This window comes from Cinclus cinclus, chromosome 5 (assembly GCF_963662255.1).
Source record: "Cinclus cinclus chromosome 5, bCinCin1.1, whole genome shotgun sequence".
Taxonomy (NCBI): domain Eukaryota; kingdom Metazoa; phylum Chordata; class Aves; order Passeriformes; family Cinclidae; genus Cinclus; species Cinclus cinclus.
The window spans coordinates 42,996,785-43,068,873 of record NC_085050.1 but is presented as its reverse complement, the minus strand read 5'-3'; positions in this window follow the sequence as shown (position 1 = coordinate 43,068,873).

Here is a 72,089-nt window from a genome sequence, read left to right as displayed (position 1 = left end):
AGCAAAAAAAATAGGAATAGAAAATGCTTTGACTTTGGTCATTATCAGTGTCATATAGCAATATTCACCTGTTTCAAGATTTTGCTGTACAGTGGAAATGAAGTCTCTGCTAAGTGGGCAAATGTTCCTGAGTAATGTAAGATCAAAACCTGTTAGAAAAATGAATGGCAGCAAGCAGCCTGACATTAAATTACATGGTTGATAGTGAGGAGGGTGCATCTAATTTTCCTTCTCTAAAAGCTAACTGCAAAGTGGTGTGCTATTTTAGCCACTAAAAGCTTCTCTGAGCATGGCTTGTCATACAATTATCTTCATTTTCATTTCAATCTGTATTTTCTTCTGAAACAGGCTTACATGTAGATGAACCTCTTTGGCTGGGGGTGCTTACACCCAGATCCATCAGTACTTCAGTGCTCAGTATCTCTACATCTGACTTGTAAACTCCTAGCACAGGAAACAGAATAAAGAAATCCAGCTTAGAGACTTAGGCTCCATATTCAGTGAATAAACAGAAATCAGCGTATGTATGGGAAAGGTTATTGTAAAATGTTGTCCATAGATGTCAGTAATGAGAATTGCTAAGAACTGCAAAGAAATTACATAAATACAAAGCATATAGTTGATGGAAAAACAGAGATACTCTATAGACATATCCAAAAGGCTTAGATTTTGGAACAAATTTTGTTGGGAAGTAGCCGAATTGCTGACACTGAGGTCTTTGAAGAAGAGATTAGGCAGAATTTAGGAGGGACAGTCTGGGCACATTGGAGCTTGATTCAAAAAAAAGGCATCACACATTTCATGGGATGAAATCACAGATTCATCTCTGATGAAATGATGAAATGATGAAATCACTCTGGAAAAGATTTCAAAATATTAACTTATATGATCCTTCTATGGACATACTGACACCATGGTTGCAGTAATGATTTGCGCTAGCTGTTCTGTGAACATGCTGATATTAGAAATCCATGAGCAACTCAAAATAATTGTGAGGTTTTTGAAACTAAATGTTGTTTTTTTTTTCTTCTGAGCTAAAAGACTAATAAATCATGAATTAGTGTTAAACCCCTTGCTGTACTGCACCTTGTGACTTTTGGTGTATCTAAGCTGGGGAGGAGAATGCTGTCTTAATGAACTATTATGTAAACAATAAATATTAATGTACATTAAAAATTTTACCAAAGTTATGTCTACAGAGGTATAATTGCAGGCTAGACTGCCCTCAGCTAATTGTTATGGATAGACTGTCCTGTTGCATCCATTTTAAAATTAGTGTATTTCACTTTCAGCTGTATGCTTCAGATGGGTTCCACGTGTACTGCAGATTTAACAGATTTATCACTGGTGTCTTATTATCACTCGAAACTGCTTCACAGTTAGGTCAGATCCAGAATTCTCATTTGTTTTTCACAGCATGGATCACATTTTAATACAGTGTTTTGTGTATCTCTCCTGTTCCTGTTCTGCATTTGTGAAACACCCTTGTGGTATGGATCGTTATTACACCCATGGAAATGTGAAGTTAGGAAAGTATTTAATGCAACTTTAACTTCATAACAGTTTAACAGCTGGGGCTGGGGATAGCCAGCAGTATGTGACTGGCCAGTTCTGTGGAGAGGCTTACAGCTGGTCTGTGAGGCAGAGAGGGTTAATGAATAAGGGTTATTTCTGAAAGGAATCCTATCAAGGGCATTGGCCTGGAGACCAAGAACAGAAGAAGGAGAAGGAGATAAGTGGAAAAGAAAACCTGCAGCCAGGAAAAGTATTTTTCAAAAAGTCTTTTTAAAAACAGAGGTGGAGATGTTTTTTTTACATCAATGAACTTTATATTGATTTACTGTAACCAATGAACAAAGTGTAAACTTTGTAGAGTGTATAAAAGACAGCTAGCTGTTGTAATAAACGGGATATTAGCCTTCTGAAATGTAGTGTCTATTTGTATGTTGTGCCTGCCCCACCAGTGACACAGTTCTCCACTGCAGGCCATTTCTGACAACATCTGACAATATTGTTTTATAGTACACTATAAACTTCTAACTTGTCTGAGTGCATTATTGGTTGTTTCTAAGGATTCTGCCTTCCTTGAGTGTTCTGTCCCTTTCCAGCTCTCTTGTCCCATCTGCTGACGAGACCAAAGCTAGAAAGCATTGTGAAAGGCACCACCCTCCAAATCACAGGTTGCTGATACTATGTGTCAGTTCAGGGGCAAGAGGAGAGATGCCACAGGCCAGTACAGTCTTTTCTCCTAGGGAATGGGAAGAAGGTCTGGTCAAGTATTCCTCACTATTCCTGCTTTTTGAAAAAGGATTTAATTTCCAGCCAAAGACCTACCTCTAAGGAAACATTGTTTTTTCTCAAAATTACCAGTACAGAGCTGGGGCTGTACCTCTGCCTGTACTGCAGTCCTGCCTGCACCCCAAGAGAGCCATTGGTGAGGGAAGGTGGGGTACACCACAGGAGGAGAAGTCTTCAGGGCTCCCTTCCTCTGAGAGACTTCAGGCTGGCTATAGCTGTGTTGTGCAGGGGATTTTCAGGGGTATGTGGGGACCTCCCTCTTCCTTTCCATACGGTTTATTCTCATGGGTTTTCACTCTTTTGAAGATGACTAATAACATGGGAGATTGCCTCTGTGCCCACTTGGAGACATTTTCTGACCCCATCTCAATAAATTATGCTAGCCAGGGTGAATACATTTTCATAAGCTAATTTAACTTGTGGGGTTTGTATATTCATTTAATATTTCTTTCCTTTTTTCCTCATTAAGAGGTGCTGCCAGCTCCTTGTTTGTAATTAGAAAGACTCTTTGAGGATAGCTTAAGGAATTAAACTGACCAAGTTTATTTTGTTTCGTAATTAGAATTATTCAGAACACAGTATAAATGTGTACATTACCAATCCAAAATGAGTGTTCTGCTGAAATGATTACAATATGAATTGAGTAATCTCTGCCAGATGTATTACTGCAGTTGTATTTGCACACACTTATTTACAGTATAGTCATTGTCACAGATAGATTACAGGGCTGGGTGGATGACTGGTCTGGCTCCAGAGGGCATTTCTCATGTGTCTGCCTTGTTAAAGCACTCAGAAACCCAGGAACATTCCTGCATGGCTTATACCAGGGCATCTCTAAGCAAAGATGTGCTGCCAGCTCTACTTCAGCGTGTAGCACCTGGGAGCACCACCATGCTGCTGTCAGGTGAAGAATCTCTCATGGGAATGTAGCTCACAAGCATGCAGTTTAATTGAAATATAAAACATTATGGACACTGGCTAAAAATACACCATTTTGACCAATATGATATGAGGTTGTATTGTGATGTCTTGCTCCCTCAGTGTTTTGTAAAGTCCCTATAGGAGCTAAAAGTAAAGGTTGCCTTAGAAGTGTGATGTGAGGGGGAAAAAGCATTCTGCATTTCACCTGTTCTTTAATGTGGATATTGGAAGAGGAGATGCCATTGTTGGGTAGAAGGTTCTTAGAAGGCCAAACCCACTGTGTGAAAATCTGTTTCAGAACTAACCTGGAAGCATGAATTTAGTTGCTCAGTGGTTACTCATTAGTTCTGAAAAAAACACAGAAATAATTTCCAGGTTCAAATTAGACAAAACAATGTGTGCTCTGTGACACACTGGATCTCAATTTTATGGCAAGAACCTCCAGTTTCTTTGGCAGTTCAAAGCAGAGCTCTACAGTGCACTGAAAGTTTTGTGGGAGCTTCATAAACATTCCCAAACTGCAATATATTGAGCAGTGAGCAGTTTGATTACATATATTAAGTGGATTGAAATTGCACCATATATATAACTTGACAGAGTCTTCATCTGGGGTTTTGGCATGGTGAAGATGGAAGGAGCTTGAGGCAGGGAATGGAATATCTTCTGTATACATTGAAGCCAGAGGACTTGGGTTTTGGGGATTTAATGAATACAAACTCCCCCTATTTTTTTCTATATTTGCTGTAAGCACTAGTTTTTTTTCTGCTGGATGATGGGTGGGCAGGAAGTGTAGGGTGTGTTCTGGGTGAGCTGGAAGAGGAGTGAATGCTCTGCAGAAATAAAGGGTTGGACCAAGGCATGTCAGATCCAGATGGGACTGTTCTACTTGGATGGATCTCTTCTGGGAAAATGCAGCACATAAGGTAAGGTAGTAATTGAAACAGTTTCTCAGAAGTGTTTGCTAATATAGATATTAAAAATGGCAAATATATTGAAAGCTGAAATCTGTGTTGAAATGGTTTTCTTCTCTCTTTTGAACCAAGTGGGTTTTTTAGATGATAACTGGCATATTAGCCAGTGCAATTCCAGGGCAACGAACTTTCAAGTTTGTTTATAAATATTGGGACTTTTCTGTCATGTAACTCAGTGCCATCAATGGCTTATCTGAAACTTTCGTTGAGGTCTGTAACTGGAGACAAGACCATTTTCAAACTTAATATATTTCACCTGATTAGAAGCAAGGTCCAAAAAACCCTCCTCCACAGTCATATAAGGAGGGGATGAAGATAAATCTAGTCCACATATTATTTCAAGCTAAAGAATACTTTGCTTTTGTTAGACTATATTTTGTAAGACAGACTATGGGAACAAAGGTAGGAGTTACTGTGGAAATGCAAATAAGTGGGTCTGCAACCGAAGAGTAGCTGAGTAATGTCCATCTCATAATAGTCCAAGATATGGCAGAGGAAATTGCAAGTCTGGTAGAAAGGAATTTTCCTTAACTATGAACTTCAGCACTTTATGGTTGGGAGATAATGCCTGTAGCACCTTCTGTTACAGAAACGGAAAAATTATCTGGGCAGCTCATTAGAGTCATCTCAGTTGTATGTAGAGAATTGAAACAACAGAGAACAAAGAAAGGCAAGTGGAGAATGTAAAAATTAAAAGCAACCCGAGTTTTTCAAAGGTGAATTGTACCAGGTTACAAGATATTTCTCTTTTACAAGGTAATTCGTCTTCAAAGGAAGTAAAGTGTAGAGATTCAGTATAGCAGGGTTTCAGTGCCACTGAGTGGTGCAGGAGTCTAAAAGAACCTTAGGGAGGAAGGAATTTGTAGGCAGACTCTCTAGTGGTAGGGAACAGTTTAAAGAAGAGGCCACAGAGCCACCAACTGAAATGGCAAGGGCTGAGCTAGAGGAGCTGTGGTGTTCCTCCTGTAGTATCGGGAGAGTGTTCCTGTTTAATTTTGCCATTGATAACTTTGTCACCAGAAGTCACAGCATGCTAAAACGCAGGCTGAGGATACCAGCTGGGCAGCATTGTTGCCTGCTGAAAAGAAGGTTTGAAATAATATCCTGGCAAAACCAGACAGACCTTCTGGGTGGTGTGTGAGCAGTTAGACAAAATACAGCAAGGCAAAGCGCAAAGTGAATAAAGTTAACACCTCAGAGCACATTCCTTTGATGAGACATCCTGATGTAACCTCCTATACTGAGTAACAGTTGCTTGCTTTATTAAACATCCTTTAATTAAGTGATCCCAAGATACTGTTTCTCATAACATATCAACCAAGTTTCATATAAAGTTGGCTGGAGTTACTCCAACAGTTAGAGGTGGATCAGGCAATTTCTTCTGGGGGACACTTGCTTTTTCTTCTGCAGAAAGAAGGTGTGGATTGTATGAAGGGCAATGCAGAAAGATAATGGTTAATGCATATAAACACTTCTGTATTCTACATCAAGAGCAGGATTTTCTGTTTCTGATGACAGCACTATTTAAGCCAAAATTTCCATTTTGGGAAAAAAATAACAAAGAATTAAAAAAAAAAGTATTTATGAAATTTTGGAAAAAGTGAAGTCTGTGTTTGGGAACATGTTGTTTGGCAGAAAGCTTTTGGTTGTTCTACTGCTTCCTAAAAAACATGATTTTTCAAAAACTAAATTTTCTTGATGTTTGCAGGGTAGCTTAATAAACACTGATAAAAAATTTCAGTATTAAAAAATACAATAATCTTATCTATATGCATGCATGCTGTATTTATATTGTCTAGTTAGTACTTTTTAAAGTTAAATAGAATTATGATAAAACATTTAATATTATCATTTCTCTATTCCCAACTCTAGCACAGGAGGTTTTTAGAGGTAGATTGTTGAGACCTACTTTGCATTGACTGTGACAAGTTAGTGCTGGGCTGAGGAATGTATTTCCAGAAGTGGTGTAGATTGCTGTTGGGAGAAGTACAGATTTGCATTCTCCTATGTAAAGACTTAGAAACAAGGAGAGAGGAGATGTAGGACTTGCTTTTTTCTGTAATCACTTGTGACTCACTTTGAGATGATTTTTGATCTTGGGTCACTCTAATTAACTTACAATTCCAAACGAATGTGTCAGCCTATGTAACATATGTTACAGAAAGCCCAATCACCCAGTTTATACTGTCTTTGGGAGTAGACATACAAATTAAAAAAAAAGCAAAAAAACAAAACAGATTGATGTGCTGAACACCAGGCATCTGATTTTGAGAAAAGATAATACTACTTTTAATCTGTCTTGCTTTAATTTCTTCTTTATGTGAGATCCCAAGTTGCAAACCAAGATTATCTTGACATTTCCTTTGCTTTTTTTAAAGAAAAATTCTTGCTGGCTTCCATTCAGCAGAGCTTTGGACAAAGCAAGGTCTGAGAATGGAATGATTCAGCCTTGGTCAGAACCTCTCTTGCTTCTTTGTGACTTCCAGAACTCCATTCTAAGTCACTCAGATACAGCACCAGGAATTAATCACCTTCTGACAGAGGGAGAGTGAAAGGCTGTTAGTTTTATAGGAGCTTTTCCCCCTTGAAATTCCATTGCTGCTTGATTCTTTCTGAGAGATGATGTTGAAACTGAGGATAAATTCAGTTTCAGCATTTTCATATTCTTTGCAGTCACTGCCAGGAAAGTGCTCAAGTCTTATGCAATAGTGGTCTGGACTCCTTTCAAGGTTTGCTATGGTTGTCACGACACTGTAATGATCTCAACCCCATACATCCCAAGTGCTGGATGCAATCTTCTCAGAGAGGCTTCTCTGTACACAGCTGAAACTTCAGGAGCACGCACAGAATCATAGAAACCCCTGAGCTGGCAGGCCCCCATAAGGATCATCAAGTCTTAGCTCCTGGCCCTGCACAGAACCATCCCCAAGAGTCACACCATGTGCCTGAGAGTGTTGTCCAAACACTTTGTGAGCTCTGTCAGGCTTGGAACTGTGGCCACTCCCCTGTGGGGCCTGTTCCAGTGCTGAAACGCACTTCGACTGTGAAAACTTTTCCTAATACTCAACCTCCCCTGACATAGCTTCATGCATGCCCTCAAGTCCAGTCTGTGAGTTGTATTTGCAGGAACCCTCGTGTGGCACTGGACTGGATGGATGGAGTGGCTCTAGGTACAGCGCAGGTACAGCTGTGTTCTCACCCCTGAGCTGCCCCACCTGGCACTGGTGGCAGCCTCACCCAGCAAACAAGCAAACAGTGCTGCAGGTTGTGGACCCCAGACACAGCAGCCCACAAAAGCTTGCTCACATGCCTTCACATAGTGGAGATTTCCTTCCCCCTCAGTGTCCTGGTGCTCCTGTTGATCTTGCTGCGCACATGGGCTTTTTGTACCCCCACAGCTCCTGGGAGATGCAGATGCCAAGAAGCAGGCTCTTCTTTCATGCATCCCCTCTATTGTTTAGAGCACCATCTAAGCACCTGACTGGTTTAATTTTAATGTAGAAAGATACACAATGTGATTCAGAATTCACCTTTGCCCCTCCAGTCTTTAGAAAAAGCTGCCTTGTCTAATAATTTTCAAGAAGTTGCAGTGATTTCCCCATTCCCCTCAGACAGCCATGTTACTGACTGCTCATTCCAGAAGGAGATGGTGTTGGCTAATGGCTGGAACACTATAGCCTTGTCACCTTTTTTATAGCACCTCTCTCTTACTATCCATATGACCTACAGCACAGGGGCTAAGCTATTTCTTTATCATTTTTACTGTCTGTGAAAGAAGATTAAAACCATCAACTTTGTGGGATGTTGTAAAGCTTTAATGGCTCAAAAGTATTTTGAAATTATCAGGTAAATGATGGCAAATAAATGCCCAGAGAGTATTATAATTCTTTAATTCTCCTCTGACACCTGATGTCTGGCTACTTTGTAGTGTCCCTTCTATGTTTGTTTGGGGTTTTTTAGTGGCTAAATTGCCTTAGCATGGAGAAACAGGAATAGTTCATGCAAACACAAAAAACTCTGAAAATGGAAAAAAACCCAGTATTTACATGAAACAGGAAAAGAATGACTCAGTAATTAATTTTTGGACGAAAACATTTGATAGGGAAAGTGGATAAATTTAAAGGTCAGTCCTGGTTACAAAATAATATTCAGATTACTTAATATAATACCAATTTTTCTTTTAGTTCATCCCTACGAGATAAAATACTTGCAGTTATTCAGTCAGCAGACTCTGCCCTTAAGAAATTCAAGCAATCCAAAGCATATTTGCCTCTCCCTCACTGAAGGCATATTTCCATAAACTCTCACCTCTCTCTCCAACTTCAGGGTTACTACATGGAGATTATAATGAGAAGGAAACTTGATATATTCTTTGTCTTCAAACTTGTAGAATTGTGATACCCAAAGGAATCAGTACTTTGTGACTACTCTATTTTGTTATGAAGAAATGTTAAACATCTTTAATACATTAAATATCATGTTATCCATGTTTGGCTGCTGATTGCAACATGCTCACCCTTTATTCCCTAGAATAATTTGCCGAATACCTTTCTGTAACTTTCCACATTGCTATCAGCTTTGCAGTGCTGTGCCTTATTTGTATAATTGGAAGCTTTTCCCCTTTTCTGGGTAATTGTACCATCTAAGGCATCTAAGGCCCCTGTTTTGTAGCATACAGATTCTTCTGAATAATTTCCTATGTTAATAAAGCCTTTTATTTTTGTATTAAAAACTCTCCAAACCTGTTTTAAACTAAATGCATGGTATGTTCTTTTCTCAGAGGGGTCCCACATAGCCCTTGACTGCATTTCCTTTAACACCAAGAAAAATTCCTTTTCTGCTTGAAAGGGAGTAAGTGATAAAGTGCTGTTGGGGTGTTGGTGATAATATCAAGCTGCACAGCATTTTTAACAGATTATACTGAAACATGAGGCAAACCTACAAAAAAAAAAAAAAGAGATTGAGAGAGAGAGAGGGAGAGTAAAGACCCAAAATAATTTAAACTGACATGTTCTGTATGCCCATGACAGGACACCAAACCAGGAATCAAGCAGGTCTGTGCTCTGTTTTGCTTTTTGCCTGAAAGTCATATTCTACCCCAAGTCAACAATTTAGCTATGACACAGAACAACTTTTTTTCTTAGGAGACAGTGAGTGAAGCTGTACGTACTGCAAGTGGTTGACTGCAGGAATGCTGCTTGATTGTCTCAAGGTGCAAAGTTTTTAAGCATTATGTTTACATTGCCTCTAATTTAAAATGCAAAGCTGACTGGTAAAAAGAACATTTGCTGCTCAATTATGTCACTTCCTTACCATTTCTTTTCAATTTGCATTTGGTTATTAGAGCAAAAATGAATATTTTTAGACGTTTGGGGTGAAAACAAACAAAATAATCACCAGAACAGTGCTATACTACTGAATCATCACTTTGCTCTTCCAGAAGAGTTTATGGCAAGTAACGGACATATTACCCCAGGGAGATGGCAGATCCCCTTTCCTTCATCTCATGAAAACACAGTTCTGTATGCATGGTAGATGCTACTTTCTGCAAGAAGGAAAGAAGTCACCTGAACAGAGAGCTGAGTTGAAGCCTGGCCTGAGAGCATATGGGCTTTGTGCAGTTTCTTAGCCAGAAGGAAGATGTGTAAGCCTGAGCCTTCATAGCTGATTTCTTCAGATTCTTCCAAAAATGTAAATTCTACTGGTCAGAAATTGGAGGTCTAAAATGTCTGCTTCATTTTGCTTAGACTGAATAAGTGATCTCTTGCTTTTCAAGAACATGGTGGCTTGTCATCCCAGTATGGTAAAACATGCTGTTGCTTTTCTCTAAAGGATGTAAAAAACTGTGGTGACCTAAAAGCCCAGAAGGTGACAAGTCCTATGAAAATGAAAAGATGAAAACAGCAGAGTATTGCAAATCTCCTTTTGTTTAGTTGATAAAAAGTGTTTAGGAGCCAGAAAGTGCTGCAGTTGTACTGAAAGGCTTAGATTTCAAGAACAGAAGTTTTACAAATTTACAGAAACTTTCAGCATGTGATTTTTGCCCCATTGGAACAGGCATTGGTATATGTGTTGAACGGGGATCAGATTATACATGTTCTTTAAATTAAGCACATGTTTAACTTCCTAGTTAGATCAGGGTATTACTAGCCTGGATAGAATGAGAAGTACCTCAGATCTAAAGATGTGCAAACAAGCTGGATAATTATATTGAGAAAACTGAATTTAGGATGCAACAGATTAAAATTCCTCTGAAAAAAGATATACAGAGAACAAGTAAAAAGCCAATGTGACTTCACAAGGAACTAAAAAAACCTGATGTTAACAAGTGAACTCTGGAAATGGAAAACAGAGGTGGCAGCTACACAAGAACATAATCTACATTACTGCTAGCAGGAAAAAATGAGAGTTAAAAGCCATGATGAGTTAAAACTGGGCAAGGCAAAGCAATTCAGGGATGAGGAGGGGCATTTATAAGCATTTTAATGGTACCATGAACAAATGTGAAATGGCCTGATAATCACTGAGAGGAGAGTAACCCAAAACCTTCCACACTGCAGATACTCAGTTTCCTTTTCAAGCTATGTTAGCAACCAGATAGGGATTTCAAGTAAAGTATCAACTGATCAAAACAGTTGAAAAGAGAAGAAAGATGTCTCAAAACTAAGAGTGCTTAAAAATCAGCAGGTAGAAGTGTGTGCTTCAGACAGTCTCCAGTGTAAAACGAAACAGGCAATAGGGAAAATCATGGCTAAAAAAAAGGAGAAGAATGCTTTTACCTTCTCAAAACTAGGGACCCCTGAAAATTTCATCCAAAAAATGTGACTCCTAACAAAGCTGATACAGTTTTCCAAGAGTACTTTTCTACCTAGAATTGCTATGGCTACAAAATGGGTCACAAGTCACTGTGGGGAAATTGTTTTTTGACCACTTGGAATATGTGTCAGTGAACTTGTGATAGCATTTATGGCATTCACAACTCTGAACTCACAAAGCCCTCTGTAGCATCCTTGGGCTCCCATACTTTCCATCCATTGGTCTTGTTTGCCATCTCTTATGTGGCCGTCAGCATTTTCCAGATGAATAAAAAAAATGGAGACCAGCTGGAAGAGCAAAACTTGGACTGTATAATCCTGTGGCCACCAATGTAACAGTGAAACATGGTCTCTGCATAGTTCATATGCTCATGGCTTCAATGGAAATGTGTGTCCTGGTGTTTCTTCTCCTTTCTCTGTTCTTCAAGAAGTCTTCAAACATGGCAACACACAGACAACCACACATCCACACACCACCAGTGAATGAGGGAACTGGTAAATCTGGGTCAAGGAGGTGACTCAGGTGAACAAAGACTACATAGAATGTGGATGAGGTTGGAAGTGCTGTGGCAGGGAGGACACAAGGAAGGGTAGACTGGGCAGGGAGTATTCGGTGAGTAGGGTTCAGTGGGTAGGGTTCGGTGTCCAGCTCAAGCTGGTTTGGGAGCTATGCCGATGTTCTTCAGTATTCTTAGATCTACACCCAGCACTGCTGGCTTGAGGAGGCCTGAGAGGTAAAGGAGTACAGTTCTCCCAGTTATGATTAAGGAAATTATATGCTTATGTAGAAATGGTATTCAGCTGTTAAATAGTTTCCAGAGTTGGCCTGAGAGGTTTTAGACTATTGGGACTGGCTGATATGCATGTTGAAAAGCATTGCAAGAAAGCTGTATGAGCCATGTTTTTCAAAATGTGATACTAAAAACTCACCCAAGGACCTACATTCAATACCGCAAACATTATCTCATTCTTATTTTAACATTTCAAAATATATTGTGGTTCTATTTGGAATTTTATATTTGGCTTTCTTTTTGGTTGGTTTTACCTTGTGTTGTCCTAAAAACTGCCAGCTTAGTGAGTAATTAATTCACTCAGCATGAGTGGATTTTATAGTGATAGAACTATCAACAAGGACTTTTCTGCCAAGACTGTGATGGTGTTAGAAGCTGTGTAGCTCTCAGGGTGAAAGTACATGTCACAGCAAACTGAAAAACTGGGATCTAAAGGTAAAATTTGAGTACATACGGAAGCATCTAGAAAGTAACTTTTTTCCAGACATTCTGGATATTTTTCAAGTATATGTCATACAGAGACACATACTTATCTCTTGAAAACCAAACTTACCTCTTGAAATGCACATATTACTGAGTTTACCAGTTGACTTGGTCATGTACTTGGGAGAAGAGATTGATCTACAAGTTGCTTATTTCATAGTTACTATATGTTCATTGATAATTGCTAAAAGACCAGGAAAGAGGTAAAGTTTTGTACCCTAGGGCAGGAGCACAGGACATGCCTAGAGTAAGGTGGAAAATACACCAGCTTAGAAATGAAAGCACCATTAATTTCAAGGTGCTAACATCTTCGGGCACTATTAAGAAAGAACTTAAATCAAGAGGTGAACCACCTAAAACTGGTGGTTTTTCATGTATAATAATGTATGTCATCAGCTTTTTTTCCTGTTGCTCATTTTTATTGAGCAGTTGAATTTCTCAGGAGAAAGAAGCACATAGGGATTTTGGCATTGGTGTGCCAATTTATTTTATTGATCCAGTTACAGGTGCAGTGCAAAACTGTGTTAAAAAGCTGTAGGGACCAGTTCATGGAAAGCGTGTAACTAGTTCCATGGGAAGGCTGGCTCTTCCAGGCAGGACCAACACAGCTCACAGGGATGTAAATGTGCAGCACTGAGCCATCAAAAAGTTAAGGGATTCCTGAGAGCGGCCCATCCTTCAGCAATCTGAATATTAAGTAATCAAAAACTCTTGGGCTTGCAAAAGCTACTTTTTAAAATTAGTCTCATTAACTCTCTTTATTTGCATGCCTCAAAAAATTACGTGTTTTACATGAAGAAGATGTTAACAGAGGGTTCTCTTCTTTGCTTTTATTACAGATTTATGATTTTAGATACATGTTAAAATATTTTGTGGTTTTCTATTTTTGGTTTTTTGGCTTAACCCAGGCCAATCAACTCAGTCTCTTGAGTTAACACAGGAACTACAAAATATCACTTATCAGCAAGTAAAATGAGTGCTACACAATACCATTGTGGATAATTTTAGTTAGTTCCCATCCATGAATTCATCGGACTTCTTGGAAGCAAAGCAACTTTGTCCCAGAAATAAAAGTGTCCACAAAGGGCATCAAATCTCCCTAATCTGACAATTTTAATTTCATTTTTATATTCTTAATAAATGTTCACAGAGTAATAATGATTGACTTCCTTTATACTTCAGGTTATAAATTTCTCAGAGAACCATTCTCTGGCAGTGTTACAGAATGGGTTTATTTTAATTGAAAATTCGGGAAATGCTGGGAAGCGTGGGATGTTCATAATCTCAATTCAGATTTTCTGCCTCCAAGGAGCCACCTTATCCTCAGGATAACCTTTGGTCTTTCTCCTTCTCCATCCCTGTGGTGGGCTGCCCTCCTGGACCTTCTTTCCCGGGCATGGGGAAGCATGGATGGCTGTCCATGCAGCCATGGTTGCATCTCCTCACCCCAGTATGGCTGCTCCCATTCGCTGGTGCACTCCAGACTCTCTCAGCCATCCCACTGTGCTCCTCAGGGCTATCTGCCTCGTTTGGGCTCCTGCAGCCCAGCTTTGTGCTACTGTTTAAATGTACAGAGGCAAGCCTGAGTGTCAAGGCCAAAAAGTGTCAGGAGCATAAAGAAAAAGTTAGAGGGATCTCTGTGCACAGCAACATACAGCCTGAAAAGGCATAGAGATATGTCAGAATGTTAGTTCCTAGGCTACAAACAACTAGCATATACAGAAAAAGGAAAAATTTCAATTTTAAAAGGAAAAAAAGTGTCTTGGGAGTAGGAATATTTTAGTCTGCCCATTGATTATTTTTACAAGCTGACATTTCTGTCAGATATACAAGCAGTATTTCTGTCAGATTATTGAAATCTCATCTCCCATTGCACATCCCAGCACTGCTCCTCAGCTCCTTTTCTGCCTGAAGTGCTTGTGGGTCTGCAATGCCAACCTGCTGGAGCTGCTCCTGCTGCACCTGGTTTTGTTTTGGTCTCAATGCCCTCCAATGCCATGAAGGAGAAGCCCACTCACCCCCTCTTCCTGGATGGTGTCCCTCGGTGTGCAGGCAGGCTCTGTGAGCAGGGTCCATCTTTCACTGCTGGCCATGTGCTCACTGGGGCCAGCAATGGGCAGCCCCGCTCCAATGCCAGCAGGATGGGGATTGTCACAGCCAAGTACCAGGAGTGGTGTGGAGACAGCTTGTCACACTGCTAGGAGGCTTGGTTTTGCTGTGATTTGATATGAAAATAAAACAAAACTGAACAGGTTATTTGCAGGAAGGAAAACAAGTCCATGTTGAGGGTGTCTAGGCCTAGAGTCCCAGTGGCTGAATTCCCAAGTGCTCCTGGCTCCACAGGCTGCTGGTGCCTGCATAGCTCAGGAGCTTATGGTACCACTAGCCAAGCACCAACACTTCCCTGGGATTTGAGAAAATGTCTGCTTCTTGCTGAGATGGAAAAAAACTGGGATGGCCGTCCAGTTGTGATCATCTGGACATTACATCATCCCTCTGGCAGGTGGAGCAGGGCCACAGTGTGCCCTATGGGGCACAGATGCTGGGAAAACAGCCCCCCTGGGCAGGGTGGCAAGTGCCCAGTCAAAATTAGATCATTTCATTGACTGACCAGAGTTCAGTGTGACCCCTGTTGGGTTTCCTTTACTTAGAAACGTCACAAATAAATCCAAGTGGAGGGAGGCAGATCACTGGGGAGTGATCCTAGGGGCTTCAGGAATGAGCAGGATGCTACTGAGCTCTGCTGCTGCTTGCTGGGGGCCAGGAGCAGCTAGGAAGGAAGGATCTGATCACTGAACTGACCCACTGTGGGACTACCACCATGATCCACCCTATGGCCAGGAGAAGGTAAGCACTGTGCAAAATTTTTTCTGACCTCTCCTTGTTGGTCCCAGGGTGCCAGCAGCCACCTCAAGGAGTAAGTAAGTGCCTTCTGCAAGTGCTTACTGAAAGGTACAAATGGAAAATTAGTGTGTGCAATCAGGAAACCAAATATATCAGCTGGAAACCACCAACCTCAGTTATAACCCAAGCTGGATTTCTGTTACACAAAGAGTTTTTAAATTATGGAGCAATTTCCAAAGTCAGCAATAAAAAGCACTGCATATCAGCTGAAGAGAAGATAGACAAATTTATGGAAAATGAGGAGACCTGAGGCACAGCCACCGGCTGGATTTATGTGGCTGGGAATAGATGGTGAGATATCAAGGTATTTTATGATGTCTGTATAACTTACTGTCACAAATGAAGGTTTAGATGGCCCATTGCTTTTGGCTCTGACATACCTATGCTTTAGTAAAAAAAACAATTGCTTCCATAATACAGGAAGAAACAATGGAACGATAAAATCTAAGTATATTGGAAACAAGCATTCTGTATGAAACTTGTGGTTTGCTGTCCATTTCATAAGATTTAATCTTCTCTCTAAGCAGAGATTTTTTTGGCAGCTCTGGTGATTCCACATTATGTTTTTGAATGTTTTGCTGTAGGGTATAACCTCATTTTGTTCCTAGTTTTGACACAAAGGACTGAATAAGTAAATATGAGTGCATGTACAGTATACACACAAAGATGCATTCGCATACACACATATATTTGTTTAGCAGTAGGTATTTGTGAAATCAGACAACAGATGGTTCTATGACACTGTGAACATCCTAAGACTACAAACAGCAATTTCCTAGTGTTCATAAGTTTAAAGGTTTTTGAAAAAATCTTTGGGGACCGTAACATACCATTTTCTGGTATATTGTATTATAGATTTCATTGTCTGTTATTTTTCAATGCAGCCTGTCTTATTCCTTTCCTTTCAGGCCTTCCTCTTGGGTGACAGTAAATGAAGCAGGAGCTTACTTGTTTTGTCTGTCTTTCTTAGGTAAATTAAAAGTACTGAGGTTTTTGGTGCTCTGATCCATTTTAAACCAGTCTTCCTGCTGCAAGGAAGATGTGTGGTGTGGCCCTGGACAGGCCAGGAACAGGAGGACTTGAGTTAACCAGTCTAAATTCAGATGAAGCTGTGTGCACATGGCATAGCTGGGAGGCCCACGTGTTGAACCAAAGGCATTGGCAGGCATTTAGAATTTTCACATAAAATGTCATGAAAACAAGAAGTCATTCTTGGGGTGAGTGTGGATATTAGAGTTGGGGAGATCCTCAGAGTTACTAAACCTTACCTTCCATAGCACCCTTTGGAGGATGCTTACAAATACTCTTCAGGGAGATGTAACATAGACCTTGGTTTTTATTATTTCTTTTAAGTAATTGTATTTTTTAAGATAGAGATCATGAAATCATATTGATTGATTCCTGAATATTGCAATACATACCATTTTCCATCCAAGACAATAAAATGTCTTACAAGTGCCTTTTTAATGAAAGAGAGAGCAAGACACTCATGTCCTGTAACATCTGCTGGGAACATAACCTAAATTGAAAATGTATGTTGTTCTTGTGGGGAGAGAAAGCGAGAAGTCTTCCAGTGACAGGAAGTATCAAAATAAGTTAATGCTGAAATCAGTAAAACAAACATGCATGACAGGAGGAAAATGAGCAAATGAGCACATAACTTTTTTCTTGTTTTGTTTTGTTTTGGTTTGGTTTTTTTTTTTAATATGAGGTGGACTAGAGATGGACAAAGACAAGATAGAGATGTGGAGGTAAATTATCTGATGGATGGGGAGGTGGGATTATCTGTATATTGACAGAACTGTTTATCTCTTCCTGGCAGAAATAAATCCCAGCATATATTCCCTCTAGTTTTTTCTTATTTACAGACATAGAAAGCCTAATCTGCTGCCAAGACCTATTATCCTTCGACTTGAGTCAAACAGTACATCTTGCTTATTGAATCAGGGAATAGTGTGTGTTTCATGAAGACAGAAAAGAAAGTATAATAGTATTTAAATTATATAATTAATAATATAATATAAATAATAAATATAATATAATATAATTAATATAATATAATATAATATATAATTTTTCTGTTTATTAGTGTTGGTAGTTACTACCACTACCATAATGAGAAGGCTGTATTTTAGACATAGCAAAACAATGCAAATAAATAAATAACATCTATTGAAAAATAACGAATTTCCTGTACTCCAGCATTGTGACTATGTGGGATGGCTCTGTGATGAGGAGCACAGCATTTCTCAAACACTTCTGGTTTTGATGTGTCATCTGGTTAGCTTGATTTTACCTGTGTTAAGTTTGAAAACATTTCTTATATGTGTTTTATGCTTTGCCTGAGCTCAAGCATCTCTAAGCACTTCCAGTCTTCTAATAAATACACTTTTGTATTCTGCTTAATATATAAACATCACAACCCATGTCTGAGAATGCTGGGAATTTTATTACGTTCATAAAGTTTTAGTTGCGGTCTAGTCCAGTGAGTCCAAAATAAATAAATGCGGAAAGCAAAAAGAGTAAAAATTTTGTACTTATTTTGTACTCCTCTTCCCTGAGAGTTTCCCCAGTACTGGTGAAATACTTGCTGCAATGGTTTCTGTGGCTTGCTATCAAAGTATCTGCAAGCCAGTAAGTGAGAGACAGATGCAGATTGTAAAAGTAACTGGTAAGTAAGTAGAGAAAAGTAACTGATATAGTCCTATTAATGAATTTCACTGATTTCCTTCGTCTCTTTCCATCTTAAGGATGGAAAGAAATTGTAGATAATTGTGAATGACTTCTGACAGTCATGCTCCCTCTGTTGCTGCTCTGAGTGAAGGTGCTTGGTCAGGACAGCTTCCTAAACCCTATGGAAGGAACATGTAAACAATCATCATGGAAGGATGGAAGCCTCTCTTTTAGCAAATAGGGAGACCTGATTCTTGGGCTGAGTTCTTTGGTCTTGGCTGGCCCTTTCTCTGGCTCTGGACAGAGAGTGTCATTGTTCCTCCCTTAGCACAGAGTTGGCTTTGTTTACAGCATCCACTGTTGACAACTAAGTTTGATGCAACAGTACAGAAAAAGAGCTATTAACAAAGCCAACATCTTCACCTGAGCTATGGTTGAGTGCAGTCTTCTCTTTAAGGTATTAGACTCCATAGATATTTCAGGCATCTCTCACTCAGTGGACCTGCCACACTCAGGACATGCAGGGTACACAGGACAGAAGATGTTGTCTCTTCCATGCCTGCGGAAAGATATCTTGAGATAAGCCTAAGTGCGTGCAGCCATCATGCCCTTTAAAACAATTATGTAGTAAGCCTTTAAACTGTCAGGAAAATGTATCCCTGCAAGCTTTGTAAACCCAAGAAATCAGCAAGCCATGGCTTATGTGGGAATCAAAACCATGTTTTGGGGCCATTATGGAGCTAAATGCATTCATTTTTGCACATCCATTGCAGGAGCATCAGAGCCAGAGACACCACTTTTGCAGGAAGAATTGGAAGGTAAACCCTTAAAGATCAATCCCCAAAGCACTTTCTGTTTGCTACATGCAATGTAGCCATTCTGTTTCAATGTTATTGGAAAATTATTTCTGGAATGCATCAAATGGCATAATACAAGTTACAGATCTCTTTCCTAGTTAGCTACAAAGCTTACAGTGCATTTACAGCGGGAACGTTTTTTGGAACATTTTCTTGAGCATTTTTATTGTTCAAGAATTCTAATGAAGGAAAAGATTTTTTAGAGCAGATAACTAACTGAGATGCAATTACAACCCAAGTAAGTCCATGCTATGTTTTTAACTTTTTCATAACTCACAGCTGCACAGTCAACTCTCAGATTTCATTGGAAATTTTTCAGCAAGTCAAAATTTTGTTGGAAACATCTACACAGTTTTCATAATGTAAGTTACTTATGGTTTTGAAATACCTTGGCTTTGACAGACTTCTGTGATCTCAGAGGTGAGTTCCTGCCAGGTTTGGCCAGAGGTAGGAGCTGCTAGGCCCTTAACTCTAAGGCAGTTGTTTAGGAATCCATGTTGCGCAGGTAGCTCAGGGTGCAGCTGAGGATTGAGCCCTGGGTGAGGACAGCTTGAGGTAAGAGGCTGTGACCTGGTGCTGCCCCTTTGCCCAGCAAAGTGGATAAGGACCTTTGGCCCAGCCAGGTGACCAGACACTCAGAGACACAGCAGGAGCTGAGGTCTCAGGTGGAAGACCCCAGCCTCAGGGTATAAAAGCCCAGTGTTCCCTTTGTTCAGCAAAACTAAGTTCCCTTCTCCAAGGCACAAGCTTGAGCTTGTCTGTTGTTTCACCATGATAAAATTACTTAGAGGAACTGGAGGTCTGAGCCCCTGCCTTGGGAAACCTGGGATTGAGCTGCTAAGGAAATCTTATCTGTGTGAATGCGGTATGTGTAGGGAGTCAGGCAGGGCACCTGCCAGGTCACTGGAGCTGCCCTCCGTGAAGGGACTTTGGTCCCAGCATTTAAAGTCTCTCGAGGTGGGACAGTGATTGCTTCTGAATGGCCAGAGGGGAAAGTGTCCTTAACAGCAGATACATCTGTGATGCAAGGGGATGTTTTAATTTGGACTGAGGAATCATGAGTCTTACCATTCTGCACAGTGTTTAACTGTTCTGGGAAAAATGGGTTGTAAGGGATTAGTCTATAGGTCTAAGAGGACAATGAAGGGACATGGAAGCCAGATGGAGGTAGGTGTCTTCTTCAAGTGACTCTAGATGTCGATTAGACCCTGAGAACTCATGTCACTGCTGTGCACTGGCTGATTTCCACTGCCTCCTGCTCATCCTGCCAGTTCCTGACCCTCAGGTTTCCATGGGAGGTCTGTGCTGGATATGGAGCAGGGACAGCATGTGTATGCCCTCCCAGGCTCTGTCAGGCATGGCAGAGAGCAAGGCTGTACTTCCCTTACCCTCAGCTCAGCTCCCAGCACAGAGGAGGTGGAAGGGGAGGGCAGCGAATGCCAAGCCCCATGGCAGGCAGTCCCCCACTGCAGGCAGTGCCAGCAGTCCAGGTGACCCTGTGGGTCCAGCAAGGCTCTGGCTGCAGGTCCTCAGCAAGCTTTTAACCATTGCTAAAATTTTCTCTATCTTCCATTCTTTTTAATTTTTTATACAAGTGCAAAAGCCCAAAACTACTAATGTTCTTTCCAAGGCAATGACCACAAAACAGAGAAACAAACCCACAGAAATGCTTTATTTTAGAAATTACTCACATTTCATCAGGCTTTGCTTATACTGAGGTGACACAGCCAAATCCACTGACAGTTCACCTATGTGGCCTGAGAAACTCAACTGAATTAACAAAGCTGCTCTCAGATGTAGAGCTACACTTTTCATCTTTTTTAAAATACCACACTGCTACTCCATTCCTTGCCTGTCAGCATCCCTTTCCATTGGCACTTCTGAATGTCCCACTGAAAATTTGGCATATGTTGCCAAACTCCTTGCAGCTATATGAGTCCAATATTCACTCTCAAATGATGTAGACATGTGGGGAGAACTGCTTCTGTGCTCTTCCTTTTTCAGAAAACTAACTAAATCTTCCAGTTGTGAGAGTTACTTTTTTCTTTTATTAAGAACACTGTATTACATTTCATCCTACAGTGAAACAAGTTACAGGCGGCTGCCCAACACTTGTACTCTTAGAAAGGGAAAACAATGCAAAGAGAGGATGCCTCTGGAGGAAGATCATGCACTGCCCCACCTGCTCACACATGCAAGACAGATTTTTTTTTCAAGAACAGCAACCAGTCAGTAACATCACTGCTGTTCTTGCCCTTGGAAACACCCCTCTTTGCCTTGCAGTCTTTGGAAACTTGGCTTTCACTACTGCAAGGGTACCTGGGGACTCAGTTGGTTTTGAGCACTGGCATTTCAAAGGAATTAATATGTCAATGGCCAGTGGCCTGACATGCTCAAGGGTGGGACGTGTATGTGCCTGCAGTGGGCAATAAAGCTGAAGGGAAGGGCTAGTTTCTTCTGCCCTCTCCTGTCTGGAGCTGAACAGTCTCTGATGGATGAGTAGGGACTTGCATGGAAAGTGAGTAGGATCTGGCAGTTTTGTTGTTCTGCTTTTGGCAGTTAAGCCAAAAACCTTGGTTATCTAGTAAAAAGCTAAGCAGTTAGATACTTGCTCAGCATATGTGTCCTTGGGCTTTTTTTCCTACTGAAATTGATAATATTTTTGAGCACGCAGCTTGTGTGACAGCTTGGAAAGGTAATGCTGTGGTTACTAGCAATTGCTGCAAGGTTGGTACAAAAATAATAGCTGGCCACAAAACCCAGAAAGTTCTACAAATACTACAGGTAAGTGGAAGTCATTGGGCACTGCAGGATGTGTGCCATGAGAACCAGAGACCATACAGAGAGAGGCAGGAAAGATGTAAGATGCTTGTCACAGCAGCTCATAACTTCTTTGCAAATGTGCTGGCCCTAAGCTTCTCAGTGCAAGATTCTTCCTTCACTGAGGTGTCTTTCTAAGGAATCAACCAAAGTAGATGCATACGGTTGTGTCTTATTTTAAAGTGTGCTATAAAAAACATGAACAGCACAGTGCATAAGGAGCAATTTGCATGACAATATATTTTCACATTGAATATTTTCGATCAGCTATGATAGCTATGACAAGAACATATCAAAACCCTCTCACTGGCAGATTATAATTATTTATTTATTTATTGATTGTTATTTACTGATTAGAATAATCAAATTATAGATTGCAAAGGATGCTTGCAGTCATCTGGTCCAACCCCATGCTGAAAGCAGACCTGACTTTGCAATTACATGATGTGTTCCAAGACATAGTTTGGTGAAGCTGTGTGTCTCTCTGGGAGCAGGGATGCTGCAGTCCCTTTCCCTGTTCCCGGGCTCAACTGCACCCTGTGACAAGAATTTTCTTCCTTCTTTTAAGAGACAGGTAAGAAAACACCTATTTCCTATTTTCCAAAAAAAAGCTCAGGTGTAAGATGAGCACTGCACTCTTTAGGCATATCTGTGCACATGCATGGAGACAAAGACATTTGCTTTTCATAGCTTTGACCTGTTCTAGTGTTGAACAGTTCCTGACAAGGGCTGGGAGCAGTCTCCGTGTTGATTTTTTCAAATATTTGGTGATTTTTTTTTTCTGTTTGTGACTTTTTAATGATAATCCAGTTATTAAGACTCATTAAGGCTTGCTTTGAGGTTTGAGGCTCTGCCGAGTTTTTTTTTTTTTTTTTTTGTTGGTTGGGATGGTGGGTTTCTTTGATTGTGAGGTTTGGATAGAATATGTACCTGGTTTTGCTCTGGGAGAAAAAAGAGACTTTTCCTGCAAGGTCTCACAAATCACAGACCTGTCACTCTGACAGGCTATAGCAGTTTGACCTTGGCTAGCAAAGGTGACCACCCAATAAACAATTGCAAACCCCATACACTGTTGTGGACTCGTCAGTAAAATTTTGAAGTGGGACAACATGCAATGTGAGATAATATAGGAGATAGTATAGAAAACCACTATAGAAAGGGTAGGGTAGCAGGAAAAGTGGTGCTATTATGGTGGTTTAAAACCCACTGGCTTGGGTTATCCCTCTGTTTCAGCTGTTGCTTGAGAAGCTGTGGTACCTATTCATCTGTTTTCCTTCCCCTCTCCCCAAAAGTGCTGTACAGTGATGAGTAATGTCCAATAGGCAGTAACCAGGGCCCAGGAAATAGTGCAGGTGAAATGAGACTGTGAGCAAAATTTTAGTAGAATGAGTATGAATGTTAAGTAGGTAATAAATGTTAGTTTTTCTTTTACATTGAATAAGAGTACACATTATGATCATATCCAATTGCCTTCTGTAGACTTAGATATTTTGTGTTGCTGAATATAGTACAAAATGGGTGTGCCTCCTTGACGATGTTCCTCTGTTCAGGGATACATCTTCTTTTATCCCTGTCTTGTAGTTTTCATCAACATTTCAAGGCAAATTTTTAGAATGTGGGCAAAGGATGGCACATCATCTGAGACACACAGGTTGTTGTGTTCTACTCCTGATTTGTAAGGGAGTGGTGGGCAGTATCACTTTAAGGTCTACAAACAGAAGCTCCCTTTAATATAAATAAAAAGTAATCCTGGTAATTCCTTGAAAAACAGCATTAATTTCTAGTTTTGTGAGTATCAGTTATTAGCAAGTTTCTGGATGCTACTTTAGCTTCAACAGCATGGGGGAAAAGATAGCTCATTGCATCCCTTTCATTGTTATTGTCCCTTTCAAGTTATGAATGCATTACTTTCTGGTCATTAATTTCATGATGTATAAGGCTGTAAGATATTTTGGGCCTCCGTGATTTATGTTTTCAGAAGAACATAGAGCTTTCAGACATCTGGATTTCTGGGGACTGGAGTAGCTAATGTATCGGAGAAGGCACCCATTTGGGGAGAAATCTGTGAGTGATAAGGTCTGCATATGAAGATGACAAGCTACTGGCACAATAATTGTAATATTATGGATAGCTATAAAAAACAACAGATGTAGAGAAGTGGGATGCCAAAAAATCCAACAAGATCTTGCTGGGGAGCTTTTGGCACGTCAGCTTCAATGATTGAGCAAGATGCCAAAGAAAGGAGAATTTTTCCAGGAATCCAAAACCAGGGATGTGGTTGCTGAAAGCAAGAATTCCAGGGGAGTGAAGAGAGAGAGAAAATATCAGGTAGGGATGTACAATGCCTTGCTGGAAGGCTTAAACCTTAAACCATTTGAGTAAAAGCATTCCAGTTTAGAAGTCACTGTGTTAAAGGATAATAACCTAGCCAAGAGAATCATGAATAAATGGGAAGTAATTGTGTTTCTCCACTCATGCTTCAGCACTACTGCCCTAACAGAGCAGAGTTCCTGTGGGAAAGGACTGTGTCAGGTCATTTGTGAGGAATGTGCCTAACTCAGAGGATCAAGGCAGGTATCTCAGCCTTCAGTTTGAGACTGCAGTAGTCTTTGTGTTTCATACGCAATTACACACAGGCATAACTAGAAAGAGCAGGATGTCTTCTCCCTGTGGCACACCACTAAACGGACATCTCAGCTTATTCATAATTCTCGGTAACGAAGTACCACAGGGATATTTTTGGTGGAATAACCATGTTGGCTCTAAAGTGTTACTTCTTTCTCATACAAGGGTATGATTCTAATGCACTTAAGGCAATCACTTTTCCCACAGTCCAATATTGCAGCTCTACATTTTTTGTATTAGCCAATCAGATGTGTTACACATATGAATCAGACACTGGTTTTAAGGCTTGCAGACCTCTCTCATAAAGCTTCAATTTCCTCAACAATTTGAAATATTCATACATCTGTCACATTTGCAAGGTATCTGGGCAGGGTAGAGCCAATGGGCAAGGCTGTGCCAGGCACAATACTATGTTATGTCTGTGGATTGTACCCAGTTAAGCCCTAAGTAGGGCTTGACAAGTCACTGGCACATGATCCAAGTCTTTCTTATTTATCAGGGGTACAAGTGGTTTGTGGTGAGTCAAAAGTTGAATTAACTCTCTGGAAGAGCTTTTTTCTACATTTTTCACATGTTTCTTTTACAATGAGACAGTTCTCAGTCTGCAGAAGTTGATTTATATCATCAACAAATGTCTAGGAGCAGCATGTTGAAGCCCATCCAGTCTGACCACATTGTAATGTGGCGAGTGGCTCTGCATAGTTACAGAAAGGGAGAATTATGTGCTTCAGGTAGGGCTTCCACTCAGTTGAAAACGTATTCTTGCATTATATTCAAATACCAGGCAATTTCATTTTCCAGGAGTTCATTCCAAGCATATATTGCTACCATTCATAACCCTTTCATTTCACTTTGACATAGATTCAGGAGTTTGCATTAATTTATTACTTTCTTAGGCCAATTTATTCTTCCTCAGTCTGCCTTAATGCCTAGTTTTCATGTGTGTTATCCCAGTAGTTCAGCTAGTTTTGATGTAGTCCAGTGTTTATTGCCTTTCAGACCTGAATACCAAGTGTTTCTGGAAATCTAGACCAGCTTTTATCATGTTTCTCTTCCCAATGGCAATATCCCAGGACTTTGTCTATACAAGCAACTATCCTTTTCCAGGTGCTGCAGTAGCTTTGTCATTTCCTTTGGAATATATTGGGTGCAGTAGCAATGCCAAAAGGAAGTATGTGGAAGGATTACCATCCAAAAGGCATAATAAAAGTAGTTAACTTGGCGCCATCTGGGTGTAGAAGCATCTGCCAAAAACCATTTGAGGCATCTAAAAGGGGGATAAAACTTGGGCATTCATCTTGGAAAGATGCTGTCCACTACAAATACAACACCGCTTCTCCCAAACACTTTGTTTTCTTGATTTAGGTCAAAGCTGTGCTGACTCTGCCATTTTTGTTAAGGCATTATAACCACTGGTAAATTCCGTTCAGTGGGTTTGGCTATTTCTCCTGTAGCACTGACAGGGCCTGAGCTGTCTGCTCCTGTTTTTTAACTGGGAAGCACCGAACTGAACACATCGTGACTCTCCGTACACTGTAGGGAGCTCTATTCCATTGTGTAATGAGGGATGAGTTTGTCTTTCCTCCAGCACATATTTGTTGTTTTTTTTTAGATTGATACAGTGATGCCATCAGTGTTGAATAGTCAGTTTTTTAACCTCCAGGAACAAATACAGCTCCCAGAGTGTCCTGTAACATTGCAAATTGCTACATACCTTACAGGCATGTATGTTCATCTATGAGTGCAAGTGATGGAAATGACCCAGTCACTCGTTGTTTCTAACTGGTTCTTTCCCACTTCTTTCTGAATGTTGTCCTGTGCCTTCTCTCAGGTACCTTCTTGCTTCTCCTTTGTCTTCAGACCAAGGAGACTGCTTTATACCTGTTTATCTTCCCACTTGAATCTCTAAAATCTTGAGAGGATCTTACTTAACTTTCCTTGCCCAACCTACTTCCCTCCATTTCTGCTGGAGTGGACACCACTAGTGTTGTCTCAAGGCCTCTGTTCAAATAAGTTCTCATGTATCCTCGCAGAGATGTCCTTTCACTAGAAATCTGTCTAATGTAGCAGAATATAGAGGTGTGAGGGCTCACGGGATTTTTTATCATCATTACCATCTTAAAATCAATTTCAGTTAAATCACTGAAAATTGAAAATAAATCCTGAAAATGATGACTAAAGCTCCTGCTATTATACAAAAATCATCACAAACTCATTATTCAGGGAATGTTTCCATAAAATACATGTGTGTTTTCCCAGGCAAAGAATTAATTAATGTTGCATAAAATTGCTGTAAAATTTCTTCAATTTCCTTCTGTCAATTTATCCTATTGACAGGAAGGTGGCTAAGCTGTGAGTGTGCACACTTTCAGCTGAGACTTCACAGCCAATGGCATTGCCAAAAACCAAAAATGAAAAACCATAGTCAAAATGTGGGATTTTAAAAAATGAGAGCTGATATTGATTGCCCTCCATTTCATGTCACTGGAGCAAGGGTTCTGGTTTTGAGAAATCATCATGCCCCTTTAAAAAGATCAGGGCTCAGTCTCATTTTAGAACACCTAAAATTGAAAATAAATCCTGAAAATGCTGACTTAAGCTCCTGCTATTTACAAAAAGCATCACAAACTCATTTGACCCTTAGAACTGATTTTTTCTTCTTTCTCCAAGTTCCAGACCCATATCCTGCACACTTTCTTCATATCCTCTGTTAAGTACTTCCAGTTGGACTTTACAATGAATAAGGGAGGTAGAAGTTGACTGTGTCTATGTCTGTGTGTGCTCATATCTATATCTGTGATCAGGAATAATGTAACTCAGTATATATGTTTATATTCTTGTTAATTCTGCCTTTATAAGCCCACAAACTGAGATGTTTTTGTTGCAGAAACTAGGAGGAAGGAAGATGAAATTACTGTAGCCAAGCAGAAAACTTTCCCTCCTGAAGTAATACACATAAGATGCTAGAAAACAGAGGCAAAGGTAGGAAATCTAAGAGACACTGAGATACTTTTCTCATATTTGGCGTGTTTTGTTTGTTTGTTGTTGTTACTCTAATGTGAGAAAAAGAAGGAAGGGAAGAAATAGTGGCCCATTCCCATTTGTGAAACTCTTGCCCCCCCCATAAATCACAGGACTCTGCATCACAGTGAGTGCAAAGTGCTGTAAGTAACATAAAAGATACATTAAGAGAAGTGCACTTTTCAGGTTTTTTACATTTCAAAAAAAGCAATCATTCGTTTCTATTTGCCTGTTCTACAAAATTAAAATTGAAAATTAAATAAGCAGAAAGGAATTAATAGAATAAATGTCTCTTTCTTTTGGGAGATCCTCTTGGTAGTGTGAATGCATCATGATTTTTCACATAACAGGGAGCAGGTTTTTCCCAGGAACCCTCTTGGGATCAGGGATGAGATTTTTTTTCCCCTCTGATCCCCTTTGATGGGTATTTTTGGTTCAGATGATGGGTGATTTTGGAAGAAAGCCATTAGTTCTCATCTTGTCACAGTGGCAGTTGAACTTAGTATCTATAATCGTCTAGTCATTTATATTTGCCATATGTTTTTCTCTTTAGCTCTAGTGTTAAAATTTTGAGGGGTGACTGAATCTGATACACATGCTTTTTCATTTGACTATACTGTTGATTATCAGGAGTCAGTGTTTCTAAACACTCAAATAATTTAAAGAGGTTCAGATATTTAAATAATTGAAACAATAATAATACCAATAAAACCCATCAAGTTGCTTTTTAATGATGCTTTTCTTGTTAATGATTGGCTTTGCGGGTATAATAGCCCTCAGCACCACACAGAGAGGTATTGCTGGGAGAAGCCCTGTGCAAATGGAGGTTCTCTCCAAGAGGTGGTGCTAACAATTGCCACAGTCGGAATAACATATTTATAAAATCTCTATAATCTGTTTGCAACTGTAATTAAAGGTTTTATGTGGACGTGTGCTGTGCAGTAGTATGGAGTTCTCTTATTTATGAGCTGTGTAATTGTGTGTTTAGTCCTTTTCTGGTGTAGGAAAGCTACGCTATAATGTGTAATTATAACCTTGGTAAGTGTAACACCATTAAAGTTACAATAAGTGGCGTGCACAGCAGAGGAATAATAGGGTGATGACAGAGTGACATGCTTGAACATGTAAGTGGCATAATAAGAAGAGTCTTGTTGATCCTGCTGTTAAGAAGGCTGCTCTCTGTACCAGCTAACTTTTGGTTCCCCAGGAGAAGGCAATGTTACTAAGCCTCACAGAAGCAGTCTGTGTCTGTGGACGTGCCCTTTGCTGGACAATTACCACAAGGCTCTTAATGACCTAGAAGCTTCAGGGCCCTGGTGGTGGCAAAGCCTCAGGAGATCCTGGCACACCCTGCGGGCAGCAGCACTGCCTGGCCATGGGTGCACCTTGTTGGGGTGCTTGCCTTGGGGTGCTTGTCCCAACTGAGTCCTCCCTGAGCACAGAGAGCCACCTCAGCCTCAGAGCAGCAGATGCCCCCATTGCAGCAAAAAGCCTTTTCACAAGCCAGTTTGGGGCTTGCTGGCTGCATCAGGGGCAGCAGACTGTCTCTGTTGTCTCTGTTTTCCCATAGGAGGGGGAGTAAAGCAGCAGGTGTTCAGAACTGCAGGGTGCAGGAAGCCGTGGCAGGTGTTTTGGTGGGAGTGGTGCCCCATGTCACTGATGGTTGTGGTGGGGAATTGATGTTGCTTTCACAGGGAAGATATTCACATGAAATACTGTAGGCTGCTCTCTGACATGTCCTGTAGGTGGAAACAACCAGCTATGTCATGAAAAGCATCCTGGGGGAACTTTGCCCAAGAGAGCACCAATGTTGCTTGATTTTTTTTTAATATTGCCGCCAGCAGTAAAAAAATTTCCATGCTCATCTCTGTGCTGGGAAGTTTCCACTACTGTGATACCTGTGGGATGCTATTAGCCACATTTGGAGCACATGCCAATTAGCCTCACTGAGGAAATTAAAATTTTCAGTGTGCATATGTGGCTTAAACTACACTGCAAATTGAATTAAATTCTCAAAAAGTCCTGCCAGAGAGGACAGTATTTTATTAGATCCCAGCCTTGCAAGCACTTTCATATAGAATTGTAGAGGAGAGCTTTAAAATGGTCCTTACGGCATTTTTAATGGAAGCAAGTCCCAGGGCTGGTTCAAGGCAGCTGGTCCAGTGTTTCTCTTTTTGCATTGGCAGGAGTACATCACTAATCTGCAAGCTGTTGAGAGTCTTCTAGTGATGCCTTTTTTCCATGTTTGTGTTTGGTATTTTCTGGCTGAGTTAGACCATATCCTGTAAACTTACTTATTGCGCTTCACATTCATTGCAATGATATCTACTGTGGAAGGAGGGGAGAAAGCTTATTAACCACAGGCTTGCCTCCTGCTGCCTGCAGTCAGAGATGGCCTGGGATAGCAATTTCAGCAGATGTTTCTGTTTTATAAATAAATGGAAACTTTACAGAGATACTTCCCTCTTCAGTCCAAAAGCAAATGCCAACAAGTCAGAGATCCACTAACTTTGTGCTGGACAGCAATAATATTTTTTTTTTAAATATACACAGAAGGTAGCGATCAAAAAGTTGTCCTAAACATTGCTTTAAATGGCATCTCTTAGAGCAATAAAGCTGCTGTCCACTTGCAGGGAGCAGTCTTATTGTCTTTGCCTGCAAATAAAACGTAAGTGTAGGCTACAACCTGGCAGAGACAAGCATGAAAAAGACACAAACAATCAGCCATCATCATGGATTGGTATTTTCTGGTTCTGAATCTCCATAGACTCTGTGGAACAAATATGTACTTCAAAGGATAAAAGAGAAATATGCCATTATATCCAAACAACGGGGAGAAATGCATCTTTCTTCTGCAAATTATCTTCTTGATTTGTCAAGGAGGGGCTGACAGGGAAATAAGGAATATGGATTGGAGGGAAAGGGAAGGCTTAATATCTGTGCCCACTCATGAATCCACAGGGATGGGAACATAGCACAGCACTCCTGTCTACTACAGCTTTGGGTGCAGTTGTTCCCAAGCAATTGCAAAGAGGAAATAAGCACTTTTAATATTTTGGCCCAGAAACCTCATCAATGGTTTCAGATCACAAATGTGAAACCAGTGGGAAATGGGTACCCTTCATGACTTCTCTTAGTCTCATACTTTGCTGGTTGTGTAAAGGAAACCAGATAATTGTGACAGAAGGAGCTGCTTCATTTCCATGTGTGTGTGTTTGCTGCAAGAGTGATGGCGTCTGTGGGAAACAGACTCTCATACATCCCACTCGTATTACAGAGACAGGGAACTCTTGGCTCTACAAATGTCTGTAGGAAACTGTGAATTCAGAGACACATCTTTTAGTGATGGAGACTCAGCTGTGTTGAAACCGCAACTGATATTTCAGTGGTAGAAACATCAATTGTCCTGTCAAGAAAGACAAGATACTGGGAGTAATTTTTGTAGCAGCAAATAACAAAATAAACTCCACTGATTGCTTGCCCTAAGAGAGGTAGAGATGTCTTCTGACTGAACCAGGCCATAGCTGGAGATGTTTAATGTTCCTTTCATGTTTAGGAATCTGTGTATTTGGTGGGATATCTGCATGAAGAAACTGCTGTGCTGTCTCTGAGCATCATCTTCTCTCAAAGACCGTAGAAACATGTGCACAGACTTCACAATAATAAGAGTTTCCTATAGTTCAGTTGGCATTTCTGAATTGGGTCAAAAAGCCCATGAAGGCATTAAGTTTGAGAGAGATGATTTCTTTTAGTGGCTGACATTTAAATGCCCACTATTGTAGCACAGTGGTCAATCTCAGTCCAAGCAGGTCATGACATAGAATTGTAGAGCTACAGTTGGCTACCTTGTCCTTACCCAGCTAAGCTTCATTTTTCTAATACCATTTAGCAAGTAGTGTTGAGATTATAAAGGATATGAAATGTGTGGATTCAGGTTGTGCAAGCAGGATATAGGATGGGACACAAAGGACAAAAGGAGCAGGACGTGTTGGCAGATGAGCAATGCAAAGTTATGCAAACAGTAACTCAGGTAAAGGAAAGGTAGGAATAGCCACATACGGTGAACTGTGCTGTTATTGGTTAAGCAAGAACAGTGCATAAGGCAATGTTTTAGGTCATTGGATGATTGCAGTGCTAAGAGGTCCTATATAAATGCTGTGTTGGGCCAAATAAATCAGCTTCTGATCATCAGTCAGTCATCCCAGCTTCCTGAATCCTGACAAATGGAGCCCTGTGTGAGGAGCGAACCAGCTACCTGCTGACTGTCAGTGAGCCTCCAGGAACTGTGAAGTGCTGCTGAAAGAAGCAGGATCAGGCCCAAGCAATCTCTATAGCAACTGACTGCAGGTGTGACTGGGGGAACATGGGACAGGAAATGTCCAACAGGCAGAGAGACATTTTTCAGTGCATGAGGGTGCTCCTAGAAAGACATAATAAGACATTCTTCCCTAAGCAGGAATTTAGGATTATCCTTAAGTGTGTCTCAGTCAGATTTCCCGAGGTTACTCCTGTGAGCATTTTTATGGTGCAGCTCTGGGACACGGTTGGGGTTAAGCTGTATGACTTAACTACATGGAGAGAGGATCAGGCCCCAAAACTGCTTCCTGCAGTGTGCCGAATTTTGGAAGCCATGAAAGCACAGGAGTAAATCCAGAAACGCCCTACATCTTCACTAAATAGTGAGAGTGAGGAGGACTGGGAGCCCCCTCATCAAAGGCCACAGCCCTCTGCTCTCCCTGGGTCTTACAGACCCCCAGTGCCTCTGGCTTCTCTTTTGCCTGTTAGTCAAAGTAACCATGATTATCCAATTTACATTCTGGCTACCCCTGGCTTCCCCATGAGCACTGGGCAGAAGTAAACCATTTAGTGCTGTGGAGAGCTCAAGCAACTTCAATTATCCTTTTCTGGTCAAAATTTCTGTAGACTCATTCCTCATCTTCCTCCTTCCTAAGGTCTGGAAATGGTGCTTGAGACAGTTATTTCAGAGATGTGCAGAAGCCCCTCTGGTTTCCCATACAGATGTACAGCATCATTTCCAGTGCACAGCACCAGCTTTCAGGATGGCCCATTGTATTTTATTATTTGCTTTGCTTTAAACATTTCTTCATGCACCAGCGAGCTCCTGAGCTCACTTTCTAATGGCATAAGCAACTTTGATTTATTTCCTTTAAAAAAAGCCTGCAGCTGACACCCCATATACCCCTTTTGTTATTTTATCATTTGAGAGCATTACATATAGATTGGATTACCTATCTTTCTCTTTTGCCAATAGGTGCTTTATTATATTGATGGCTTTGCTCAGTGGCCCATCTTGCTGGTATAAAGGAGACTTGCAGCCATGTGCCTGGGACTCCACTGCAACTTATTTAAAACTCTGAATCAGTGGTGGGTGCAGCCTATAGTCATACACCATTATGTGAAGAGTGGTATGCTTAGTACAGCAGCTCCTTATTCAGTGGTGCTGTCTCCTGCTAATCCTCTCTCCAGGAATGAGGGGTTTTGAGCTGTATGAGGAGGCACTCAGCCACTACATGCTCTGTGCCAGGAGGTGGATTCTGCAATGGCAGAACTTGGAGTGGGTCACTTCCCCAGGCTGGGGCTTGAGGTATAAAAGCAGGGCAAGTCATCTGTCCCTGCGAAAGTCTGCACCAAGAAAGCGTCATAAAGATGGCTGGTTGAGCTCCCCTCCCTGCCTTTCTGGGAAGGAAATGACAAGTTTCTTTGTAATGTGAAGATGCATCTCTTGCTCCCTTTGGCCTGTACTGCAGCCCTCGGAGGAGGAGAACTCAGCTGTTTCATTCACTAGAGGCCACTGCAGCATCACCCAACTGGGTTTTTACACCTGCATTTTAAGAGTGTTGCTCTGGAGACTGTTCTATGATCTCTCTTCTAGATTTTTTTTTATTTAATATACTAATATTCTCTCTTAGCAACAGTGAAATCTTAACTGTTCCATGGTATTGCAGTAGAGATGGACACAATGATATGACACATTAAATTCATGCAGCAATAGCCAACTTTTATTGAGCACTGTTCCCCTTATTTAGTTTTGAAAGTCCACATGGTTAGTCCTGATTGGCTGAACTAGTTGCCACCCAGATAACTGGCCAATAGCTGCCCTTGTCCCCAACAGCCTAGACCAGCTCCCCAGCAGCCCAGACGGGTCAAGTTATATAATTAGCTATATTTCAGTTATGAAATTATAATTAGGATTATTTACAAATGTGAGGCTGCCAGTTAGAAACTGGAGCTCCAGGCCAGCTTTTGTCCACCACACCCAGGGCAAGTTTGTCATGCTTCTTTCAGCAGTAGGTGACATAACATCCTTTCCAGCTATTATAAGCAACCAGTCCATGGAGACATGAAGCCTTTGACACCCAAGTGCCACAGTCAACCTTGTTCTTTTACAACACACTGACACTTTTATTAGACTCTATGAGACAGACTCATGCTTTAGGGAGGACCTCACCAGTACCTCTCATGGAAGATTCTAAGGGCATCTCTGTTTTTCACTTACCATTTTAGAAGCTCAGGGCTGAACTTCTCCAATAAAATCCTCTGATTAACTATCTCAGACCTTCTAATGCTACCAGTATTTTATGGTCCCATCTGCATAGATCCATTTTCAGACTCAGGTCAAGGAGTTGGATTAAGCATAAATTTCCTTTTATTAATTTGTAATTTTGAGGTATGCCTGTCCTTTTTCACCCTTCTCTGCTAGCATACCTAGAGCATGATAGTCTTAGTCCTGCTACTTCTCTGGCCCTTTTGCTCCATTCATTTTTCTCCTAGGAATGTATTTATATTACACATAGAGGGTATTTTTGATTTTTCAGTTTTAGGCCATCACTCTGTTTCTTTTTAGTCTTGTGCAGAGTCTCTACTGCTGGTATTTTCCTGTCTGATCAAAACTTGGTTTTATGCAAACCTTTGTCGCCTTTCAACTATCAAAAATGTATTGTGTTCATTCAAATCATTGAAGCCATTGAAATTTTAATCCTGTAGAGTAGAGGTCTTCTCCTTTGCTACATGAACAAAAGTTTGTGCACTAGAACCTACCCATACCTCATATCAACCACAGAGAAAACATTTGGCATCAACCACCTCCCCAAAAACTTCTCCCCTGAGAGGGGAAAATGCCATTTTTGTGTGCAACATTCTTTCAATAATCTACATAAATGAGACCTCTAAAGGTTTGACCATGTTTCTGCCCTTCCACAAAGTCCATACACTCACTGGGCCTGCTCTCTCTCTGCCTCCTTGCCTCTCCTTTCTCCATTTGGTAAGACCTGTGTTTTTATAGTTAACACCCTGTTTCCTGTGGTTTTCCTTGTAATGTTAATGGTACTCTTCCTGGCCATTGCAGCAGACCTCTCATTAGGGGCAGAAATGAGCCAAGCCACAGACTCTCATTCAACAACATGAAAAGGGTTCTAGTTTATTCTTCTTTACAGATCAGTCATCCTGACTCTGACTACAGCAAACTCCTACTGTAGGGCCCAACTGCAGATTCTGACTGCTGGACTCCATCTGCAAGTACTGGTTTGCAGACTCTGATCACAGGCTTTTACCTAGCTCAACTGCAACTGCAGGCTCTAACCCCACCGGGCCTAGACTGGCCTCATCAAAGATCCTTTTACTGCAGCAACTCTTCCTTGTTTCATTCTTCTTTGTGTCTCTCCGAATCATTCTTTCTTCCTCAAGGCTCCTCTACAGACAAGAACAAGACCAAAACTCCACTCCACCAATCCACCACTTACATCACACTCATCTTTATTAGTCACAGCAGCAACCCATTAAGGACAAGGCTATTCTTCTTGGGTAATTAGTACAACTGTGACTTACCAGGGGTGAGGTCATTTGTAATCTCTTCTTCTACACCTACACGTGGCACTAACCTAGTCTAGAACTTGAATGCACCAAGGAAATCTTATGATGCATCTGGCCTCTTTATCCAAATCCCAGTTCTCTACTTAGTTTATGCCACAAAAAATGGATCTCCATATACAATTCTTCCTGAATTCAGGCTATGCATACCTTTCTGACCTGAATGTCTTCAAATGGGATCTGTGGCTCTCTGGAGTGGCCAGAGCATCATGAGATTCCGTCTTGGAGCTTGCTGGGGTCCTCAAGTACCTTCCTGTGGTATTCCATCCCCAACTTGACAATAATATTTCAGACACCTGAGAATATAAACAGACATATTTCCAGTGGACAGGCTGCTAGCCTTATTCAAATAAGTGTGGATTTCAGTACAGGACTGAGTATCTTCAGCTAGGATTGTGCTTCTGGCTCCATCACTGTTCATTTTTGGATATGACACCACCTGTACCATGACTCAGCTTCCTTATCCATGGAATGAAGGTAACAATCTTCATCTTATTTGTACAGTGCCCTAACCAGCAAAGTTGTGGCACTGCAGAGCTAAGTTGACTGAAATGGGGGAGTTATTTTTGCTGAAGCCTCTAGCTTCTCAAAAGCCTGAGCTAGCTGAAGCAGTAGTTAGACAACTGGAGAAGTAACTGGATCAGGAGCTATATTTGTGAACAACAGCAGGGGTGTATTACTCATGTGAGTAATTCATCTGACAAAGACATATAGTTTGCATAATTTTCTTAAAACACTGGCCTGTAAATACTGTAGTCTGCTGAATTATTTGAGGGACGATTCAATACAATTTAAGATCCAATTATTGAATTATTGAAATGCATAATTTTCTCAGAATAATGGGCTGTAAATATCACAGTCTGCTGAATTATTATTAGAGATAAGTCAATGAAATTTAAATCCAATTACTGAATTCTTTACTCCCAGAGACTTATTTGAACAGCACCAGCTGTCAAATAAGTACGTTCACACTCACTCCAGCTGGAAGTTGCCTTTGCAAACTGGGTTTGAGTACTGACTCAAACATGGTTGACAGAAATCTGATCCCTCAAGGATCATGGGCTACTTGGCTGCTCTTGCAAGCAGTACCTCACCAAGTGTTACCTGTTGCAGTAATATCTGTTTTAAAGAATGGGGACTTGTGGTAAAACCTTGCCTTTTGCTCTAGGTGGCTAACTGACTCCTGGCTTGGACTTTATATGACAACTAAAGCTCAGGTATGCACAGTAACTTTCGCTTATATGAACATTTCTGCTCAGAATGAACTTCTATCAGCTCCACAACAGCTAGCCTTCATAAGGGATCATTCTGAATTTAGCTTAGCACCCTTGAAAACTTTCAAACCCTGTGTTTGTTGGTTCCTGGACACTCACTGCCTTTCAGTTAAATAAGCCTTTGTGGCATGAATAGTGCTCCATAGTATCTGTTTGAATGTATTTGAATGAATGGCTTTTAGTGGTTCCTGAATATTTTTCTTTCATTCATAGTTGCAAAAAAGTGTCTGTACCTCATGGGGACAATGACAGCCATTCCCTTCTGTTAACTCCTCTTTTCTTCTATTTGATTTCACAAGATGAATTAAGTCAGTGCGCTGAATGGCCATCTGGTTTCTGTAGAACCTGCTGGAAGTGGCTCAGAAGACTGTGGTTATGCTGAGTCAATTCCTTGGAGAGGAGAACAGCATCACTGGTAGACATGATCTTGCTGGGGACTGCTGCAAGACATGACTCTGCATCCATTATCTCTTTGGAGAGATAATGTTCCAGTGATAGTAACTATGTCTTGTTCACCTCAAGCCCCCTTGATCATAATCAGACCTGTGCTCTCTTCCTGCTCAGTGGGTCAGAGCTGCTCTTTCTCCTGGATGATTGAACTGCATGGTACAACCCTCACAGCTTGGGCAGATCCACCAGATCTATTTCTTCACATCCACTTCATTGTTACCAGCTTCCTGTCTGTACCGCCCTTCCCCTTCCAGACAGCAGGGAAGGCAGAGATGGTGGTCCTTACCAGAGAGGGACAGGTTGAACTCTCATGAGTTCCCTTGGCTGGGAGAGGAATGCCAAGCAAATATTTCAAGTGGAGAAAGTAGCATGGGATTGCGAGGAGAGTGAACTTCTTGGAAAAGATTAATTCAGTCAGATAGCACAGAAAAAGAGACTGAAATAAAGAGAAGATAAATGTTGGAAAAGAGGAGGTAAACAGCTTCTTACCTGCAGGTAGCAAGGGTAAAGACTCTAGTGTCTTCCCAGATCTCACTGCATTTGTGTTCATCCCAGAAGTAATTCCTTTATAATTCTGGTTCTCAGGATTCATTTTTGGTGCACCAAATTTAGATGTTTCAAACTACCTTTTTCATCTCTGGGTTGAATAGGGCACAAGATATGATGTATTATGTGGTATTTGGAGTTAGGGAGGAGAAGACCAACAGGGACTCATCAGCTGCTTGCTCTGTTGATGTCCTGCCCCCTTACTTACCCACAGACTGTCAGTGAAAATACTGGTATTCAGCCCTGCCATGGCACAAAATATGGAATTTCAGAACTGAAACTACTGTCCTTAAGTGAATGTTAACCATGTGACCAAACAAAGGGATGCATTTGCTTGGTCAGTAAACATCTTTTTAAGGGCATTAACATAATTTAGTTTCCAGTTTCTCCTCACTAGGCAGATGTTATTTTTGTCAATACCAGAATTGTCATAGGCTGTGGTGTTTTATTCTGCACAAGACAACTGTTCTCCATGTTATTGTGCTGGACCTCTCCTTAGGGGTGCTTCAGGACAAACCCAGGCACATGGCATGAGAAAGCTCATCTACTTCACTGACATTGTAGCACCCTCAGCAACCCACTTGGAAAGCTTAGGACTTTGGACTTTTCAATTTTTGGCCTTGATCTCTGGCACTAAAATTAGTTGGGATATTTCAGAGTTTACACCCATATCCCTGAGGGTTTGGTTTAAAAATACATGTAATGTGAGTTTTAAAATATTTTCTTTTGATTGAAAGAATTTGGAAATGTTTCTCTCCCCTGGTTTTAAATGTGTCATTGTTTTAGGAACACTAAGATACTGATTAATAAAATTCCGAAAGCATTAACTCAATTGAGTGGACTCCAACTTTTCTTTTTTTTTTTTTTTTTTTTGTTATAATTTGTGAAAATAAATGCAATAAAAAAAATTCCCAGCAGCTCTGTTAAACTGTATCCTCAGCAGCCTCCTTCCTGACAGCCTTACCAGATGTTTTACAATGTTAGACACAGGGCTGTTTGCTCTTGGGGGAAGGTTGAGCAAAGCCTTGGCTCAGCACCATCAGGCTTCAGCTTGTGACCCTCTGTCTCAGGCACCTTGGACACTAGCCAATATCCTGGTTAAGAACCGGGGGGTTTAGTCTCCCTGCTTTAAGGACTTCTAAGGGACAAGCAGCTACCTTTGGTTGCCCTCTTTCACCCTCCTGATGACAGCTTATAGAATGTGGTGCTCAGGTCCATCTTCTTCATATCCCATCATTTCTGAGGCTGGTGGATGGAGGCTCTGGCTGTACCAAGCCAGGGTGACCTCCAATGCAATGATGGCTATGGCCACCCAATGCTGGGAGATCCACCAAGGGAGACCCTTCTCCCTGCAGGCTGAGCTTCTGAGACTCAGGTCAGCCATGAGTTATGCCCTCTGAATGGAGCTGGAAAGGCTGCAAGCCTTTCTGTTTGGGAGGGACAAGGGGGGCTGAGGACTGGAGAGGCAGAGGCAGGGACCACTCATGCTCCCATCTGCTGGCCAGGAAAGGATTTGTTGGCCTGGCAGCATTAGGGTCATGGACTGCTCAGAATAGCCATCCATCCTACATGTCTGAGTGAGCTGCCATGGGGGATTCATTTGTAAGCCAATCTTCCTGAAGTTTCTGTCTCCTTTATACTGCATGGGCTAATATATAGTTCAAATTAAAGCAGGCCTAAAGACTGAAGACAGAGGTGGTTATTGAGTGGAATGGACTGATGAGGAGTGGGTAATATATTTAAAGACTCTAGGAGCCACCAGGAATGATATAGTCTAATTTATTTGATTTAGCATAATTTATAGTACACTAGACTATGTTGTGATTCTTCAGGATTTTTATCAGGAAATTTGCACTCAATATTTAAGTATCTCTGGGCAGAAACATTCTCCTTCTTTCATTATTTTGGCTTTAAGCATATCATGTACCACAGAAGAATTTATAAGTGTATTAAGTGTTTTAATAATTTCAAATAGAAAAGGAAAGAAATTTGAAATCTAAGATCAACAAGGGAGAGGGATTCCTGCTCCACCCTTTTTACCATGGGCATGGGTGGATTTGTTACAGAAAAAAGAAATACTGCATTAATTTTGCTTTCTTTTGTCATTAGGATAGAGCCAGCCTTGGTAGAGTCGCTGATATCCAAAAACTAGTGTCTTAGCTGGTGTAAATGAGGACTGAACATCTCTGATTATGCCAAATAAAAACCACAGATGTGGTCTGTTGTGCACCACCTTTTCTGAAATTTTTCTTGATTTCTGGGCTGGAATTTTGCTTAGTTTAATGGATGGTAGTCCATTTCTTTGATGCTTTAAGCATGATTTTTGCATGGTAAAAACACCATGTTTTCTAAGTTAGTCTTCTAATAATTTCATCCCTTTCAAAGATCATCAATAAATGACGATACCTCAGGTGAAACTGGGTCTGTCGTTAGGGCAGAAGTGCTGTGGCACAAGATCAGGTCTCTGAGCACACCACCAGGGGAGACTCCATTGTTTTTTCCTCAAAGTTTGAACTTTTCTGCTGGAACTTTTCCTCGAAGTTTAAACTTTCTGTTTTCCAGAACCAGAAGGTGAGGTAGGGTGCCAGTGCACAGTTTGTGCCTTGCTGAAATGATGCACTGAATGAACATATCAGCAGATGCCATATTCAAAACATCTTAAATGTTCATAGAAGGATCTCATTCTTAAATTTGTGACACGTCATGGTTTCAGCAGCTCTGCTGGACCTTCCCCTAATGTGATTACTTCTAGGCATGTTTCATGTATTTTGTGGTTTGCATCTCATTAAAGCATAAAGGGCTACAGCCCTTGAGCTCTCAGCCTTAAAGTGTTCAGTTGGGAAAGTTTAATTCCCAATGATCTGCAAACTGCAACACTATATAAAACCTTTGTTGACAGTCAAGCACACTTGAGTGTTTAAGATTCTAATAGGCTTAGAGTTAATTCTGGAGTCCACCAACATCTGCATACATCTGTACATTCAAACATTTCAAGTAATTTCACCTCTTACTTGGTTGACTTCATATATCATTCCCGAAAGTGTTTTTGAAACTTCAGCAGCTCCATGTAGAGTTTCATGATTCATCTGTGTCTTCACTAACTGCTTCAGTTCTTCTCATTTTCTTACTTTTCTTCTTCACCCCTTTTCCCCACTGGAAGATGTTCTTAAATACTTAATCTGGACTGTGGTTTGGAATGCACTTTATCACACACCTTTCCTGTGCCAAAACCCTTTACGCACTCTATTAACTTTCCACATACTAATGTATTTATTTGTGAAACTGCTTTTAAAGATGGTGTAGATGGTGGAAGGCAAAGTGTGATCGGAAAAATCCACATTTGGAAGGAGCCCTGCCCTTTTCTCACAGCTTACACCCCTGGTGTGGAGGCAGGACTTGTTACCCTGCAATCTCTCCCTCCTGCTATACCAGCAGCATGGGTGGTACAGCGCCACACTCTTTTGAAGGAAAAGGGACCTGCAGTGGGGAAGGTGGGAGTGGGCGTGCCCCATTTCTGGCAGGTCCCTGAGGTGTCATTGGGTGCCTGATTTCTGGCCAGGGACATTTGCTTCAGCTGGGAGGATCTTGTTTAGAAAACGTAGGACAGTTGCCTGGAGGCAGATGGAGAACACTGAGACTTCCAAAAAACATCTTTGTACCTTTGCCCTGGACAGCCCTTAGAAGCTGGGCTGGAAGCTACCTGGCTGGTTTATTGTAAATAGAAGGGTCAGTCTTCCTTACATGTATGAACTTTAACTTCCTGGAAGCTCTTGTCAAAATAATGTTGTTTTCCTTATAACATGTGAGTGTCTTTGGGATCTTGAGGAGGCTGAGGGCCTGTGCTTGTCTTGTCAGGCAGCTAGAGGTGGTGAGGGCACCACAGCAACATTAGTTGCACTGGCGGCTCTCAAAACTTCCCGTGTTATTTTTATAGTTCTAGCCCCCAGAGTGCTTTGATTAGGTTGGAATCCTAGCTTTACAGGTTTCTTTTCTTTGTTTTTTCTTCTTTTTGAAACAAGTTTCTAGCTTTTGTGGCTGTGGAAACAAGTTTCTGTGGCTGTGGAGCTTGAAAACATGCTTTGCATGTGCTAAAATCAGAAAGGGATCAAGGAGAGCTCTGCTGGGACATATGTGGAGCTGGGACATATCTTTCTTTAAACTCCAGATTTTTTTTCTTTGGCTTGCAATAGTTTTAATCTTTCTATGGGGTTTTTAGCAGATGTATGAGGCACATCTTGCCCAAAGTGACATGGCAGGAAAGGAATTGAAGAGAAAGCTGAAGGTGTCCTTGCCACATGCTGTGCTGCTGTGTTGCTGCCTCAAATGGGCAGTTCCCAAGGCCTAGGCTGGTGCGGGCCATGGCTGTGTTGCAGAGTTGGCAACAGAAAACCAAGAAGTTAGAAAAGGAGTGCCTGCATCTCATGGCAGGCCAGCTTGCTTCCACATCACCTATTCTCCCCAAAACACTGTAATTGTGCATTTTCAGTGTGGCAAGTTTTGATATCTCCAGCCTTGTTGGCACATGCCAGCAAGGCCCAGTGCAACAGTTCTGCTGCAGTTGGCATCTCAGTAAAATTTACCTTTTTCACCTGAATTTGGCAGCATTACTCTGAGAGCGTGTGCACTTTGTCCCACTCATATGTCACTCCTTTTTGATAGAATGGAGCTTTTGGCATGTCTCATGGCTGAGAAGTAAAGCAGTGAACACACAACAAAGTGTTCCAAACTCCTACAAATTAATGTTTAGGAATTACTTTGTGAAAAACAGTCGGATGTGAACTGGGGAACCACTAAGTGTCAATAGCTGGTGGTCTGCTGACACTTGGTGTTTTGGTTTAGTTTTTGTTTCCCGGCCAACGCACCAAAAATGTTATAGTTTGGGTTTGCCAATTTTAATATATTTACCTTTTGTTGTGAAATAGAATTAGGAGTAAAAGTAAAGCAGGTTTAAAACTTAACAGGGAATAAAGAAAAACTTTATTAATAACACAAAGAAAAAATAATAAATTCAGAGCAGATCTTCAGACCACTTCCTTCTTTCTCTTTTTCATGTCTTAACAACATACAGAGATACTTCAGTCAATTCCTTACTTAAATAATCTTTTCAGTTCACTTTGAGGAGTTTCTTTTTTCAAGCTATAAGGATCTTTTTCAAGAGAGGAAACAACCACTTCTCTCCTGACTCCACTTTTTCATGAATAACAGCTGCCCGGGATCTGCTATCTTGAAACTTCTCCCACTTTCACAGTCTTCCCAAAACTGTGCCTATGGGCTATGGTAAAAAGTCACGGGGTATTACTTTTAAGGATGAGCTATTTAAAGGCAAAAGTTCTCTTCAGCTCACTTATCTCTGTTCATACTTCATTTCCAGGAACAGAGATCCTCCTTTTTCCCTCCAGGCAAAGGATTTTCCAAACACTTTACACTTCACCCCCCCAACGTCTTTTTTCATGGTTTAAAGGAATTTTTTCGTACAGTACAGTTCACCCCTGTAACTTACAAAAAGATAAAATCCAGCCAACCTTTATGGTGTCTCCTCATTCTTCTTCCATCTAAAAACTTAGCTTTTGCTTCATTGACTTTGGTGTATCCTTTCTGTTCTTCTTCCTCTCACCCAAGGAAGGATGGAAAGTCTGTAAGTCTCATCTGAGCATTGGAAAAAAAGTTAAAATCTCCCCCAGAAGTTGCAGGGGCTGTGCCAGGCCATGCCGGAGCTGTGTCAGGATCTCAGGGTGCCCAGGCCACGCTGGAGGGGCAGGACGAGAACTGCAAAGCGCACGCAGAGGAGAAATGGGTGCCAAGGCCGTGTGTCCATGGCTTTCCCCCGGCGCTGCCCGCCCCCAGCTCCAGCCGCAGCCCGGGGGTTCTCCCTCTGCCCTGCCCAGCACACAAAGCCCTGGGGGCTCTCCCGAACCGGGCCCGGCTGCCTCCCCCCAGCCCGTGAGGGCGGCCGGGCGGGCTCGGCCACCCCAGGGCTGCTCCGAGCCGGGGCAGGGCAGGGCAGGGCAGGGCAGGGCAGGGCAGGGCAGGGCCCCCCGAGACACGGACACACCGGGAAAAGGTGAGGATCTCAGCAATGGGCTTTGCTTCTTTTTGGTTATCGGGGCTCCTGGTTGGAAACGGGGCCCAGCAGCCTCTCCCAAGCCCACCCTAGGCTGGCCTGGTCCCAGCCGCATTAAAGAGGCCCGGGCCAGACCAGTGTTACCTTGTGAAAGGCCAGAAATGAAAGAGAGCTCTTCCCGGGGTTTACTTGGTTCAAATGTGATTCACAGAGCGAACTGACTTTTCCAATTGTTTTCTCAGGCTGTCAGCAACTAAACCAGTCTCTAATTGGTCCCATCAATTCACAGAGAAAGTTCTCATGGAGAAAAACTTCCTAGTGTGCCCTCCCCCTCAAGTGCTTTCAAGGTAAAACCAGCACACTTGGGCTTGGTATTCCTATGGCAGAATACGAGTGGCTGCTGCTATTGTACTTATGCTGGTTGATCTGATTGATGCAGACAGCTCTTCTGGGCTGATAAAAGACATTTTAAACTGCAGAGAGACAGAGTGAAGGGTAAAAAAAACCACACAAAGTACAGCCAGTCCCATCTTAAAAAAAAAAATAACTCACAAAGCAAATTAGAGTATATTTATATTTATCTATCAGATATGTGTATTCTATCTGATATTTGTCTATCTGACATTTGGTTGATACTAAGAACTGGTGTCTACTCTCTCAGTAGAAGTATTTTATTATTATTAACAACTGCTTCTTAACTCTGGCATCTCTAGTGTGCCAGGCACTCTGTAAAACCCAAGGAAAGCATAGTGTCTCCCTAGAGACACTATTATGCTAATCTATTCTATTCCAACAATATTTTTTAATGCCATGTATAAATCTAGCAGTATTTAGTGCAGAGGTTTACACTTCCCATTTGTTACAAACAAACTTGCCATAGTGAAAATACTATGCAGTTCAACCTAGCTGTATTTTATGGAGTTTCTTTTTGAGCAAACCATTGAAAGATATTGCTGCAGAGAGGCCCTTAACATACATTTAACTTTGAAATCTTCCTAAGCACCATTAACTTTAATGGCCCTGAGCACCTGCTCCAGGCTAAGCATGTGCTGAAGTGCTCTTTTGATTGTGGACAGATTAGGCCCATAAAATTTTGGTGAAATGTGGTGTAAACCATCAGAGAGATTAAAATTCCCAGGGATATTCTATGGAAGTGGGTATCACATAATCTGTTATGAGGGGCTGTGTCCAGGTTCTCTGTCAGGCAGCACAAGCTGACCCTCCCATCCTGGACCATTTTTCCATGTAAGTGGTACTGATATTTTCATCAATCCTGGGGATCTTTGGCAACATGGATTGTTTTGCTATGTGGAGAAGTGCCGTAGTACTGCCCCACATGTAGGAGAAATGACTCCTAAGAGAATAGAAGAAATCATGGTTGCCAGTAGTGTGAGACAAAGATTTGAAAAACAGCAGACACTCATTGATTCTAACTAGAGCTAAATCTGTAGTTAAATAAGAGAAAATAATGAAAATTAAATAAGAAAAAATTGTAGATGCCCTCAAGAAAGAGCATCATCCAGTCTCAAGGGGAGAATAACTGAAAAATAGAGTATTGGAGTAACTTTAAAAAAAAAAAAAAAAGAAGCAATGCCTAATGGTCTAAGGGGACCATTAAAGTAGACTGCATGAGTGGCTTGGTTCAAAACGATGCTTTGCCCACGTTCAGAATCACATCCAGTTCAGTCTTATTCATTTAACACCTGAAGCCAGTTAGTATCTTCTGTTAAGCTGCTATTAAGAAGCACTGGTGTTGCCCCTCTGCCTCTTTGGGAATCCCAATACAGTGGATCCATAGTAACACTTGCCTGATGGCAAAGACCTTTTGATTCTTCACTCAATCACTGCCTCAAAATTACCCCATTTGGACCTTTTGTGAGTCTGTGGAGAGTCAGAGACAGAAATCATTCCTAACACAGAGAAATATCTGAGCTAACCTTCCTTTTCCACAGGACCATGGTGGGGAAAAGTTACAGTGGTGGGGACAGGGAGCAAAATCAACCACAAGCTGCTTGGTTGACTCACCACATCTCATGTGGCTTCACCCTAAATTTATGAAGAGAGACCACTGAATGAAGGTTTTTTTTTTTTTCTGTTATACTGCAATACCAGACCTTGTATCTTGAAAATATATTTGAGTGGGCTTTAGTTTTTCATTATAGGGTGTACAGGCAGAAATGGACTCTTTCTTAGGAAACCATTTATGCTGTGCTGGATGTTATGGAAAAACAATATAAAGCAAATGATAGCTGTTTCTCTTTAAGATTTATTGTCCTGGTTTGAAAGACAGGTGTTTGCTAAGTAAAGCAGAAGCTTCACTTTGGATTGAAAAAAAAAAAAGTGATTCTTCCGATTATTATAATTTTGGAATTAAGAGAGCTCTCAGGCAAAGTTATGGGGGTAGGAATAACAGTTCTTTACTAGTATACCTAACAAGACAAACAAGAACAACAACAGCTATGAAATTACCCACAAACAGAACAGTAACTCAGTCCCAGCCCTTTCTGGCTGCAGGCACCTTTTCCCTGAGCTGCAGTTCCCGGTGCTGGGGGCGGGCAGGTCCCGCAGAGCCGCAGGAGGGCTGGGGGTGATGGCAGCGCTGTCCCAGGGGGAGAGAGAGATGGAGAGAGAGAGCTCCGCTCACGGTGTCAGTCCCGATGCTCAGCAGAGTGCTGGATGGTGGTAGTTCACAGCGAGAAGACAGCAGGGCAGGGCCCCATAGTGGTTTCCCGACGCTGGGATGGCAGGGATGGGACAGAGGCGGCGATCGTCCTTCTCGTCCAAACTCCGCGGGGGAAATGGGCCGAGGCCCAGCCTTCCGATTCCTCTTCTGGCTGTTTGAATCTCGTGGGGTTCCCTCTTCTCTCTCTCTCTCTCTCCTCCCCCTTGTGACCAGGGCCCAGTCAACAGGTATCTTAGCATGACAATGGGGAAAATTCCACAGAGGGAAAAGGGAGAGAACCAACCCCCAACATTATCCACCCCAAATTTTCCCCTACCATCATGCTACATCAAATTAAAATCTTCAAATTATAGACATCCATACAGTTACAGATACAGGCACAGTATCATAGGTAGTTCACCCTAAAACAAGGTCTCCTTGGGGTATGCATCGGGTCTCTCCATCCCTTTGCATCACCTATCAGATACAACGTGTCCCTTGAGCAAAAACCACCCCATGAATTGGATTGTCTTTGCTGGAGGCAGGGTTCACCTAAACTGTTTTTCCTAGCATACCTCTCATATGCACCACTGGAACCTTGTCCCCATCTGGTGTTCTCAAGGGCTCAGACTGGGCAGGGCCTGCTCGATTAGTGGAACCTCAGGTGTTCACTAACCATGTGGCCTTTGGTAGATTAATCTCCCAGTTCTTGAAAGTTCCCCCACCCAGTGCCTTCAAGGTGTTTTTAAGCAGTCCATTGCACCGTTCCACTTTCCCAGCCGCTGGTGCGTGATAAGGAATGTGGTACACCCACTCGATGCCGTGTTCTCTGGCCCAGGTGTTTATGAGGCTGTTCTTGAAATGAGTCCCATTGTCTGACTCAATTCTCTCAGGGGTACCATGTCTCCAAAGGACTTGCTTTTCCAGGCCCAGGATGGTGTTGCGGGCAGTGGCATGAGGCACAGGGTAGGTCTCCAACCATCCAGTGGTGGCTTCCACCATGGTCAGCACATAGCGCTTGCCTTGATGTGTCTGAGGCAGTGTGATGTAGTCAATCTGCCAGGCCTCCCCGTAGTTATATTTGGACCACCGCCCCCCATACCAGAGGGGCTTCACTCGCTTGGCTTGCTTGATGGCAGCACACGTCTCACAGTCATGGATAACCTGGGAAATACTGTCCATGGTGAGATCCACCCCTTGGTCTCGTGCCCACTTATACGTGGCATCTCTGCCTTGATGACCTGAGGCATCGTGGGCCCATCGAGCCAGGAACAACTCTCCCTTGTGTTGCCAGTCTAAGTCTATCTGTGACACCTCTATCCTTGCAGCCTGATCTACTTGCTCATTGTGTCGGTGCTCCTCATTAGCCCGACTTTTGGGTACATGGGCATCTACATGACAGACTTCTACAGATAGCTTCTCTACCCGAGTGGCAATGTCTTTCCATTCATCAGCAGCCCAGATTGGTTTTCCCCTACGCTGCCAGTTAGCTTTTTTCCATCTTTCCAGCCAGCCCCACAGAGCATTGGCTACCATCCATGAATCAGTGTAAAGGTAAAGCTTTGGCCACTTCTCTCTTTCAGCAATGTCCAGGGCCAGTTGAACGGCTTTGAGTTCAGCAAGTTGACTTGCTCCACCTTCTCCTTCAGTAGCTTGTGCAACCTGTCATATGGGGCTCCATACGGCTGCTTTCCACTTCTGGTTCATTCCCACGATGCAACAGGAACCGTCAGTGAAAAGAGCGTAGCGAGTTTCATCTGCTGGCAGTTGGTTGTATGGCGGGGCTTCATCAGCCCGGGTCACTTGTTCTTGCTCCTCTTCATCGGCAAGACCAAAATTTTCACCTTCTGGCCAGTTTGTAATTATTTTCAAAATCCCAGGGCGATTTGGGTTTCTGATACGGGCGTGCTGTGTGATGAGGGCTATCCACTTGCTCCATGTGGCATCGGTGGTGTGGTGGGTAGAGGGGACCTTCCCTTTAAACATCCACCCCAGCACTGGTAGTCGGGGTGCCAGGAGGAGCTGTGCTTCTGTGCCAATCACCTCTGAGGCAGCTTGAACTCCTTCATAAGCAGCCAAGATCTCCTTCTCTGTTGGGGTGTAATTGGCTTCAGACCCTCTGTATCTTTGGCTCCAGAATCCCAGAGGTTGGCTTCGGGTCTCACCAGGTACCTTCTGCCAAAGGCTCCAGGACAAGCCCTTGTTCCCGGCTGCAGAGTAGAGCACATTCTTCACCTCTGGTCCCGTCCTGACTGGGCCGAGGGCTACAGCATGAGCGATCTCCTGCTTGATCTGGGCAAAGGCTTGCTGCTGCTCAGGGCCCCAGTGGAATTTGTTCTTCTTCCAGGTGACCAGGTAGAGAGGGCTGACGATCTGGCTGTACTTAGGAATGTGCATTCTCCAAAAGCCTATGGCACCTAGGAAAGCTTGTGTTTCCTTCTTGTTGGTTGGTGGAGACATCGCGGTGATCTTATTGATGACCTCAGTGGGGATTTGGCGCCGCCCGTCTTGCCACTTTACTCCCAGGAACTGGATCTCTCGGGCAGGACCTTTGACTTTGCTCCTCTTGATGGCAAAACCAGCTCCCAGCAGAATCTGGATGATCTTTTCTACTTTCTCAAATACTTCCATTGCCGTGTTCCCCCACACAATGATGTCATCGATGTATTGCAGATGTTCTGGAGCTTCACCCTTTTCCAGTGCAGCCTGGATCAGTCCATGGCAGATGGTGGGGCTGTGTTTCCACCCCTGAGGCAGTCGGTTCCAGGTGTACTGCATGCCCCTCCAGGTGAAAGCAAACTGAGGCCTGCACTCTGCTGCCAGAGGAATGGAGAAAAATGCACTGGCAATGTCAATGGTGGCGTACCACTTTGCTGCCTTGGACTCCAGCTCGTACTGGAGTTCCAGCATGTCCGGCACGGCAGCGCTCAGCGGCGGAGTCACTTCATTCAATGCACGATAGTCCACAGTCAATCTCCATTCTCCATCAGACTTGCGCACAGGCCAGATGGGGCTGTTGAAGGGTGAGTGGGTTTTGCTGACCACCCCTTGGCCCTCCAGCTCATGGATCATCTTGTGGATGGGGATCACGGCATCTCGATTTGTCCTGTACTGCCAGTGGTGCACTGTGGAGGTGGCAATTGGCACTTGCTGCTCCTTCACCTTCAGGAGTCCCACTACAGAGGGGTTCTCTGACAGTCCAAGCAAGGTGTTCAATTGCTTAAAGTTTTCTGCCACTACAGCAGCTATTCCAAAAGCCCACCTGAGTCCCTTTGGGTCTTTGTAATAGCTATTCCTGAGGAAGTCTATGCCTAGAATACATGGTGCCTCTGGGCCAGTCACAATTGGATGCTTCTGCCACTCCTTCCCAGTCAGGCTCACCTCAGCCTCCAGCAAAGTCAATTCCTGTGATCCCCCTGTCACCCCAGCAATAGAAACAGGCTCTTCCCCCACATGTTCTGATGGTATTAGGGTGACCTGTGAACCAGTGTCAACTAATGCCCTATGTTTTTGTGGCTCTGATGTGCCAGGCCATCGGATCCACACCGTCCAGAAGACGCGGTTTTCCCGTGCCTCTCCCTGGCTAGAGGCAGGGCCCCTCTAGCTCTGGTTATTATTTCCTTCATGGGCATACATGTTGGAGGTTCCCTCAAGGGGATCTGACAAATCATCCTCCCTTTTGTAATACCCTGCATCTTGGTTATGGGAAGTTGAGGCTCCCTTCACTTTAGTGGAGCTCTTTTGGTTAGTGTTTCCCTCCCTGAGTTGACGCACCCGTGCTGCCAGGGCAGAAGTGAGTTTCCCATCCCACATTCTCATGTCTTCCCCATGGTCATGCAGAAAGAACCACAGGTCAGCTGGCGGGGTGTACCCTCTATCCCTAGCTGGGGGTCATTGGGCTCTAACTCTGGCATCTGTGCCTCGCACTGGTGCTGCACTGACCTTCTTCATCTCCTCCCTCATCTCTCTTATCTCCTCTTTGAGTTCCCTAATCACAGCAGAGACCTGAGCCTGCATTGGGCCGTTCATTATACTCTCAAAATTTCTGAGCCTACTGGCAGCAGAATCCACTGTCTCGTGGTTGTTGTCAGCATTAATGGCTGCAATGAATGTGGTGTATTGAGATGGTCCCAGGTGTGCCAGATTCCACAACATCTACCCTGTGCACCTGACCTTGTCGGGGTCATTGTCATGTTGTCCACCCCTCCCAAAGAGTACCTCCAGTACTGCCACTTCTCTCAGCTGTTGGATCCCCTCCTCAGCGGTTTTCCAGCGCATTCTATGGTGGTGCTCCTGCATTCTCTCTCTATGGACAAACCTCTCTCTTACACTCATTAAAAGCCGCTCCCAGAGGGAAAGGGGGCCTCGTTCCCTTACGAATATGTGATCCACACCTGAGTCCTGGGTCAGGGGTCCCAAATTCCTTGCCTCAGTACCATCCAGCTGCACACCTGTACCCATAAGGTCCCAGACCCACAGTAACCACGTTGTAAAAGCCTCACGGCCCCTTCGTACAACATCTTTACGCAGATTATGGAGACTCTCGTATGACAGGGACTCTGTGACGATCTCAACCTCTGGCTCCCCTGCTGGTTGTGAGGGCCCTGCTTTCTGATCCTTATTATCCAGGTGCTTTGTTTTCACCCTAGACTTTCTAGTTTCCACAGGGGCAACTGCTGCTGGCTGTGAGTGCCCTTGCAGTTCAGCTGGAACCTGGAGAGATGTAACATTTGTGGGTTCCACTGCTGCACCATCAGGTTCTCCCTCTTTAAGGCAGAGGGAGAGTTTCTCAAGAGCTGGGGAAAGGTAGTCCTTCAGCATTTGGCCCATCTCCTTCACTAGAAACTCCACCCACTCTGGATGGTTCCTTTCTGAGGTGAGCTCTGGGGCAGAATCAGGCTCAGGGGCAACATCCTTAACCTCTGGGGCAGAATCCTTAGTCTCTAGGGCAGAATCCTTAGTCTCTGGGGCAGGGGCAGGGTCAGGCTCTGGGGCAGAATCCTTAGTCTCTGGGGCAGAGCCAGGCTCTAGGGCAGGGCCAGGCTCTGGGGCAGGATCCCTATTCCTTGGGGGATGTATCAGGGTTGTCATCCAAGTCAATCTCCCCTCATCTCGGAATGTTAAATAGAACAGGTTTACAAGGCCTATTAGCAATGTCAGCCACTGTATGATATCATTACTGCTTAGAAGAGATTTGAACCCCTCAAAAGCTGGTGGAGCAGACCCAAAAAACTGTGTAAGGGGTTGGGACAAAATTTTCCCTGGTGTCATATCCTCACAGTATGTGCCATTATTAATGTAACCCCAAAAACATACAGTTAGAGTGTGATAGCCCTGAATCCATGTACCCACCTTTCAGAGGAAGTTAAAAATCCATGAATTTCTCACGTTATCAGCCCACAAAAGGAACTGGATAATAGTTACAGCAGCCTGAGTTATAGGACCCATGTTCAAGTAAGGGATTACAAATGGGAGAGATAAAGCTGTGGCCACATGGAGCCCAAACCACGGTAAGCTGGACAACCTGATGCCACCTAACACAAAACTGAGGTAACTCAAGAACTGTTATTCCTTTTTCACCCTTTTCTCTCAATGCCCTCGGGCCCCACGTTGGGTGGCCCAAATCTGTCCTGGTTTGAAAGACAGGTGTTTGCTAAGGAAAGCAGAAGCTTCCCTTTGGACTGAAAAAAAAAAGTGATTCTTCCGATTATTATAATTTTGGAATTAAGAGAGCTCTCAGGCAAAGATATGGGGGTAGGAATAACAGTTCTTTACTAGTATACCTAACACGACAAACAAGAACAACAATAGCTATGAAATTACCCACAAACAGAACAGTAACTCAGTCCCAGTCCTTTCTGGCTGCAGGCACCTTTTCTGGCTGTTTGAATCTCGAGGGGTTCCCTCTTCTCTCTCTCTCTCCTCCCCCTTGTCACCAGGGCCCAGTCAACAGGTATCTTAGCATGACAATGGGGAAAATTCCACAGAGGGAAAAGGGAGAGAACCAACCCCCAACATTTATGAATGACTATTTTTTTTTTTGTTTGTTTATGCTTGAGCACAGGTCAGGTCAGGTTGGCACAAACTGTTCACTGAAAACTTTACTGAATGCCTGAAAGCCCCCAGAAGCAATTTCTATCCCTCTGATATAATTGTTTTTATGTAAATGCACACAGTATTCTAATTAATAATAATTATAAGTACTAAATATTAGGCAGCCAAATGGTTGTGGTTTGATATATCTTGTCTCAGCTTCTCTTTGATTTTTCCCAAAAGAAGTTGGCAGTGCCAATATGTAACAATGTAATATACTCATGCCAAAATGTAAATACAAAAGAAATGTTCTAAAATATGCTGTATCAAAGTACCTGCAAGAAACAGAAAAAGGTGAAATGTTTTTTCAGTTCCTTGGAAACACAGAGAAAAATCATATGCAGAGCTTGAGAGTTTATCTTTACATGGTAATAAATTATTTATTAAAAATTTGATCCCAGTTAGAGAATAACAAATGAATACTTTGATGATGATGATGATGATGGTGATGATGATGGTATGATGGATGGGGTTTGTGACATGTTTTATTATGATCCAAATAAAGTGAATAAAATATCCCAAAACTCTGAATATCTCACACAACTCTTTCTCTAAAATTAAGGGTAAATGAAGGTGTATTGATTTTCTAATTAATTTTGAATTCCACAAATGGGAGCTTTTTAGGATCAAGGTATTAGGTGAGCATGCAGTATGACATTTTTATAAGGCTGTCAGATATGGGTCTTAATGCAAGAGGTTTCAAACCCCTTGTATGGACAATAACTCTTCATTAACCCTGGATCAACACAGGCACTAGAGAGAATATGCGGGGAGAAGAAAGGAGTCTCAAGCCAAAATCCCACCCTGTGTGCCTATACTTAAAGCACAAGAGGCATAAACAGCTTTTCTACCTATCCTTTCCTAATGCAATCTGTTTTTATAACAAACATCTCATTTGTATTATTTTCTTAAGGAATGCCATAAAGTAGTTATGTTTTCCAAAACTGTTTCAGTGAAAGCCCATGAATAGGTCTGCAGAGGTTCAAGCAGAGATTCAAGTATCTGATCTCCTTTTCTTCAGTTCTGAATCAGCTGAATAGGAGTCCAGCCAGCCAGTCAGCCTGGAAAATGTGAACTTTTCCCCCAAGTTAATATCTCTGGACTCATGGCTGAAGCAGACAGCATGCTTTCCCAGGTTACTGGGAAGATGGAACACCCTTGTCTAATTCTTCACCATTTTTGCCTCCAAACTTGGCTGCTCTGAACAGAACTTGGTGCAACTGATGTTCCACAGAGTGTAGGAAGCTCAGGGAAACACTGGGTGTACATCCTGAGCTGTTAACATGAGATACCACTGAACTCTCTTTCTTTTAAGAGGGCCACAGCTCTGAAGAGGTAACTTTAAGATAACTGATTAGGGATCATCAATTTGCATGTTCTTTTCTGCCTGGGCCTTCTCCCTCAGAAATGTTCTATGCTGGCACCACGTGAGATTTTATCTACCTTCTTCCTTCACTTTCTACCCCCATGATGGACACCCTACTCCTGCAGCTTCAGTTATGACCTAAAACTGGTCAGGATGCTGTTACTGCTTAATTTTTATTCTTCATTTCACATCTTCCCTGGTAAAGGTAAAAGAAATGCACTGGGAAGCACAGGGATCAGAACAAGACAGTACTGAGTGTTACTGGGAGAAGTGTGAAAAGGGAAGAATCCCTTCTGCTTTCAAGCATGCATTTGTGGAGATGCTTGTCAGCAAGCTCTGCTACCACAGCAACACCTTGCAAGGGTCACAGTCTTCTGCAATGTGCAACAGAGATATTCCTACTCTCAACTTAAATATTACTTTATATCAGTGTGTAGTTGCACTCATAAAGTTGTCTACACCAAAAGTGAGTTAAAAATGCGCCCCCCCCCGCCCCCCCCCCCATCACAACTGGAGACTGGATGCAGGAAATACATCATCAAAATGCAAGAGTCCAGCTTATGGCTTGCCTGAATGTTTTATCATCTTTGAAAGGCACAACAACCGGTGTGGACTTTTATATCAGATATCATAATTCTTTGCTCCAAATATTTCCATGTGATTAGATTTGGTTAAAGATTAAGTAGAAACACAATTTAAGGGAAGATAACAGCCCTTCTCCTTACTAAGGAAGATGGCCTGGAACATTGCTTTGTGTTGAAGAGTCTCCCTAACACAGCCCTCTGGCTGAGAAAGCAATGTGCTGCATCCAGGAAAAATATGAAGGCTGTATCTGTGCCTAGAAACTGTCACACTGGTATCTTTATAAATTGCACTGATGATATGAAAACGAAGTGACTTAATTATGTGTGTTTTCCTTGGTTAGTGTAAGATGAGTTCTGAGGGGAGATATGAGGACCTTTATCCTATCAGACTTTCCTGAAAGGCAGAGGCTTCAAAGCACCCCCTGTCTGCACTGCAGGGCCATGGGGTGCTCACCCATTCCCTCTTTGAGGCTTGTTTGCTCTTCCCACATGCACTGTACCCACAGTTTGGATGGTGACATTTTAGCTACAGCAACAAAAAGCAAAGAAAGAGACTGGAAAAAACATCTGAGTGAAAGACTTAATTGAGCAATTTTCTTTCCTTTGCTTCTTACTTTATGAACTGCCTGCAGGCAGGTAGGACTTCTTCCAGATGAAGTGATGACTGACAAATGAGTTTCCTGGCCTACCTGAGCACTGCCCTCTGGGCAGACTCACACCAAGACTCTTTTGGCATGCAAGGACAGTGTGCCCTTGTACCACTAATACATAACGACAGAGGGCTTGCCCTGGCTTGGTGCAGCTCCCTGGGCTGGTGTAGGGGAAAGAGTGCAGGAACCCCTGTGCCAAGTGGCTGGGAGGCTGCTGTGCCCTCACCAAGGAAGTAGATGCAGCTTTAGGAGGATCTAATAATGGTCTCTGACCTTTCTGCAGATCATATGGAGGAGGGAGATTCTTTGCGGCTTGTGTATCTTGGTATAAGGTACAGCAAGCACAGAAATGCATTGTGAAGAAAAACAAGTGCTTTAATTTGGCATTTTAAAAAAATACAGAGAAAATGAGAGAAGAGACTGCAAAGTTTGGGAGAGCTAATTGCTGCCAGTGCATTTAAATGGGAGACATCTGCAGTTAAGAAATGTATGAACTAAGAACCACATCAAAACATGTTTGATGATGCTCTGGTCTGAGCATATTGAGGAAGAGGCAGGACAGATCCCCATTATCATACTGAGGATCTTGGGAAATGGGATTTACTCCAAGTATCACACACCAGAAATAGTCATATTTTTACAGGGTGTCAGGCACTGCACTTCCAGGCAGTGCTGAAGCAAATGACTGGGAATAAATGGACAAGAAAATAAATGGCTGGAAAGATAGCCATCAAATTCCTCTTGTGCTTTTCTCTGGCACTTAGTTCACTCCTCAAAATGTTGACAGTGTTCCTTAGACAGAAAGAGAATAGAAATGGAAAAAGTAAGTGGATAGACTGTGGTTATGGCTTATTTTCTTTCCCCAACAGGGGAGTATTGTGTAGCAGAATTTTGTTCAAGTATCATTTTTATTCTTAAAATAGTTATTATTCTCCATACTTTGTATGAAACAAGAACTGTGTTTTGGATCAACATAATTCTTGATAGGCTGTGAGGGGGATTTCTATAAAGTAATAAATTAAAAAAAATAAATTAATTCTAAATTAATTTAATTTAAACTAAATTAAAATTAAATAAAATGTAAAAAGAAAATATTTAAAAAGTGCTTTTTCATGTGTATTTCATTAAAAAAAAAGATATTTGTTGACCCAGGGTCTTTGAGTACACTGTCTTCTGTCCTCTCTTCTCTAAAAAATGAACTGCAAAACTGAAGACAAAGTCAAGTAAATTTTGAAGACAGTGACCAGATTCTGATATTAGGTATAATCTAACATCACTGGATTGACATTACCCAGACTCAGAATGACATCCACTGGGAGACTGAGGGTCTCTCTTTAAATGACATGTCCATGAGCTGATTATAGTATCAACAGTCAGAATGTATAGTGCAACAAAACAAGTCCACAAGAAACCTAAAGGCCCTGAGAGAGGAGAGATTTTATATGGTTATTCTTCAGAAAATTACCGGAGCTCTACATCTAAAGCCAAAAACTAAGTGATGAAATTCCCAGATCTGTCTTTCACCTTTTCTGTTTTTGTCTTTTTTCAGATTAGTCTGTTTTTTTTTTTTTAACTTGCATTTGGGCAGAAATATTATCAAAAGAGTATTGTTCAAAGTGACCTCAGTACTTCCTATAGTCCTGAGAAAAGATATATAAACTTGAGAAAAATGCTGAAGGGAATGTACAGTAGCAGGGGGAAGTAGCATTGAAAGACTATGGTTATTCATGGGCAGGTTGTGTAGCAGGGTCAATGTGGTTCTTTCTGAGCAAGACAAAAGGTTGAAGCAGTCCTTTCTCTAAATATATTGCCAGTATAGAAGACAAAATGTTGGACTTAATTCAGTTTTCATTCATTCTATCCCAGTTGAAACAACTTTGGGAAATTTAGTGTGAGAAGTTTCCAAAAATAGGCAGAGAAGTTAAAGGACTGATGATGGAGATGGCAGTATTCATGGGAAAAGGTTCAGGTAGACAGAGAACTCCCTCATCTTCTCTATGCCTTAGAAAACTGTCTGGCTCTTGATGAGTTTCAAGGGAAAATGGAATTCTCTGGTGTCACTAATTTTATTTTCTTTGGGTCACCTCTCCCTCTATATTGGTCCAGGAAAATAAACAAAAGCAAGAAGTAATAGTTTTGATTTTGAGGTTCACACATATCCAGTGTGAAATACATTGAGTCAGGAGGTCTATGCTAACGATACGTCCTGTTATATGTATGTCACATAGATAGATAATCACAAATAGGAAAATGCAATCAATCATGCCATCACTTTCTTTCCAGCCCTTCTCTCATGTGCCTGCGCCTGTAAACCATTGACATGCACATATGTGTTAACAAAAGTTGGCATATTTCCATTGCTTTTGTATTTTTTTCAAATCCTTCTGCAGCACAAGGAAAATACTTGCCCCTCATTGTTTTAAATGGCAATAATCCATCCACTTGCTAAGTGGAAAGACTACAGTGCAAAAGGTTTTAATTTAAAATCCCAAAGCAGAAAATAGATTATTGCTGAAACAACCAAAACCCTGATACCCAAGTATTATAAGAAAAACCTCTTTTTTAAAATTAAGATGCTTGATAAAGCAAGAAATTAATATCAGTGATCTGAAGTTAATCAAGGCAGTTTGTACAAACTTCCCCGAAAACATTTGCCAGGGATTTACTTCTTCACCTGTGTGACACTCCTTGCTAATGCAGCTAGCCACAACACTATCATTTCTGTTATGTGAATCTCCAAGTGAAGTCACCAACTCCCCCTCCATAGTTGGTACCCTGAAAAAGGAAGATCCTGAAAGATCCTGGAAATTTACCTGCATTAAAAAAACCCTCAGCTTTAATAGGACTAGTCACCTACCTTAATGGTTTCAAAATGAAGATTTGCTTCAGCTCTCCCAAAGTTACTTCCTGATAACTTCCATCACATATATGATGGCCAACTAAACCACACTAAACAAAAGCTGCTGACACATATCCTAAACCCACTACTAAAATGTAATGATCTTGAATTAAGTTTACTTGGCAAGCTACAGATGTAACTCATCTTTCAGACATTGTTAATGCAGTTTCTGGAGCTGTAGTTTCTGGAGACATTTAGTGTGTTGGCACAACAGCATATGAGCTCTGGAGATTTGTGAGCACAAGCTTAGAATTGGTAAAACACGCAGATGCCTTAAACAGGGCTGCTAAGTGGTTTAAATTAATGTGCCACATAAAAGCTTAAATAACACTCTTCCACAGGACAAAGAAATTAAATTTTTCCCAGGGACTTCTAAGGAAAAGAAATCAACAAGCTCCCTTGAAAGACCTTTTCCTTCTTAGAAGTTTATTATTGGTTTCTCTGGCCAAGTGAGCTGCTCCACTTTTAATAAATGACAGTTAGATTCCTTTACTGGCCACTGTTTCGACGCTTGGGTATGCGAGGTTGTATGGCTCTGGGAGTCTTGGCAAGGGAAGTAGCAAAATGCACCTGCCCACAGGTTGTGCATAGTTCTGTGCTCTTAGGGCATCTCACTGTGAATTCTTTCCACCTCTTCTCTGTCTTGTACAGACACCAAGCAGCACCAGCTCTCTCTGACTGACACTCACTCCCAGCACATGCATGCCTCTCCTGGACTGAGGCCCTTTTCTTCCTCTTTTCACTAAAAAACCTGTTTCTTAAACAACAAAGAAACTAATACTAAACATTTTAAAACCAAAAAACAAAATAAAAACAAATCAAAATAGAACAAAAACCCCAGTAAAATAAAACAAAACTCAAATAAAATAAAGCAATAAAAACTAAATTAGCTAAACTAAAATAAAATAAAATAAAGGCTCTGGTGTTAAAAAACAGAGTTCTGACTGTACCATCTGGTGACTTCTCAAAGGCCACCATGCAGCACAGCACAAGTCCTCCAAGGGAAGAGGTGGCTAATGAGATGCAGAGATCCTGAGCTGCTTAGAAAGTAACATCAGATTTCTGTTGTCTTCACTGGTTAGTGTGCTATGTAAATGAGGAACATTTGGTAGGATTTGAATCCTGTCTGTAGGAAACACCGTAGTGTAAGTGCTTAGGAGGAGGTGGTCTTCCTAATAAATATGCTCTTTGAGAATGGAAGTGAAGTCTCAGTTACATTTGATCATCTTGTGCTACTTGTGTAAAGCAACATTTATTCCACGGAATGGAAAGGGTTTAAAACTCAAATGGGATCTGCTCCATTAACCGGAATTTGTATTGTCACACGATGACTTCTGCACTGCAAGAAACCCTTCCTCAGCTGCTGGAAGTGGACTTCACAGTGTATCTCAAGCCAATAAGAAATTCCTAAATCTGCTGATTTGTACCAAAGCTAGAGGTACCACAGCAGACATTCTAAAACAAATATAAGACAGAAATTTCAAACAGAGACACAGATTTCCATGTTGTATTGTGGTACCTAGGTAAGGGGTTTGTTTTCTAACCCTGCTCAGTGTGTCTCAGCTTCTGTGGATTTCTGTGAAGTCTGGCAAATGGTCAACATCTTTGCAAATCAGCCCCATGTTAGGACATATGCCAAAAGCAAAGGAAAATACTTTCAGACATCAAATTATCAAACAAGTCAAACTTTCTGCTGTGCTGTTCTTCTCATTGCAGTGAAAGCCATTGAACAGTCAAGTAGCAAAGATGGGGAGGTTCTCATCTCATCTTCCTGCTGTCTCCTGATTTTAATTTCTTGTATCTCCCATCTGTCCCTGTGCACAGCCTTCCTTCATTTACAGTATGTGAGGACTCTGGGAAGTGGCATTTGTTTTTTAAGCTGGTATAATTAAGAGAAAAATGAAATGCAGAGACAGAACACAGCCTCCAGCTTTGTCTACCTTGAAAGGGTGTGTTGAATTCCATTATAGTCCACAAATTTGAATAAATTTAAGATTTTCTATAGCAACTTAATCCTTAATATCATACTTCAGGTAGTTAAGGAACAAAACCATACAACAAATCCCCGGGAGCCAGTTAAAACACCAGACATTTTTGATGAAAAAAGGTTCCAACAAGCTATTTAGCCTGCTTTAGATCATGAAATCTTGGTAAGAATTCTTTTATAACTCAAATCAAATAAATAAAATTGCCCCCTGCAATAAGAGGAGTGCTGTTGGCATCTTAAATGCAATTTGTAAATTTCAGATTCATTTTCTTTAGATGTACTTCTTTTATTTAGATGTTAAACTAGCAATACCATGTCTGTGGATACTCACATTTTTTGGTGTACTGTGAAAACATCTGCTAGTACTCATCAAACTCCTCTGTGGTTTGTTGTCCCCATTTTACAAGTTGAAGGGATTAGACAGGCAGGTTAAAGGACTTGCCCAAGACCACACAGAGAATCAGATGACAGAGTAGGTAGTAGAATCAAAATTTCCTGGCTCTACTTCCAATTACATTGTGCCAAGGAAAAGGCCTTTCTTTTTAATGTAACACCTTGGTTATTTGACTTTGTTCTTTCTCTCTCTCCTTTACTCTTGCTCCACCTCACCTAAAATGTAATTGAAAAAAAGTTCTGTCCTTTAATGTGCAGCTTTGTATTAAGTCTATGGTGCCAAACAGATCAAATTGTCACCACTCCAGAGAATGCAGGGAGAGTGATGACATAGGTGGGTTGTAAAAACCTCACAGACTTCTGCCAGGGAGGTGACCCCTTGAGTCCTAATTAAACACACTTGTTACTTTTGCCCTTCTAAATTAAGCCCCCTGAGAAGGTAACCTTCTTATTGTATTTTAAAAGTGGTGTTACTTCATTTTCTATAAAGGTTGAAGTTATTGGGTATTATTAACACATCCTTAAGATTATTTTTTAAAAGTCACTAACCAGCGTTCTTTTACAGATGCCTTTCAGTACATTTTTGGAGGAATAGTTATCATTCCTGCAGTTATCACATTATTCTCATCTGATTTTGTCCAGTGCCTTGGTAGCTGGAGCATTCAATAATAACTAGAGATTAATGAATTAGAAGTGATGTTTTTCATCCAAATTATAAGTGGTCTTGCAATAGCTGAGTGGTGTAAATGGTGTGGTTCCTCATCTGCCTCTGTGCTTGTTCTTGTAGGGTAATGGTTTTCTCATGATGCAGAGCTCCTTAGTGCTACATTATCTCATTATCTCTGACCACAAGGCTGGACTGCATTTTTCCTGTGAAATACATAAATAAAGGATCAGAGCTTTAAAAACTTCTAAGCTTCCAAGTAAATTATTGCTTAAAATAGTTGACAGATTCTTTAAGTTGTCTTGGATACAGCATAATGGTCTGCTGCTCCTTGGGGCAATGTCTAAGGAAGCACCAGTAGCCACTAATGCCCATTTACAAGTAAAACTGTTCACCCATGGTACCTATGAGCAGTTGATGAGGGAATCATACAAACTGCGTAAGAGATATATGAGTTAGTGCTTGTCACCATACTAAAGTGCAAAGTTTGTGCACACTGATCTTGTAAAAGTGACAAGAATGAGATACAAGAAATTATATGGCAGAGATTTTCTGTGGCCACATCCAGACCAGCAGAGGAAGTGATCATTAGTGACATACCTTAAGAAAAAATGTGCTCAGCACAACAGAATGGATTAGCTCAGCAATACATGTTCAGCAGAGAAGTTCAGGTTTATATCTAAGTAAACAAATGGATACTTATCTTCTCTGGTACCAGGTGGTCTGATGTGCATCCTTACTGTTGCTCTGTCATATATATTGATACTTCTGGGAAGATGGATTATGTTGTTTTGGTTTTTAATCATGCTTTTTAAGAGGAGTCATTTGGCATAGTGGTCTGTTTATAGAATATGCTCTGGTTTTATATTTGCCAGAGGTATATACAGGCAGCAGCAGAGGTATAGTTTGTCTAGATGCCAACTTTTCATGGAAGAAAAGTTTCATAAATCACTTCCCTGAACTGTCAGTGCTGTTAACAACTCTCTCTGGTGTTCTACTGCTGAGGGGGCTATGTTGAGCGCTGTGGGAAACGCAGGGACAGAGAGCTCACAGGGTCTTGTGCATACAGGCCCAGAGACAGAGATGGATACAATGTTTGACCTAAGACCTTGAAGAAGGCTTGGAGAATTAGAGAATTAAAATGAAACAGATATAAAACAAGAATATAAGTTTGTGGGTTATGTAAAAATATGTTTTAAGCAAAAGAAATTTGTATTATGTAAGCAAAGCAATATGTTAAGTAAGATAGTAAAAGATTTTAAAGTTTAGTGATAGAAACTGTTATAAAGTTAGAAGATTTCGATGTATCAATGTAAGTTTATAACATTTTATATGATTGGTTAAAAAATGACACATTGCAGTAAAGCCATGAAAGACAAAGCAATTAATGATTGGTGTAAAAGACGATAGCTTTGTAGAAGTATTTGATTGGCTAAAAAACTAACATAAGGCACTGTAGCTAAGAATTAAGCAGCTTCTGATGTTATGGCATTGGATATAACACCTTTAATGTCTCACCCTTCTATGAGACTAATGCCATGAGGCAATAAACCTCATGTTTTAGAACATCTCTCAGTTGCCCTCTTGTCGTATTAACCTCCCGATAGAGCAAAACACTCTTCTGCAGCCAGATGAGCCTTGCTTTCATTTATTTTTCTTTTCTAATTTCTTATAGTAAGAGAAAGCTTGTCCAAGCTGAGAAACCTTTATAAAACACACTGCGTAATCAAAATACCACGACAGGTTTCTTCAGTGCCTAAAAACTAATTGTGCACAGTAGCCTGCATCTCTGCAAGAGTCAGACTGTGATCACATCTTCCTAAGCATTGTGGTAATGACCATTCCTTGCTAACTTAAAAAAAAAGTGTTTTTGAAAAAGAAATGGTGTGGATGTCTGGACCTGAAGACAGATAGCTAATGCAGACCTATGGACAAGGCACACAAAAGCTTTGCAGTGTCAGATGAGAGGAACATGGGCCATAAATTCTCTGTCCTTAACTTACAGCCACACAGATGGTTTTGATTACAGCAGATGTGTGAAAATTAGCTGCAGCTTGTGGCTAATGGAGAAACATTTGTAGAAAGGGGTTCAGAAGGTTATTTTTAAAACTCCTGTATGTAAAACTAAATCTGTGTCTATAGCAAGGTGGCAGAGTTGACTGAAGGTGCATGTTGTAAGCTCAGAGGGGTAGGAAAATATTTAGCTTTGCACAGCTGCCTTATATGAGGCTGCTTGTAGATGTGCAACTTAGCGATTTTATCTGCTTCAACCAATTGCCAGCTGTCACTTGGCATGAAGAATTTGCTGATTATCAGAGAAGAAAATGAAATGCGGTAAAAGTGCCTGTCTTACCTTACATGCTCCTGTTCTTTTCCATGCTGATGTGCAAAGATAAGATGGCACAGACAGGCCTTTCATCCTGGCTCTGGTGCAGAAACCAGGAGAGGTTTCCCTCTCCAAGCACACCTAGCAGCATTTGCACCCAGCTGCCACCCAGGACTGTTTGCCTCCTCTCCTTAGATCTATGTGGCCTGATTTAGGTGCATGAAGGTGCATAGATGCTGCAGATAATGTTTCAGGGAGCTGGAGCCACCAGGATTCTCTATCAGGCATCAGCTCTCAGACAGGTACACGTGTATTGACCTCTGAGGATGGGTTTGACTGTCTCTTCCAGGTAGGTGACAAGAGTGCTCTTGCCAGGACAGGTGTTGGGGTGTCGAGGCACAGAGGGCTGGTCCAGCCATCACTGAGCTGCCGTCTTGAAAGTGGTTATCTTTTTTCTTCTGTCTTCAGTCAGAGTCAGGATTGAATGCTCAAGAAATGGATTTCTTGTTTGGACTTGGTTATTCATTAAATCTTATCTAAAGTACAGAGTTCTTCAGAACTTCTAGCTATCAAGCCAAAAGTGAGTAAATGGAGCTGAATCTAGCTAGTTACAAGGTCTTTTAAAGGCTAACTATCTGATTAAGAGCTAACATCTGTATTATTTATACTTTTGACCCAGTGATCAAACACCTGTGACCTGCACTGCATTACTAACTGCCCAATTCAAAAACTACTACCTGAAATCACGAAGAAGGAGCAAGAAGGAAGAAAGAGACAACACCCAAGAACATCCATCTTGTCCCATACCTATTACTATATTCTAAACCTCAAATGAAAATCCTTTACCAAGTGAAATTACACACTTCTATTCTAACTACACACCAGTGATTTTAGCTCCATTACTCAAATTTGGAAGCCTTCTCCACGGCCTCATGTCAAAAGCAGTGCTCTTTTGAGGGGCAGTGTCAGAAAGCACAGAAAGTTTAAAACTCCTAGGCTTCAGAATTCCAACACTACCAGGCACATTGGGCAGCTCTTTGCATCCTGTGTGGAGCATTTGCCTAGGCAGCCAATGCTCAGCATACGTCTCCAGTTCTTGGAGGGAAACTTTCTGAAACTCCAAAGATATCGGGGAGGAAGAAAAGTATCTCACAGCAGCTTCATCCTCACAACATAGCCAGCCTCCAGCAATAACTTTAGCAACCAGAAACTGAAAAGGAGAGCCAATGCATCCTTCAGATATCTGATCTTTATTCCAACTTTTGTTTTTATTTCTAATTTTCCCTGATTAAGCAGACAGAGCTATCTACCATTTCATATTTGCTTTATGGACAATTATATAGACTCATTTTCTGCTTTTTGAAACTCTGTAGTTATCTAGTTCAACTCCTCTTAACTTGAACATTTGCTTTCAATAAAAAAAGTTGATTAACTCAGTGGTCTGGCCAAATCTAGTAAGTTTTTTCTGGAAATACCTCTAATGAGTCCCATTTATTTTTCCCCCTACCTTACCTGTATAACAAATTTCCAGAAATTAACATCAAGAAAGGCAGTATTTGGCCTGCTGTATGAGAAAAGTAAAAACAAACCAGCACACTTCCTTTTGTAGTTCTGGATTTTGTGCTCATTTAATACATACTAAAGGACCATTTTATAAGGTATAAATCTGGAGCTAAGTGTTAAAGCATTCTGGTTTATACATACGATTATGTACAAGCATGTATGTGCTTGTATATACGCATGCAGATTGTAACATGCCCATTATAATCAAGTGACCACTGATCCATGCTGCCTTTTAATTTTTGGCAGGTCTTTACTCTTTTTTTAACACCCACCTGTCTCTCAGGGGAATGCTCTTTAATGTAATTATGCTAAACTGACATTATCTTTGTGGTATTTAGCAAAAATAAGTCATCATTTTTTAAGCATTCATATATTATAAGTCTCTATTTTTTGGCTCTAAATTAGAATGGCATTTGATTATGTTTTTAAAATATTATGGCTGGGTAAATTAATAACACCAGAGGATCCAGAAGAAAGAAACAATAAAAAATAATAGTAAACATTAGCTGCTACCTCAGTCCAAACTCATGTATTATATGTTAAAACTTTATTATTTCAAGTGGATGTATTTCACAGGATGGTGGAGGCCATAACTAATGTCAATGTTAATGGAAAACCATGGGTCATAAGCATTTTCCTGGGAGCGTATAGTTCCCAGGGAAGGCTGAGGGGGTCCCTCCTTGCTCTGCTGGAAGGAGATCTCTGGGTTTAGTGCCTCTGTGGGGCTCACACAGGACACTGGGCACATTGCCCCAGAGGAGGAAGGTATAGTGCCACACTATCGTGACACAAGAAGGGTAGCACATGCCTTGCCCTGTGAGCTACACCTCCCTCTGGTGGGACCACCCTCCTCCCTGAGAAGGTGAACAGATTTCCCCCAAAGCTCTGTCCTTAACTTCCCAGGTAGAACCAGCAGTAATGTCAGTTAGTCCCACTTCTGGTTCTGCTTTCATGATGCCCATGAAAACTGGACTCACACTATCAATTTATTTCTCATTCTACGAGCCACCAGCTGGTAAGGATATGATTCTTGTTTACTCTGACCTTGGCTGGAAGTGAAAGAGAGACTTAGACTTTCATCTCCCATTCCCAGACCCTTGAGCCATTGTTTTCTTCTGCCCTACCAAACAACATGCTGATTTTAATAAAATATATTGCCATTGATTTGAATATAATTGAAACACAATTCAATTGAATACAATTGAAACGTTCAAAAAATCCATTCACATTAGTCAAGTTAGGCAAAAATAGCTCAAAGTCAGCACCTACTGCCAACATTTTCTTTGGTTAATGCTACCAAAATGTCCCATTTCATTCTATGGCTGAAGTGAAAGATTCCTTATTAGTTGTGAGCATAGTGCCATTAGGACTGCCACGTAACAGTATAGCCAGTATAACTCTACTCACTCTATAAAGAACAAATATTAAAGTCATCACTTACTTTGTGGCTAAAAAATGGAAAAATGCAGGAGCATACCAGATGAACCTCAGACATCACACCCTTCTGGCACTTGCCCCAGAATTTGCTATAAATTCCGTCAGCTGCCAAATCCACCTGGTTACTGTGGATCCTCTTGTCCCTGCCATCCAATGAAGACAGTGGTTGTGCATGTCAAAGCTGAAAGGCTTCTGTGTTGAAACTGTCTGTGATTGGGGAGATGCAAGGACACAACTCTTGGTCTCATGCACACAAACTTTTGTTTATTCCTGTATCTAAAGCTACATCTAAAGCCTTATCAGAGCCACTTGCTTTTGTGGACTAGTTTGTGGCGGTGTCATAGGTTATTATGACTTTTTAAACTCATATTTCTCCTAAATTTTTCCCGTCTGTGGGAAATAGACATTTCTAAAGCTCAGTCCAGATGCAGATAACAGTAAATGTTGCATTGAAACTTCCTATGGGAGAGAAAGTCTCATGTTCAAAAGGCTATAGGCAATATGCAGCACTACATGGTGCTTAAAGACAAACAGGCAAGCTTACCTGGGGAACTGATTTACAAGGTACAGTAGCAGGGCTCTGGGACTCTGATAGGCAGTAGCTCATCATTATGATACTGCGTTTCAATGTGTCCTGCTTTGAAAGACAGGTATTTGCTAAAGTAAGGCAGAAGCATCCCTCTGAAATGAAGAGTGTTATCCCTCCTCCCTACAAATTATTATAATTTTGAAATTAAGGGAGATCTCAGGCATAGGGATAGGAATAACAGTTCTTTACTAATATGTCTAACAAGACAAACAAAAACCACAACAGCTATGAAATTAGCCACAAACAGAACAGTAACTCAGTCCCAGTCCTTTCTGGCTGCAGGCACCTTTTCCCTGAGCTGCAGTTCCCGGTGCTGGTGGGGGGCAGGTCCCGCAGAGCCGCAGGAGGGCTGGGGGTGATGGCAGCGCTGTCCCAGGGGGAGAGAGAGATGGAGAGAGAGAGCTCTCCGCTCACGGTGTGGGTCCCAGTGCTCAGCAGAGTGCTGGATGGTGGCAGGTTAAAGTGAGAAGGCAGCAGGGCAGGGTCCGACAGCAGTGAGGATGGCTCCTGGTGCTGGATGGCAGAGATGGGACACAGGCGGCGATCGTCCTTCTCGTCCGAACTCCGCGGGTGAAATGGGCCGAGCCAGAGCCTTCCATTTCCTCTTCTGGCTGTTTGGATATCGAGGGGTTTCCCTCTTCCCTCCCCTTCCCGCTTTCCCCTGTCATTAGGGCCTAATCAACAGATATCTTAGCATGACAATGGGGAAAATTCCACAGAGAGAAAAGGGAAAAAAAACCAACCCCCAACACAATGACAAAATAATCTGGAGCATTGCTTCTGCTCTCCAGATTTCCTGGAAAGGGATGTGGAAACTGTAGTGATTTACTTGGGTTATTGTGTCATTTTGAATTTAATAAACTGAGACATCAGTGTGGGTTGTATGCCCTTCTGAGAAGTGCACAGCTTTTCCTTTCTAACAGCATGAATAATAGCTCATTTAGCAAAGAGTGGTGCAGTAGCATATTTTGCTGTCTACTTAGCCTCGGAAAAAATGCAATTGCCTAAATAAAGGGATTGAGGCTGGTGTTTCAGGGCATGCAGATATCTTACAGCTCCCCAGGTAAGTCTTTAATTTATCAGAGTGCATTTTTCAGACATTCAAAGTACCTGATCATTTCTTAGTTTTAAGAGTTTCTTTATATGAATTAAAGAAAACATTGCTTTTCTTATTTATCTCGTTCTAAACTAAAAAAGTGACCCTCCGTGAATTGTTGTGAGTACTTTGGCACATACATATTTGAGCTTCGGTAAAACCTGCTCAAAGACATTAGCAATATACACACAGGCACAAATCACTATTAATCCTTGCTCAGGGGAAAGTTTATGGGGTCCCAGCTGTACAGGGCTTGATGCTAAGAACACAAGGTCTTGTTCTGGCGGAGCCACCTGCTGTTTTCCAAACTCAAAGGGCTGCATTTGCTCATCAAGGTAATAAAACATAACTCTTGTTATTGCTGGCGTGAGGGGTTTTGAGAACCACAGTCCCGATGACATAATGCGTTGCAACACACAGAGGGTGATAGTATCCCCAACTGCCCCATGCTGAGCACAGTGAGCTCTTGCCTGCTTACTCTGCAGAAGCCAGGCACTGGAAGGAGTTCCTGGGAGGAGAGGAGTGGGGAGCTGTAGCAGTCACCCAGCAGTGCAAAGGTGCAATCCTGTTGGTGCAAATACATTAATATTTGTGGTTGAACTGCAATGGTTTACCTGGGAAACAATTCAAGTAACTTGCATCTAAAATGTGGGGATCTGCTGTCGGAGGTGAAAGAGCCAGATGCAGTCATGCTGCTTGCACACTGGTGCTAGGGACAGCATCCATATCTGTCTCAGCACAAGAGCACACTGCCTGGACTAATGCTCCATTTATTGGAGAGACAACATTTATTCCTCCAACTGCCCTGGAACAAGAGTATGACCAGGTGGACGTGATAATTTCCATCCTTCTGCTTTTCTTGTCCTTTGGCCCTGAATAGCGCTTTAACATTTCTCTGGTAATATGAACATCCACAGAAATTTCTGAGTGACTGAAAAATTCTGTGAACTTGGAGGAAACTGATGTCTGAATGCTGATTTCAGCCCGGTAGGCAGCTCTGCCCACATGAAGGTCTCCTCAATAGACCGACACACTGGGCTACTTTGCTTGGTCAAACAATCATCTATGTGATACAGCTGTAGAAAATGTTTCAGAGGAAAATGGACATGTAGTGAACAAGCCAGGAAAGGGATATGAATGCTTTTATGAGCCTGAGCTAGGCCTGTATCTTTGCCCTTGAAGTCACCTTGAAAGAGAGATAAGAAAAAGGACAGCTGCTGCCCAACAAGAAAGCAAGGGGTGAGACAAGAAGAGCAGAAGGTGATAAGTGAATGCCAAGAAACTCTGAAGCCAATGAAAAGTAGAAAAGTTCGCATGTTTGCCTCATGCAAGCAGGCTTTTACCAATGAGAAGTTGTGTGATCATATGTAGGGGTAGAGAAATTGTATATTAGGGTTAGAAGAGAGCAATAAAGTGGCATTTGCTTGATTCATATTGAAACCTGCAGTGTCCAGTTCTTTATCTTCTCATAAAACTGGCAAGGTAGGGTCTGCAACTGGTGTTTTAAAAACATTTAATAACATACTGTAATGTGATAAAAAGCAGGAGTTATACAAAATGTCCAGGTTGCTGGTACTAAATGTATACTTACTCTAGACTTTAATAATATTGTGTGGAACAATAACCTCACAGCTGCCTTTCCAAAGTTTTGATTAAAACAAAAAAAAAAAAAAAGGAAAAGGACAAGAAGGAATGTCCATAAATTGGCTACAACACTCATTAAATCTACATTAGAGCATCTTCTTCCTGTCCTAGGCCAGGGCATGTTGTTAGCAGGGAGGCAGCACAAGGGCTAGTTTCTTCCTGTCTGTATCCCACTGATGGAGCCAAGTGAAATCCAGAAAGTAGATTCCCACTTCACCTACAAGCCCTAAAACTGGGGGAGCACTGAAGCAGCCAAGCACTGCATCCTTGTGCTCTCTGAATATGCTGCCAAGGGAGCCTGAGAGGGAAAACAAGGGACTTGGAAAAGTGTCCAGCTGTAAATTATGCTGTACACAGGATACAGAAGTCTGGGAAGCTTTGCAGCAGGCAGTTCCTCTGGGGCAGGGCCAGTCCCCAGGAAGACTGCCTCACAAAGTCCCATTGTGCCCTAAATGATAGACCAGTGATGTGGCCACTCTTTGGTTGGGACAAGTCACCACTCCAGAAGTATTCACTTCAGCTGGTTTTAGAAAGCCCTGGAGGATAAAAATAAGGCTTTAAAAAATATAGATTATATGTAAATATTTTTAAGGACCTATATAAGGGGTATGAAACAGAAAGTTATTTTTTCAGTGCATATTTGAAAATAAACCTTCAGTTTGTATTGCTTGAAAGCATACTCATAATCTCATTATGTTAAAGGTTTGGGATACTTTTTTTGTATACAGTGACTTTTTCAAAGGTTGCTAAAAAGAAGAGAGATTAGTGATATAAACTGACTATTAAAATTGAAATTTAATAAATGAGAAAAAATCATAACCTAATTTTCTTAGGCCAAAGAAAATGGTGATGTGCATACAGTATGTATTGTGCTGTTATTACTTTATATATAATGGAAAAAATATATATTCCTCTTCATCAAATCCACTAAAGCCAGGTTGATTTTCTTCATGAATCTTTCCTTCTCTTTGGGCTAGAGACAGTTGAGGAGAACTCTGCTCATCAGAGAGCAATAACATTTCCACAGAGGCAGCAGTTTTTGTAGGGAAAGAATCAGCTAATTTTTAAGAAAACACATCCTTGCAAATGTATGTGTAGGTCATCATAGCTGAAGTGACCTTAGAGTTGCTTAGCCCTTAAGGAGCTTAGCTGATAAGTGTAACACATACTGATAAAGTGTCTGAGTAGAACAATTCTGTAAGACTTCTTCAGACACCATGCAGAAATCCTTCTCCATTTCAGAGTAGCAGGTATAAAATCTTAGCACATCAGTCTTTAGCAGATCCTCCAGTTATTATTCAGACAGAGAGGCAGTGGGGAGAGGGGAAATTAACAGAAATGAAGAATGAGAAGAGAGCCACAGAGAGCTGAGGAGATTTTGAAGTGGGTGTCACTTTAGGATCTTCCTTTGTGTCATTTGTTAACAGCCTCTTCAAGGACAGAGGTATCCTGGATGAGTTCTGATGGAGAAACTGGCTTTATGAGCCTCCATGAGGATTCAGTTTGTATAACAGGGTGGTGTTGAAATAATTGGAAGATTCTGCAAGAATTTTCCTGGTGGGAAATATCACAAACATTGATCTCTGAGAATTCCACTGTTATCATTTTCCCCTGTGGCTGATGGGAAATGCTGGTGAAACTACATGCTGCTCAAGAGAGATTGTCTTGCTCAATTCCTTCATCAAAGCAAACATAACAAAGTCTTTGCACTTTTTTTTTTTTTTCTGTTTTTGCTCAGTCATCTCTGGTGGACAGAACCTGGCCTGAGAGCAAGACTAGTCTTGGAGCTCCCTGAAGGACTGAGCATCCTAAAGCTAATCTGTAGCTCACAGCTATGGATAACAAAACCATTCTGAAATGTGCAGTCAAACTTCTCTTTGCGTCTACTGTGAATTTTCAATAATATTTCAAAAACACTTTGGTGCACCTCTCCATCTCGGGGAAAGCAAAACACAGGAGTGACAGAATGGATCTTGCAGACAAGTCTTTCATCACCTGTAACATCTCAGCTGTGGTGAGTGCAATGGCAGTGAAAGATGCCAACTCTTTAGGGGTTCAGTAGTAGTTCTTCAGTGGATGGTGAGTTATACCACACTGTATCATAAGAGTATTCTGACAAGAAACTTATTTCCACAAAGCTACAACTTCTAGTTGAATGTTTAAGGCACTACATAATTGTTTTCAGGATGATTTCAGAAAGTAGAATATACATCTGGTAATGTTATTCTTCCACAGTAAAATTCAGCTGAATGTGCAGTTAATGTAAAAAGCCAAAGAAATACTCATTCAGGTAAATAACTCATCTAAAAGTCACAGAAGTCAGATACACAGTGCCTGGGGCTATGCTGGGAAATTGTATTTAGATTTACTGTAATGTGCTGTCCTCATTTTTCCATTGTGGTCACAGTGATTTAGAAACAAGTGTGAAGCAGCAGGCAATTAGGTTTTGCCACTCAAAAAGCTAAGACCTCTGTGTAACTAATCATGGCTAGGAAGCTGGAAAGGATAGATGGAAGAGAAAGACTTATAGAGACATACATTTCTGCACATTAGATGTGACAGAGTCTGAGGCTAGTGGAAGCAGTTTGTGTCACAGTACATGCTTTTTGAATCCCTGCACCTACCTCACTTCTGTCTGTGCAATGGGACTATAAATGTCTGATCCATAAAGGGCAATCAGGGGGGTGTAGAGGCTTGTGAAGGTCCAAGACTTTTTCAATATTGCCACACGAGTTTTGG